This window comes from Ipomoea nil, unplaced genomic scaffold, assembly GCF_001879475.1.
Source record: "Ipomoea nil cultivar Tokyo-kokei standard unplaced genomic scaffold, Asagao_1.1 scaffold2610, whole genome shotgun sequence".
In the NCBI taxonomy this organism is placed as follows: Eukaryota; Viridiplantae; Streptophyta; class Magnoliopsida; order Solanales; family Convolvulaceae; genus Ipomoea; species Ipomoea nil.
Window position 1 is genome coordinate 2,011,586 of NW_017619038.1, and position 72,089 is coordinate 2,083,674.

At 39.4% G+C, this 72,089-nt stretch overlaps 2 protein-coding genes and 1 long non-coding RNA gene across 3 annotated transcripts; 1 reads left to right on the top strand and 2 right to left on the bottom strand.

The window, feature by feature from the left end:
- Positions 1-27,338: 27,338 nt before the first annotated feature.
- LOC109154219 lies at positions 27,339-39,655 on the bottom strand. The gene is made up of 3 exons (XR_002049667.1): positions 39,552-39,655; positions 35,066-35,070; positions 27,339-27,349 (listed from the first exon to the last, which is right to left on the bottom strand). It is a non-coding gene; the product is annotated as an uncharacterized LOC109154219 (long non-coding RNA).
- Positions 39,656-43,396: 3,741 nt separating this feature from the next.
- Positions 43,397-44,104, top strand: LOC109154205 (RNA-directed DNA polymerase homolog). The gene has a single exon (XM_019302044.1). It carries the CDS (start codon positions 43,397-43,399, stop codon positions 44,102-44,104), a length of 708 nt encoding a protein of 235 aa, XP_019157589.1.
- Positions 44,105-56,839: 12,735 nt separating this feature from the next.
- On the bottom strand, positions 56,840-57,982 carry LOC109154206 (uncharacterized mitochondrial protein AtMg00810-like). Its single transcript, XM_019302045.1, has 3 exons — positions 57,869-57,982; positions 57,605-57,808; positions 56,840-57,511 (listed from the first exon to the last, which is right to left on the bottom strand). The coding sequence occupies exons 1-3, from the start codon at positions 57,980-57,982 to the stop codon at positions 56,840-56,842; spliced, it is 990 nt and encodes a 329-aa protein (XP_019157590.1).
- Between the last annotated feature and the right edge of the window lie 14,107 nt (positions 57,983-72,089).

Genomic DNA, 72,089 nt, shown 5'->3' on the forward strand with positions numbered 1-72,089 from the left:
AACGATTGGCAGCCCTAAAAGTTGATATGAGCAAGGCATACAACCGAGTAGAGTGGCATTTTCTGAAGGCGGTAATGATTCGTATGGGGTTCAGTTAACACTGGGTCGATATTCTTATAGAAACAGTCAGCTCGGTTAAGTATCATATCCTGTATGAGCAACGGCAATTGGGGCCCATTATTCCGAGTAGGGGTCTCCGGCAAGGAAACCGCCTATCACCATATCTTTTTCTACTAATAAAAGAAAGATTAAGTGGCTTTAATTTATTGAAAGGAAAATGTGTGAAGGTGTGTTGCATGGTATTCGTATCGCAAGATGGGCTCCGCAGTTATCAGACTTCCTTTTAGCTGATGACTGCTTTTTATTTTTACGAGCAGATCATGATGAGGCTTAACAAATGAAGGGTATTCTTGATACTTATGCAACTACGTCTGGTCAAAGAATTAATTTTGAAAAATCACTGGTATGTTTCAGTTCTAATGTTCAGCAGAACAAAAGGGATGAGGTAACTAATATTTTAAATGTTAGCCAAGGTGATACTTCAGGAAGGTATTTGGGACAGCCATCTTTAGTTGGCTGAAACAAAAAAAAAAAAAAAAAAGCAATACCAAGTTTTATTAACAATAAAAATAAAGAATATTAGTTTAATAATGAAAATAAAGAATATTCGTTTAATGTTAGTATGAACTTCCTAAAAGAGTAGAAATATCACACATGGATATATTGATTTGTAATTAATTGCTATTATGTCAAATTAGTTAAAATTATTATTTTTTAAAATTGTTGTTATTAGGTCAATTTTGATTGTCTTGATGAGAGAATTCAAATTCAATACAGTTACAACAAACCGATTACAAGAGTGTAAATCTGAGTACACCTCTAATCACTCCTAACTAATAGGATACTAACCACAGACTTATTATAACACCATACATTTACTAACTATAGATTATACAAGAATAATAATAATAATAATAATAATAATAATAATAATAATAATAATAATAATAATAATATTCATGTTAGATAATAATTTGACTAACATAAACTGTAGTAACGAGTAACCTGTCTCGTAGTAGCGGAAACTTCAGGATCATCCGAATATCCTTCGCCATAGTTGTTGTTATTGCCATGGGACGGTAAACCTGCAGAATAGTTTTGTCTACCACTTCTCTCCCGAATACCTGATGGTGCGTGTATTCTGAATACGAGAGCTGTGGGAGGACTGTTTTGCTTAGAAGCCTACATGCCATCAACGTAGGCAGATATTCAGTTAAAGCTTGACTGAATATCATGAGTTGCCTAACAGATTAAGTCACTAACTGACTTAATATTCCACTTGCACCACAACCACCCAATAATACAATATATTATAATATATTGTATTTAGGGAAAATACTTACATTCTCCCACTTGGTGCAAGTACTGGCACAACCTTCATAAAAGAACAAAACACATCAACCATAGTAATACGTCCTCTACTAATCAAGTGAGTAATATCTACTATGATCACATGCATTTAAATTCCCTAACTTAGGTTCTTTATGAACAAACCCTACGTTTATTATAGTCCCTTAATGGATGTTTCTCAAAATATATTATGTGCACAACTAAATGAAGAAACCATCCAAATTCACTGTATGATCTCCAAAATCTTAGAAGCATGTCTTAAGTAGAGATCTCTTAATGTTAGCATAATGCTAACTATATTCTATGACTTCTTTATAAGTTAAGATAAACACTACCTCTAACGGCTAAGAGCTTGGAGTTAACACATCTGTCACTCCCACTCATTAAGATAGCCAAAAGATAGTCAAGTCATAGAAACATTCCAATAACTTAGACAACAAACCAAAAAAATATAACTCCATAAATTGGAATCTTTAACATACACCAACTTCCCAAATAACCTTAAAGTCCACCTCGAAATTAATTGAACATTACGAGTCTTACTTATTATGTTCTACAAAATTGTTTTGAGCCTTACAAACCAAAAATGGCCCAGGATCAATTTTTAAGAAACTAAAGACTCTATTAATTGCTAAAGAATTTATTAATTGGCAGTGCACCCCCGATTACGTTCTAATAAATTCATTAATATTGTTACAACATTTTCATAAATATGTTGCACAACCAAACGTTCGATAAAATGAACTTATGAATTATAAGAACAAAAACTAAATTAATACTTGTGGAAACTTTTGGACATATTGCTAGACGCACAATCCAATTTGGAATGTATGAAAACAATTAAATCCATCACTTTAGTGGAGTATTTTAATGATCTTTTTCTAAATGATCACTCCAACTGATTAAGATATTCTATAGTCAAATTATTGATATAACACTCATAATTGATTTGACCAACTAAATAATGAAGATATAATTCCCCACCATTAGTTGGGCATACTAAATAATCAATATTTGGTTCCAATTATAGTCCAACTAAATGAATAATTAATGAGGACATGATTCTCCACCATATTTGGACATACTAAAATAATAAAATACGCCTTCCAAAACCAAGTTGGAATTTGGCTCAGAAGATATATTTTACTATTGGAATCCAAAAGAGTTATATCATACCACGCAACTTACTATAGTTAGTCAAAATAACCAAGTAAGCTTCGTGAAAAATAATTAATAAAAGGTGTATCTAAATTTTGGAAAGTGACTAAATACATGTTTTGCCAATGCCAACCATGAAACTTAGAATTATAATTGAACTAAATTTATAAATTCTAAGAAATTGAGATAAAGTTATTATCTAATTGGTTGATGAATTTATTGACATAAAACTTGCCTGTGGGCTAAAGTTTTAATTCTATTAAATTCAATTAAGAAATCCTTATGATAATATTTTAATCTCAATTACTAAATGGTAAGAAGAATCTAGTGACATAAAACTTGCGTGTGGGCTAAAGTTTTACTCAATAAGATCCAACTGAAATTTTATGATGAAACAATTATCAAATGAGTTGAAGAATCAAGTTACATAAAAACTTGCCTGTCGGCTAAAGTTTTAATTCAATTAGATTCATTACAACCATACAATTATGTTAGGAATATATTGAAATATATTTTGATATGCCAAACTGTATTTTGATATGCCACACGCCCAACTCAACGAAGAAGTCATACTGATGAATCTCATACGAGGAAACGAGATGCAAACCAAAATTCATGAAGTTATCTTGAAGATCAAGCATCTATGGAAAGAAAGAAGTACATCAAGAGGAATGCTATAATGACCAATAATCCGTACATTAGAGATGGATGAAAGCTTGAAGTATAAACTGCAAGGTCTCAGGTTTGAAACTCATTCCCTAACCTTAAATCAGTTCCAAGAGATGAAGTAGGAGATGAAGTTTCAATAGAGTTAAATAATAGAACTTGGAGACAAGATAAGAGATGTGGTTGGAGCTGAGGTTTCGATATGAGATGCAGAAAGAGGTTTCGTGAAGATTGAATTCTCACCATCAAAATGAGACCCAGATCAAGAGATCTCATTGGCCGAAACACTTCATCAGTAGCCAGCCCTTCACGTGAAGATAAGATCTGCATCCGAAATATTTTAATTCTCTTCACATGGACCACATACTAAGCAACGGCCAAAACATCAGAGATATTACTTTTAGTATGATCTTCTGAAGAAGCTACAGATTCTCTGCAAAGGCTACAAGAATTCAAATATGAGATTTGGAATTCAAATTTGAGATCTACATTTCAAATTTGAGATTGTCTTTTTCCAACGGACAACTTCTCAAAACCAGCTATAAAAGGATGAAGAATGAAGCAGATCAATGCACTTCCAACAAGCAAGAAGCAGTACATACGAACAAGTGCTATACTCAAAAGTGAGAAAATATTCAAGTGAGATAAACACTCAGAGATTCAAAGCTCAAAGAGAAAATATTCAAGAGTGTTTAAATTCCTCATCATTGAGAGACTTGCTGCATATTGAAGATCCATTCAAGAAGTCTCAAAGTTGGAAAGTCAGTGAAACTTGTTTTTCTACAAACAAGTGAAACAATAGTGTTGAAGAACACTGGACGTGATTAGTGCGGGCTTTGTGATCAAAGCACTAGATCACGGGATACGTCGAAGACATGGGGAAAGTAGCACGGAGTTGTGAAATCCTGGATTGTCAAACGGAGCTGTGAGATCCGAAGCAGCAGTGTCAGAGGCACTGGGCGTGATTGGTGTGGGCTTGGTGATCAAAGTACCAGATCACGGGATACGTCGACCGGATCGTGGAAGACGGGGGGAAAGTAGCACGGAGCTGTGAAATCCTAGAAAGTATCACGGAGCTGTGAAATCCGAAGCAGCAGTGTTGGAGGCACTGGGCGTGATTAATGTGGGCTTAGTGATCAAAGCACTAGATCACGGAAATTCATTGTATCTAGGAACCAAGAAGTGATGGATATAGTGAATTGCTCTTGGACGATAAGAGCAAGTGGACTAGGAGGATTACATCACCTCCGAACCACTATAAATTGCCTTGTGTCGTTTACTACTTTATTTACTTACTGCTTATCACGTGAATACACTTGACACAATCACAAAACTCGTATTTATTTATTCCGCTGCGTACAAAACTCTAACAATCTAGTTAAGAGTCTTGATCTCTCTGTTGCCTTAGCAATTGTTGTATTCGCGAAAAAGTTTAAAAGTCTATTCACCCCCCCCCCCCCCCCCCCCCCCGCCTCTAGACTTTTACCACACCCCTTTGGGACCAACAATTGGTATCAGAGCAGGCTGTCTATTTGGGTCAATTTGTTTCAAAGCAAGTTGACTATTTGGGTCAACCTTGTTTCTGACTGCTAGACAGATCCATTTTACCGGTGTGTGATTGTATTATATTATTCTTTTCCCACGTGAAAATGAATAAAGATTTGGCACAGAATTTATTATTCTCACTTGATAAATTTGATGATTGGAAAGTTCGTATGCAGGTTCATTTATCGGCCTTACACGATGAAAATGTGGGAAGTCATTTTTAATGGACCGATAGAAATATTGAAAGTCAACACGGTATTTCTTCTATCATCCGATGCTCAACAATATGTACCAAAGCCAAAACCGGAATGGTCATCAGACGATAGAAAAAGAAATAATCTTGACAACATTTCCAAAGATATTCTATTCAAAACCGTTGATGATACAATATTCCCAAAAATTCGAAAATGCACAACCGCGAAAGAAATTTGGGATACTCTCATCAAGATCGGTGAAGGAGATGAACAAGAAAAGGACAACAAGCTCACGATAGCCATGAAGAAGTTCGATGATTTCAAAATGCTATCAAGTGAAAGCATTGTTGATATGGAAGCAAGAATGATCAAAATTCTTGGAGAGATTAATGATCTTGGCAAAGAGATTAGCCAAAAAGAAATTAATCTCAAGATTCTACGAGGCTTACCATCCGCATGGGACATGAAGGTTACGGCTATGCGAGATCACCGAGATCTAAGAACGTTGTCAACCGACAAATTGTTTAGTGATCTTAAAGCATATGAGTTCGAAATGAAGGCCAAAAATGACGAAGATTATGAAGTTCGAAATCCAGATCTATTGGCCGAACAACCGTCAACCTCCAGGTCAGTAGGTAATATTGATTTTATGACTGATGAACAGTTTGCCTTCTTTGTTAAAAAGTTCAGAAAATTCATGCGAAAAGGAGACAACAAATATTCATCAAGAAGAAATCAAAATTTCTCTCGTGGAAACCAAAATGCCGCATGGAAGCCGAATGAAGAAAAAGTTGATGAAATGAACGATCTATGCTACAACTGTCGCAAACCCGGACATTTTAAAATAAATTGTCCGCATCCGATCGTTAGCAAATATCAAGGCAAAAACGTTGAATCTACACCGAACAAATTCGATAACAAAGATCGAAGATTCAAACATGACAAAAGAAAGGTGCTAGTTAGTAATGAGCCGAATGAAGATGATGAATCCGATGAATCATCAAGTGACGAAAGCTCAAGCTCGGATAATGATACGGCACTAGTATGCAAATCAAATGAGTTGAGTGAAGATTGTCTTATGGCTCTTGGAGCAAAGGAAGAAGAGGTAACATCTAATTCTTTTACTTCAGTTAGTACTTCCTTTTCTAGTGAATCTATTGGCAATCTAATGCGAGATTGGCAAGAGATCTTGGCCACTCACTCTCAACTCAAGGAGCGCAATAATATTCTAATTCTTGAAAAAGAAGAGATGAATAAAAAATTGCAAGATGCTTTACTTGAAGTGAGTAACTTGAAGAGTAAAAATATTTTCCTTCAAGAAGAGTGTAAAGCTAGAGAGGTTAGAGAACATAATCTAAGAGCTACCATTGCTACGTTTACTAATTCGTCAAAAATAATGGATAAAATGGTAAACATGCAAAAGCCATCAGGAGATAGAACCGGAATTGGTTATGACTCCACATGTTCTCAAACCCCTCCAAAACTGACTAATCTTACTACTACTTTAAATAATAAAGTGCAAGTGGTAAAATTTGTGAAAAGTCAGGATAGCACAATGAAACGAGGACTTGGCTATCAACCAAATGCAAAAATTAATACTGCTAGGCCGAACCACGTTAATTACACGGCTAAGCATTCAAAATTCATTTAGTACAAAAGATATGCCAATGAGTCAAGTGCAAAGAGATTTCATAGAAAAGAGGGAAGCTTTTCTAGAAACAAAGTTGGGAGATTTTATGCCACTCAAAAGGATTGGTTGTACAAACCTTGTTTTAAAGCTTTTTATAGACCAAAACAACAATCCTCTTCCCAGGTGCCGAAATACAAAAATGATTTTCAAAACCGGGCACCAAAAATATTTTCTAGAATCAATTATGATTATCAAGTCTCAAATGGTTACAAACCACCTTATCTTAATTCAATAAGATCTATGTGGGTTTGGCTACCAAAAATCACTAACAACAAAGGACCCAAACAAGAATGGGTACCTAAAAGTAATTAATCTTTTTTGTAGGATGTTTGGTACATCGATAGTGGCTGCTCCCGCCACATGACGAGAAATAAATCGTATCTAGTGAATTTGAAGAAAATCGATGGACCAAAAGTAATTTTTGGAGGAAATCAAAATTATGGAATTACCAAAGGAGTTGGTACGATTGAAAGAAATGGAATAAAAATTGAAGATGTAGCGTACGTGGAAGGATTGAAGTTCAACTTGCTGAGTACTAGTCAATTTTGTGATAAAGGCTATCTTGTGGAATTTTCCAAAGAAAAATGCCTAATCAAAAATGAAACAACAAAGGAAGTAGTACTCACTGGAGCAAGGAAGAAAAATATGTATGTTGTTGATTGGAGCACAAGCAAAGAGTCTGTATGCTTAATGGCCAGAAATTCGAATGAAGAAAATTGGGAATGGCATAGGAAGCTCAACCATCTAATCTTCAAGACAATCAATCAACTTGCAAAGAAAAATCTTGTTGAAGGTTTACCAAATATTGTCTTCAAGAAGGACCAAGTGTGCGACGCATGCCAACGTGGAAAACAAATTAAATCGTCGTTCCAATCAAAGACGCAAGAGTCAATGTCGAGACCGCTAAGCTTACTACACATGGACTTGTTTGGACCGGTCGATCCAATAAGTATAAGTGGTAAGAAATATACTCTTGTTGTTGTTGATGATTTTTCCAGGTACACTTGGACCGTGTTTGTCAAGAAGAAAAGCGAAGTTGAAGAAGTGCTGCCAAAGCTATTGAAGCAACTACAAAATGAGAACGATATGAAAATATCAAAAATCCGAACCGATCGTGGAACCGAGTTCGTGAATAGCATGATTCAATCATTTTGCGATGTACAAGGAATTTCTCATCAATTATCTGTCGCAAGAACGCCGCAACAAAATGGCGTAGCCGAAAGAAGAAACCGGACACTCAAAGAAGCCGCACGAGTGATGGTTAGTGCATCCGGTCTCCCGAAAAGATATTGGGCGGAAGTTATCAACACTGCTTGCTACACACAAAATAGAAGCATGATACACAAGCAGTACAAGAAGACGCCATACGAATTATACAAAGGGAGAAAACCAAATATTAATTATTTTCATATTTTTTGATGCAAATGTTTTATTCATATTAATGATAAATTGCATCTAAAAGCTTTCGATGAGCGTGCAGATGAAGGAATTTTTCTAGGATATTCGACTATCAACAAAGCATTCAGAATATTAAACAAAAGAATAATGGTAGTTGAAGAGTCCATACACGTGGTGTTTGATGAAAAATCGCACGTCAAAAATAATGCACTGGACGTGGATGACATGCAAAATGGTAACAGGTGTCAAATTGATTTTGGTGATATTAATGATACGTGTGAAGATGTTTTGCAGGGTTTAGATGAGCTGGAAACCAATTCTCTAGAAAATCCCATCTCTCATCCAGAAAGTGCAAGTGGCACAATTAATTATAATATTAATAGAGATGAGGTTGGAGATCCAATTAGAGATGAGGTTGGAGATCCAGTTGGAGAGCCAATTAGAGATGAGGTTGAAGAACAAGTTGGAGACCAAGGAATTAATGCAGAAATTCGAATAGATTACTCCAGTTCTCAACCAGCGAACCCATCTAGTATCATGCACCCTTTTGAACCAGATTTGAGATGGCTTAAAAATCACCCTCCAGATTTAGTCATTGGAAATGTACGCGATGGCGTAAAAACAAGATCCTCAACCATGGAAGCATTGTTCACGTGCTATTAATCTCAAATCGAACCAAAGGAAGTGGACGAAGCTTTAAATGATCCGAGTTGGATTGACGCCATGCAAGAGGAGCTTGATCAATTCAAACGGAATGACGTTTGGGAACTTGTTCCAAGACCATGTGATCATAATGTTGTAGGAACAAAATGGGTCTTCCGGAACAAAGCCAACGAAGACGGCGTAATTGTTAGGAATAAAGCAAGGCTTGTTGCAAAGGGATATTCGCAAGAAGAAGGAATAGATTTTGATGAAACCTTTGCACCCGTAGCAAGACTTGAAGCAATAAGAATTTTCCTAGCTTATGCCGCACACAAGGACTTCACCGTCTACCAAATGGACGTCAAGAGCGCATTCTTGAACGGATTACTTGAAGAAGAAGTTTATGTCGAACAACCCCCAGGTTTTGAGGTAAAAGGCGAAGGTGACAAAGTCTACAAACTTAAAAAGGCATTGTATGGGTTAAAACAAGCACCAAGAACTTGGTATGACACCTTGTCAATGTTCTTGATAAGTTGTGGATTCACCAAAGGCCAAGTTGAAAAAACTCTCTTTAGAATTCAAGATGGTGAACATATTTTATTAGTGCAAATATATGTTGATGATATTATATTTGGAAGCACCTACAATTCTTTGTGTGAGAAGTTTTCAAAGCTTATGCATAAAAGATTTGAAATGAGCATGATGAGTGAACTAAATTACTTCTTGGGCTTACAAGTTAAACAAATGAAAGAAGGAATTTTCATCAATCAAGCCAAGTACACCCGCGACTTGATCAAGAAGTTTAGCCTTGATGGGAAATCATTGATCAAAATTCCTATGAGAAGGATGAAGATGGAAAAGATGTCGATCAAACGAAATATAGAGGAATGATTGGTTCACTACTATACCTCACTGCAAGCCGGCCAGACATATCTTATGTTGTGGGAGTGTGTGCGAGATTCCAACCAAATCCTAAAGAAAGCCACCTCACCGCAACAAATAAGATCATAAGATATCTAAAAGGAATGATCAACGTAGGATTATGGTATCCTAAAGGTACAGATTTTACTCTAACGGGTTTTTTCAGATGCGGATTTTGCAGGTTGTAAAATAGACAGAAAAAGCACCTCCAGGACATGCCAATTCATGGGGGGAAGGCTTGTTTCTTGGTTTAGCAAAAAGCAAAATTCCATCGCAACTAGTACTGCCAATGCCGAATACATTCCTGCAGGGAGTTGTTGTGCTCAAATACTATGGATGAAGCAACAATTGAAAGATTATGGAGTAAATTGTGATGACGTTAGTATTTATTGTGATAATACTAGTGCAATCGCGATCACTCACAATCCGGTACTTCACTCAAGAACCAAACACATTGACATTCGACATCACTTCATAAGGGATCATGTTGAAAAGAAAGATCTAAAAATCGAGTATATCCCTACGGAGAATCAAGTTGTAGACATTCTCACAAAGCCTTTATGCGAAACGAGATATGCTACCTTAAGGCACGAATTGGGAATGATCGAATTGAGCTAAGTATCACTGGACTTAAAATCTTTATTACAATTGATACGTATGCTCAATTTAATTTATTTAGTATTGTCTGTTCATGTTTTTGTTTGAAAATTACGTGAATAATTTTGCAATATGTGTTATCTATGTGTTTATATATTTGCATGTGATGTTTTACGTGTGTTTATGTGCCATGCAAAATTGTTTTGATAAATATTTATTACGTGAATTGCATGTGTTATATGTGTTTAATTATTATTTGTGTTGTTTTGGAAATTGCCATACGAAAAGTTTTTCAAAATTGGTATCAAAGTTATTTTTGGTTTCTAAATTTTGTTTTTGGGAAGAAGTTACAAATTTAATTATTTACCAAAATTTGTGTGGTTTATATATGTATTACCGTGTGTACGTGTATATATATAAATACATAAATATGTTTGTTTCCTAATTGTTTTTGGTAACTAAGTCCCAAAAGACTTTTGATACCACCAAAGTGTATAAATTTATTCTTTTTATCGTGTGGTTGTTATTTTTTTTAAAGAAAATTCAATTTCTGAAAGATGAAGATATTTTATTTGATATTATTTATTTTGTGAGAGAACTAACCAATCTGTTCGAGAATCCTCCTCCTAAACCGACTCTCCAACCTAATCTCCTCTCAAATCTCCCCTCTCCAAATCAAATCCTAAACCTCCTCTCCTACTCAATCTCCACCTTATGTGTCCCTTCGAGAATCAATTACGTGCTTAAAAGATTTCTAAGAAACTGTGAGCATTAAATGCTGCTGTCTAGTAATGATTGCATTCTCTCTCTCCTGACTCACCCTCACCAAAAAGACACATCTATCCTTAAAGAGTCACTTTTGGAACCCTTACACAAAGGACTTAATCGTCCATACCCTCTCTCTCGACTAACCGAGAAAAAACCCCCTAAAACCCCCTCTCATACAAAACTCTTCATCTTCCCTACCAAAAGAAAATCTAAGATCACTCAAAAAGCCTAAAATTCTCTCTCAACCGAATCAAGCATCATCCGTGTCGATCACAATGGCGCAAGCAGAACAACCCAAGGATCTTACTGTGCTTGTGAAACAACTCACAGTGGGAATGGTTCTCAACGGAGAATATTTCATGAATGGAGCTCAAGACAAAGTTCTAGCAGCGAAGATCATCCAAGCATTGAAGAACTGTGGACTTGATGATTTTCTCACCTACAAGTATTCTGGAGCATTTGAAGAAGATGTGGTAGAATTCTACCTACATGCAAACGTGAAGAATGACCGAATTCTATCTACTGTTGGCGGAACACAAGTTGAAATTTCAGAAGAAGACATCAGAATCTGTTTCAACTTTTCAAATTCTCAAATCCTTGTGGATACTCATCATTATGATCTTCAAAATGTCTGGGGTGAAATCCGAGGTCCAAAAGCACCAGAAATACCAGATTTATGCGATGAGAAAAATCTCTTGAAGCCTGAATATGAGATGCTGTTGGATGTAATTTACAAAGCCCTGGACAATAAATTGGGAACTTTGAACAAATTCTCTGCTCCATATATTTGCTTGATGAATGGAATCATGAGTGGAATCAAGTTCAATTGGGCGAACTACATTTTCACCAAAATTATAGGCTTTATCCTTGCCGCAAAGCCAGTTGGAACCCCACTCAAAGGAGATCAATTTCTTCAAGGTGTTGGCTATGGACTTGTCATTGGAGAAATTTTGAGGAAGAAGAGAATACCTTTGAGAAAACACAAAAGTGTTGGAATCTATAGGTATTTATTCAGGATGTTTTCACCAGACTATGGGAAGAAAAGTCAGAACAGAAAGGCATCCAAAGGAGGAACCTCTGCAAGCACAAAAACACCTCAATCAAAAGGATCTCAAATCAGAAGCAACAGGGCCGCATCAACTGCAAGCAATTTTATGGGGTCCAGTAATCCAACCATCAGAGATCAAGAAGCCACGAGCACAGCCATGGCAGTTATACCGTTCCAAGGAGTGATTGAGAACGAAACTCAAAAATATGTGCCATCCGGGATTGCCAACTGAACCCATTGATGACACAACATGGATGGAACTAGCAGGAGTTGAAGTGCGAGTTTCCAATGAGTTGCAAAGAAGAATTTCAAGTCAATCAACAGGAGAAGCAAGTGCAGGACCGGTTGTGTTCAACACTATCCAAGATGATCCAAATTTGTTGAACGAGAAATACAGAGTCCAAGAATGGATAAATTGGATAACTAAAAAATATCATTCATTCATCTAAAAGACTACTTCAGAATTGATAGGAGGTGAAGAATTTGCCTTGGAGTGGTGTGGAACAGATTCTATACTTGAGGCGCTCAAAATGAACATCGATCAAGTTTACAGATCAAAACTTGAAGAGAAAACTGCAAGAGGCAAAGTTGTTGCAGCTGTGGCTGAGGAAAACGTAACTCAGATTTCACCGGCTCAATTGGAAAAGATCAATGAAGCTTAGCTACAGATTGCATTGCAAAGATCTACATATTGCATTGCTGATGGTGACCAAACCACTACTGTGATTGATGATTTAAATTTGGTCAATGTTTCTGTCACTGAAGCTGAAATACAGACAAATAATGACCAAATTTTGAGCAATATTGATGGTCCACAAATGGAAGTAAATGACTCTGCTAGAGATGATGTTGACGTGGTCAGAGAAGAAATAAGAGAAGATGTTGGAGATGAAATTTAAAGAAAGAGAAGGAGGAAGCCGAGAAAATCAACTATGAACGTCATATGAGGCAACAGAAGGCCATACAAGATCAAGAACGAAGAATCAATCAACTTGAAGTTGAGCTATCATCCATGACTCAAAAGTTGGAAAATTTGCAGAATACTTCTGACATAGCCAGTGAAGGAATCAAGATTGTGAAAGCCAACCAAGACCGAGATACCCGAGTTCTTAATTTCCTTGCTGATAAAGCCAAAAGGGGGAAAGAATATCTCAGTCATATAGCAGCTCAACAACAAGAATACTTTTTTGGGCAACCACAAGCTACACCACCAACTGGCCGAGGCCGAGGCCGTGGACGCCAAACATCTCCAAGTGGTTTGGGTTTTGCTCAATTTTCTAACTATGGTTTAGGTGTAGGTTCATCTAAAGGAAAATCTAATGATTGGTTCAATTGCTCCAAAACCGATATACCATCTATCGTATGGACCAAAGAAAACGCACCTGCCATGATCAAGAAGCAATCCCCAGCTGAAGTAGCTCACTGGGTAACTGAAAATAATAAGGAAGAACAGAGAAAGAGAAAGAAGATGGATATGTGGTTTGATTTGCAAAAACTCACTGGAACCACAGGAAATTCTCTTGGCCACGGTAGAAGCTTCAATGAATGCATTGAATGGATCGGAGCTGGAGTTCTACCGGGAACAAATCTGAAAGAAGCATATGAAAATTACCTCACCGGACAAGTCAACAAAGATTTCTTCTGTGAGCGTATCAAGAATGATGTGTACAAGATGAGGGAACACATCAAAGATGTCCTGAAAAACGGAAGAAGTGATAAGAGGCAAAAGAGGTAATCTGATCCTATGTTTTTCGAAACTTATGTTGTGTAATCTACTGTTTCGAAATTATCAAGTATTTTCCCTTATTATGATCGTACAAGTTATGTTAATTTCCTAAAGTGGTCTATATTTGTTTTTGATATCTTAACTTGTAATTAGTATGTGAATTAAAAAGACAAGCATGTAAAACGCATAACAAAAGAGAAAAATGACTAGAATTTAAAATGCAATATACGTATTAGGAACTTGTCTAAAAGTAATTCACGAGTCATTTTATTTTTTCATAGAATATTGTAACACCCTCATTTTCATAATCAAATTTTCTTTACAATTATACTTTCTTAATTGAAAAATTCACTAATTACATAGCGGAAGCATTAACTAACCAAAAGAAATGGGTGTCACCGCCACGCTCAGGTATCTCTCCTATACCCAAACACTAAGGCTAATAATACAACTTAAACTGAATAATCCGAATTCAACTTAATACATAAACTGCAAATAACATTACAATCATTTACTCTCAAAATATCTAATCTCCAATGAGTCAATTTAACTCCTGCTCAACTTGAATTCATCTTAAATTCCTTTATCCATGTTCACCTGTAAAAATAATTTTGACACAAAAAGATAGAGAATAGACAAAAATTAGCATAAGCTAAGTAAGTTCCATTTCACCCCGTAAAATATAGGCTTGGATTTTATATTTCAAAAGCTAATATAATTTTATTCTTTTCCAAAATACATGTGGAGTTATACTTTTCCTTGTATAGAGAATTAATATTTATAAATGGAGAATTAACAAACCTCATCGAAATCCACATAGAATATGGACTAAAACCTATGTGCACACCCCAGAAGATTCCAAGCCACTTGGTAGTATATGATCCAAGTAGTTAGGTTTTCCTACCTACTACCACTCAAACAATTTGGAAACTGGATCATAACCTATGTGATATACCCTCATGGGATTCCAAGCCCAATGAGTAGTAATTAGTCCAAGTGAACAGTACTCACATTTACTGAACACCACACTGTACATTATTTTCTCAAAATTTCACTATTTCTCCATAGATAAATACTTTTCTCCAAATTATACAATTTCTCTATAATACATTTTTCTCAAAATATACAATTTCCTTCAAAATACATTTTCTCCACATGATTTGTCCAAAATCATTTTTACTCAACAATATAAAGGTAATACAAATTTCAGCACGTGTATATACACCAAAATTTTCCAAGCCAACGAGTTACACACACAAGGCTCGACACGTCGAAGCCCATTCTCGATATTTCGAGAATCACCACAGACAATAATTAAATTTATCGATAAATTTACTTGTGTTCACATTAATAGCATATATCACATATAAAATCAATACATTCAATACTCGAGGAAAAATGATAATTTTGATGAACATGAAATCTTACCCTTAAAGCTCAAAATCCGTGTCAACACTTAAAATAGCATCCTAGCCACTTTGATCAAAAACCTGTGAATCAAACACATCTAATACTTATAACTAATATGGAGTACTATTAATAATAATAATGATAATAGTACTAGCTAATTAGTATGAATCTACCATCACCAAAATCCTCATTATCAATCATCAAGTATTTATCCTTATCCAAATTCCTATAATCATTACCTCATCTTACCCCATCATTTTGTCGTTTTCCACGGCCGAAACAAGCTAGCATCATCATTATCATCATTTTTCATCAGCCTAAAACAAACAAATTCATTTTTGTCGTCTATGCATAGTAGATTGCTTCTGCGGCTTCTTCACAGTGAGGGGAAAATATTGGCGAGAGAGAGAAGAAGAAAAGGGAGAGGGACGGAGTAGAGAGCAATTCAACCGAGAGTGATAGACTATTAGGTTTAGGATAGAATTAGGGTTAACTTTGAGTATAGTATATATATTTAGGAATAATATATATAATTTGAGTAAAATAGGATAAATATATAACATACATATACTGATATACATATTTCCGTATAATATATATATATATATATATATATATATATATATATATATATATATATATATATATATATATATATATATATATATATTTACATATGTAAGGATTAGGAAAAATAGGCACAATGAATAATATGGATTTAGGGTGATATTTGGTCAAATTTGGAGTACAAGGAATTTAATAAAATTAACTACATATGCACATATAATACTCGTATAGTGCCCAGAAAATATGGGGTGTCACAAATATATTTGTTAAACTCATCATGGCTTTGTCAAATAAAATTGAGCAAAAAATATTTTTCGAAAATACTTAAAGCCATTGACTGAGTATAGGATTTTGGCATTATCAAAAGGGGGGAAATTGTGAGGAATATATTGTAATAGATTTTGATATGCCAAATTGTATTTTAGAATCCCCAATTTTATTTATTAAAGTCTAGGCGTGTCATAGACCATGAAAGGAAAATTAACAAATATGAAGAAAGGGAAAAGTACGAAGAAGATGATGTATGCATATGATATGTATACTAAAATAAGCCCACACGCCCAACTCAAAGAAGAAGTCATAATGATGAATCTCATACGAAGAAACGAGAAGCAAACAAAAATTCATGAAGTTATCTTGAAGATCAAGCATCTATGGAAAGAAAGAAGTACATCAAGAGGAATGCTATAATAACCCATAATTTGTACAGCCGAGATGGATCAAAGCTTGAAGTATAAATTGTAAGGTCTCAGGTTCAAAATTCACTCCCTACAATTTTATAAAGAAGCCTTAAATAAGTTCCAAGAGATGAAGTAGGAGCTGCGGTTAGAAAGAAAGAGATGAAGTTTCAATAGAGGTTTCGAAAGTAAATTCGAAACTAGGAAGGAAAGAGCTGCGGTTAGAAAGAAAGAGATGAAGTAGGAGATGAAGTTTCAATAGAGGTTTCGAAAGTAAATTCGAAGATGAAGTTTCAATAGAGGTTTCGAAAGTAAATTCGAAACTAGGAAGGAGATGAAGTTTCAATAGAGGTTTCGAAAGTAAATTCGAAACTAGGAAGGAGATGAAGTTTCAATAGAGGTTTCGAAAATAAAGAAGAGATGAAGTTGGAGTAGAGGTTTCGAAAATAAAGAAGAGATGAAGTTGGAGCAGAGGTTTCGAAATCAATTAAATAATAGAACGAACTTGGAGACATTTAATAAAACGAACATCAATTAAATAATAGAACGAACTTGGAGACATTTAATAAAACGAACTTGGAGACAAGGTAAGAGATGCGGTTGGAGCTGAGGTTTCAAAAGAGGTTTCGAGACTAAGTTGGAGCAGAGGTTTCAAGATCAGTTTCGAAATCAATTAAATAATAGAGATTGGAGATGACGTTAGAGATGCGGTTTGCAAAGTCTAAGTCTTCATAAGTCAAGTCAATATGAAGTATGAGATGAAGTTAGAGATGCGGTTTGCAAAGTCAAAGTCTTCATAAGTCAAGTCAATATGAAGTACGAGATGAAGTTAGAGATGCAGTATGAGATGAAGTTAGAGATGCAGTTTACAAGTCAAAGTCAAAGAGATGAAGTTAGAGATTAAGTCTCATCAAGCTATATATAGTAAGAGCTGAAGTTGGAGATGAAGTTCCAAAGCTATATATATAGTAAGAGCTGAAGTTGGAGATGAAGTTTCAATCAAGTCAATATGAAGTATGAGATGAAGTTAGAGATGCAGTATGAGATGAAGTTAGAGATGCAGTTTACAAGTCAAAGTCAAAGAGATGAAGTTAGAGATGAAGTCTCATCAAGCTATATATAGTAAGAGCTGAAGTTGGAGATGAAGTTCCAAAGCTATATATATAGTAAGAGCTGAAGTTGGAGATGAAGTTTCAATCAAGGATTGAATTCTCACCATCAAAATGAGACCCAGATCAAGAGATCTCATTGGCCGAAACACTTCATCAGTAGCCATACAGAGAGAATAAAATACACAGAAGATGAAAGTCCAAGAAGGCGCATGATCTACATCAGAATTATTTTAAAGCCCTTCACGTGAAGATAAGATCTGCATCAGAAATATTTTAAGTCTCTTCACATGGACCACATGCTAAGCAATGGCCAAAACATCAGAGATATTATTTGTAATATGATCTTCTGAAGAAGCTACAGATTCTCTGCAAAGGCTATAAGAATTCAAATCTGAGATTTGGAATTCAAATTTGAGATCTACATTTCAAATTTGAGATTGTCTTTTTCCAACGGACAACTTCTCAAAACCAGCTATAAAAGGATGAAGAATGAAGCAGATCAATGCACTTCCAACAAGCAAGAAGCAGTACATACGAACAAGTGCTATACTTAAAAGTGAGAAAATATTCAAGTGAGATAAACACTTAGAGATTCAAAGCTCAAAGAGAAAATATTCAAGAGTGTTTAAATTCTTCATCATTGAGAGACTTGCTACATATTGAAGATCCATTCAAGAAGTCTCAAAGTTGGAAAGTCGGTGAAACTTGTTTTTCTACAAACAACAGTGTTGAAGAACACTGGATGTGATTAGTGCGGGCTTTGTGATCAAAGCACTAGATCACGGGATATGTCAAAGACAGGGGGAAAGTAGCACGGAGTTGTGAAATCCTGGATTGTCACACGGAGCTGTGAGATCCGAAGCAGTAGTGTCGGAGGCACTGAGCGTGATTGGTGTGGGCTTGGTGATCAAAGCACCAGATCACGGGATACGTCAACCGGATCGTGGAAGACGGTGGGAAAGTAGCACAGAGCTATGAAATCCTGGAAAGTAGCACGGAGCTGTGAAATCCTGGAAAGTAGCACGGAGCTGTGAAATCCGAAGCAGCAGCGTTGGAGGCACTGGGCATGATTATTGTGGGCTTAGTGATCAAAGCACTAGATCACGGAAATTCATTGTATCTAGGAACCAAGAAGTGGTGGATATAGTGAATTGCTCTTGGACGGTAAGAGCAAGTGGAGTAGGAGGATTACATCACCTCCGAACCACTGTAAATTGCCTTGTGTCATTTACTGCTTTATTTACTTACTGCTTATCACGTGAATACACTTGACACAATCACACAACTCGTATTTATTTATTCCACTGCGTACAAGACTCTAACAATCTAGTTAAGAGTCTTGATCTCTCTGTTGCCTTAGCAATTGTTGTATTCGCAAAAAAGTTTAAAAGTCTATTCCCCCCCCCCCCCCCCTCTAGACTTTTACCACACCCTTTGTTGAAAAACCGGATTGGCACACAGATACGTTGCCCCTAAGTTATCACAACACAAATTGGACGGCTGACCAGTATGTAGCCCTAGCTCACGTAACAGAGAGACAACCCAAGTAACCTTAGCAGCAACATCGGCCAAGGCTTTATATTCTGCTTCAGTCGAGGAGCGTGCCACATTTCCTTGCTTCCGGGAGAGCCACAAGATGAAATTGGACCCGAGAAAAACAACATATCCACTGGTGCTCTTCCTGTCAACCGAACAACCAGCCCAGTCAGAGTCTGAGTAGGCATGAATGGAAGCAGTTGGAGAAGAACTCAGGCGTAACCCATAGTCGAGAGTGCCTTTGATATACCGCAGCACACGTTTGACCATGGCCAAGTGATCAGTAGACGGAGAATGCATGAACTGACATAGGCGATTGACAGCATACGACAAATCAGGCCGAGTGATAGTGAGATACTGCAATGCCCTAACAATACGTCGATACTGAGTCGGATTATCAAATGGCTCGTCGGATGGAGTAACCGATTGTGTGATCGATGTGGGAGTAGCAAGTGGTTTGCAGTCTTCCATCCCAACCCTATTCAACAAGTCAGTCATGTAGCGACGCTGAGACAAAATCATACCATCACTAGCTTCAATAGTTTCAATGCCAAAGAAAAAGCCTGGTTTACCGAGATCCCTGATTTTGAAAGCACAAGTAAGGCGACCAAGTAAAGTGCTGACTAGGGTGGCGTTACTGCCCATCATGATAATGTCATCAACGTAGACAAGGAGGAATACCTGACACCCATCGGAGATGTAGTAAAAAAGAGAGACATCTATTTTTGACGCAAAAAAACCTGCAGATAGTAAGAAGTCGTGAAGCCGCTTGAACCATGCCCGCGGGGCTTGCTTTTGACCATAGAGGGACGGTTGCAAGAGAGAAACATGTCCAGGATGAGCCGAATCTTCATACCCCGGTGGTTGCTTCATGTAGACTGTTTCCGCTAAGTGCCTGTTTAGGAAGGCATTATGGACATCTAGTTGCCGTAGAGTTGACTTGTTGGTGATGGCCAATGAAAAAAGTATGCAAACCATGGTTGGTTTGACCACCAGGCTAAAAGTGTTGAAGAAGTCATCTCCAGCCACCTGGTTAAACCCCTTAGCAATGAGGCGTGCTTTGTGTCGTTCCACTGAGCCATCTGCAGTGCGTTTGGTGCGAAACACCCACTTGCTCCCGAAGATATTAATGGTAGGCTCAGGTGGGACTAGACACCAGGTATTGTTATGAAGTAGAGCATTGAACTCCTGGTCCATAGCATCCCGCCAGTGCGGGTGACCAACAGCTTGAAAGTAGCACGTTGGATCGAGTGTCGTTGTAGTTAGAGCCTGGAATTCTTCATTAGTGCATTGGGTCATGTGTCGTAGCCGCATGACATGCCCTCGGTGTTGAGGTTGTGCCCGACCCCGACCCCGACCCCGTCCCCGGCCTCGCCCCCGCGATGGTGCGGCAGAGGGCTCAATGGCTAAGTGTGGGGTCTCCTGAGCTAATGACACAGGGTCCGAGTCATGTGTTAAAGGAGCGGGAGTATACTCTGTCGATGTAGTGTGGACCGGCACCATGGGTCCGGCCGCCCATGGTACGGCTGAGGCTTAACAGCCTGCGCCGATGTACCTGTGGCAAAAGGAAAGATAGATTCATCAAACTGCACATGGGGACAGATATAAGTTTTCCCACTGGTTAGGTCCATGCACCTGTATCCCCTAAAGGATGGAGGGTAACCCAGGAAGACGCAGGGAGTGGAACGGAACTCTATCTTATGTCGATTGTACAGTCTTAGATAGGGGTAACATAAGCAACCGAAGACTCGTAAGAATTGATAGGGAGGTAACTTTTTATAGAGTCGGAAGTATGGACTTTCAAAATTTAAGGCAGAGGACGGAAGATAATTGATTAGACATGTAGCAGTTTCGAACGCGTGGTCCCAATATTGTTTTAGGATAGACCCTTGAGCAAGAAGAGCCAAGCCCGTTTCAACAATATGTCTGTTACGGTGCTCAACTCTTCCGTTTTGTTCATGCGTGTAAGCACAAGATTGACGGTGATGGATACCAAGGGACTGAAACGTGGTATGTAATTTGTGGTACTCACCCCCTAAATCTGATTGTATAGACTTGATAGAGCGTGAGAATTGCCGCTCTACCAACACGCGAAACACGTCAAAACTTTTATAGATGTCTGATTTTACCCTTAATGGATAAAACCAGCAAAAACGGGAGTAGTCGTCAACAAACAAAAGAAAATAGCGAAACCCACTATACGAGATTATTGGAAATATAGTAGATTATGAATCTCATTGGACGATTTTGAAGTTGATTCCGATGCGAGATTGTATAATTTTTTTTGGAGGGGTGGTCAAATGAGAAGGGATTATGAATTGTTTGGAGATTTGTTAGTGCATGATACAACATATCGCACTAACAAATATGATATGATATGTGGGCCTTTTGTAGGGATGAATCATCATTGCATGAATGTAATGTTTGGTTGTGGGTGTTTGAACGAGGAGAGGATAGAATCCTTTATGTGGTTGTTTAGAGCTTTTTTAAGATCTATGAATGGCAAGTGTCCACAATCTATCATGACGGATCAATGTGCAGCTATGGGTGCTGCTATTTCTATAGTTTTTCCAACATCACGCCATCGTCTTTGCATATGGCATATTGGTGAGAATTCGAAGAAGCATATCAAGACATTAAGGAACAATAAGAATTTCATGGATATTTTTAACTCTTTGTTGAAATACACAGACACTGAAGTTGAGTTTGAATTTTATTCGACTAGGTATGTTACTATTTACTGGTTTTTATTTATGAATCTACAATTTAGAAGTTTTGAAGTTACAGTATAGCAGTTATGGATCTATAGTGTACCAGTTATGAACATACAATATAGCAGTTATGAATATACAGTATAGAAATTATGAATCTACAGTATATCAACTATGAATCTACAATATTGCAATTATGAATCTGCAGTATATGAATTATGAATTTTACAGTCTAACAATTATGGATCTAGAGTATAGCAATTATGAGTCTACAATATAACAATTATGATTTTAAAGTATATAAGTTATGAATATATAGTGTTTTGGTTTGTGGGGCATCTGTTAGTAATTTGATTATCTTATTGTTTTCTTTTACACGAATTTTTAGTGAATGTGTATTGTAAATTTCAAGATGGTGACTGAATATATGTGTTACAAGAATTCGTGGCTAGGGAAGCTTTATGATTGTAGGGAGAAATGGTGTCTAGCATTTAACAAGGAATATTTTTCTGGGAAATTTTATCTTCACAAAGGAGTAAAACTTCAAATCATTCAATTTCTAGAAGGCTATCAAAGACTGCTGGTCTGTGTGATTTCTATTCCTCTTTTGTTAGCATTATTTCTGAGTGGAGAAGTAAAGAAAATGGTGAAGATTTTCGTTGTGCTCAAGGGGTACCTGCTATGATGATCGACCATGTGAAACTTCTTTCACATGCTAGAGAGGTATATACTATTGAGATTTATTTTTTGTTTGAGGAACAATTAATGAAAGGCAGTGTTTGTCATCAAGAAATGGTTTTGAATGATGGGTGTCAATACAAGTATCATGTGTAGCGACCAGATATAGACATTATAAGGCATGAAGTAAATTTGAAGCCAACCAATCTTGACGTTTCTTGCAATTGCAAACTGTTTTCTGAAATGGGAATTCTTTGATGTCATTGTCTACGCATACTTAATGTAAATTGTGTTCCTAGTATTCTTGATAAGAACGTTATGAAAAGATGGACTAAAAAGGTTGCGGCTGGTAGGAATGTGAACATTGATTCATTGTCTTATAATGTTGGTGTTCCTCCTTCAATTTGGGTTGTTGAGATTAGTAGGAAATTTCAAAGATTGGTTTTTTCTAGTCAAGACAATAGTGTAGCTAGAGAGTTTTGTGAAGAAGCTGTTGAGAATGCAAAGAAAATGATTGAAGCTGGGATTGGGCAAGTGAATATTGAAGAGTGGTGTTTCATCTTCAAGTGTATTGTTCAAGATCATTCAAGCCGGAGATTGAAAGGTGTGCGTAATAAAAGGAGGAGTAGTGTTATTGAAAAGAAGTACACTATAGAAAGGGGAAGAAAGAGTGCCGCAAATAATGTTGCTTCAAATATAAACGGTGCCGTTCAATCATTGGTTTTGGAAAATATATCCGAGATTGCTGGTGATGGATATCTTGTACACCCAACTTCTAGTAGTTCACAGTTTGTTCATTTTGATAATAGTTTAGATTAGAATGTAGTTGTAGATTGAGATTGTGCTATTACAATTGGTTAGCTTTAAACTTCATATTCACAACTTTTGATATATACATTTACAAGTTTTGCAGTCTATATTCTTAAAATTTGTTTCTTATTTTTTAAGAGGTTTAAACACCTATGTTGATAATTATAGGTGGATATGATGATAACTTTTATCACTATATATTCATAACTTTTATCACTATATATTCATAATTATAAGTTTATAATGTTAGAGCTCTGTGTTCATAATTCCATAACTGTACATTCATTACCCCTTAACTGTACATCCATAATGTCATAACTGTACATTCATGATCCCAATACTATACGTTCATAATATCATAAATGTACATTCATAATCTCATAACTGTACATTCATAATCTCATAACTGTACATTCATAATCCTATAAATGTACATTCATAATTTTCGAAACTCTATGTTCACTATTTTAGAGTTATTTGTACATAATGTCACATATAAAAATTCATTATTTCGACACTGTATATTCATAATATCTTAGTTATGAATTACATAATATATGCTCACAAATTAATAATAGAACCATATTCTTTTGATATATACATTTACAAGTTTTGCAGTCTATATTTTTAATATTTGTTCCTTATTGTTTAAAGAGATTTAAACATCTATGTTGACAATTATAGGTGGATCTGATCATAACTTTTATCACTATATATTCATAATTATAAGTTCATAATGTCAGAGCTCCGTGTTCATAATTCCATAACTGTACATTCATAATCCGTAACTGTACATGCATAATGTCACAACTGTACATTCATAATCACAATACTGTACGTTCATAATTTCATAGATATGAATTACCTAATATATGTTCACAAATTAATAATAGAACCATATTTCTGAACCATAAATTCATAATAATAGAACCATAGTCATAAGTGCAAAAATATACATTCCCACTACGCAATTCATAATTTCATAAATCAAAATTCACAATTTTTCAGTCAACCATGTTCAAAATGTTTGTAGAACTCGACAGTATTCCACATTCAATTCGGTTTGGACATATCCCTTGCCGCTTTCATACTTTTGTGCTTTTCTTTGTTCTCATCCCACGTTATGATTGTAGCAGCATACTTAGCTCGCAACTCACAAATGAAATCAGCCTACAAATAATGAATATTAAATAATCAGTTTCATGCAATAGCAAAAAAAAAAAAAAAAAGAGTAATTTGAATGTAATATATTTTTCTTTTACATTTACACTAGCATTTCTTTTGAATCCTGGGTTCCAATTCTTTAGAGTTCCTTTATATGTTTCCATATGTCTAATGACATATATTCCACAGTCAATGGAATTTTCAGTCTTTCTCCACGTTATAGGAAGGAACTCTATAGCAATGTCTTCTATTTTCCAGTACAAGGATGAACTGTGTGCTGTCAAGTATTCTTGGAACACAATTAGCTGCACAAAAAATATGTCAGTGTTCATTATGCATCATACCCCACATATTTCAAATGATAAGAAGCTCAAGTTTTTGGCTAAGTTACCAATAATTGAGGGCAATCTCCATATTTATCTTGTTCCATAACATCAGGGGTTAGGGATTTGTTGTCTATCACTTCAAGCTTAGATGAAATCGTGTTGATGCAAATAACAAAATAGTGTCAATGTATATTACACAGGGAAAAATATTTGATTTGAAGAAATAAAAAAATTATGGATTTATAGTACAAGAATTATGAATCTACGGTATGTATATTATGACTATATAGTATAGCAAGTATGAATATGCAGTGTTTGGTTTATGAACATGTGTCAGTGATTTGGTGATCTTACTGTTAATCTTTTTCGACGTGATAAATAAACATTGAGTGGTCATCTTATGTTTAGAAGTCATGTTAGGATGTGTTCAAAATGATTCTTGCTTTTGATCCATTAATTGCCTACGTGGTGTCGTTATTTCCGTTTAAAAGTGTCTAAGCATGGTTTCGGGTTCCACGAAGGATCCCGGGACGCGTATTTGATAAAAGAGTCAGTAGGGGGTAGGGGTACCCTCCACCTACCCGCTCCCCAAAGTGAGACCGCCAGGCAGCGGGCAGCCGGCGGGCAGTCGTCTGCCCGCCGGGCACCCTCTGCCCAGAAGTTGTCGCCGGCGGGCAGCCGGCTGGTGGCCTCCATCCACCGGCTACCCGCTGGTTTGTCACCCACCCTGGGTCTTTGGCTTCCCCGTTTGATGTACCCCATTCCCCATGGTGTCCCAACGAACCCCGTTTGTCGTACTTGAGTCTAGTTTGATGTTTCGGGTACCGTTTGTAGGATAAAAGAGTCTTAAGAATTGCATGCTAGTTGAATTGGTAACCCGTTGACCTAGGTGGAAGTTGTATGAACCCCTTAGGACTGTTCTTAGTATGTGAATGATCAGACGTAAGCTTATTTATGTGCCTCCCCCTTCCCAATGTGCTATTATGTGCTATTATGTGTTATGTGATGCATGATTCCCCAACTTGGTTGCGATCAAATTGGCTATACAGGCAGTTGGATGGGTTGAGAACCATCCCAACTGTTAACCAGGCTGGTTACGATCGGTCTGGTATATAAATATTATATAGGGCTGCGGTCCACTGTTTGGTTACTTATGAGCTACGGTTCATTCTCCTGGCTGCGGTCAGTGATTCACTTCTTGGGCTGCGGTCCACATGGGTCTCGGGTGCTATGACCCGCCAACCTGGAAGCGCCAGGCGGTGTGTAGGGCCAATAAGCCCGAGGAAGGGTGTAGTCCACTGACCTGAGTAATCAGGCGGTGTGTTGGGCTACGACTGGCTGCGATCCACCGAGGGATGGACCAACGGTGTGTAGGGTCGTAGTCTCCAAGGATCATCGTGTAACACTCCCCAAAAACACAAGGCCCAATTAAAGCCCTAACACAAGCAGATTAACAACAAAACTAGCACCGCGGAAGATAAACGGAAACTGGATAAAAGAAATCCAATACACTAGGTAACGCTAAGGCAACAATCTGCAAGTGTATAGTACTATCCCAATACATCAATCTAAACAGTCTAAAAACATTGGCACACAGGCCACAAAAACACAAAGGTGCTAAGCTACTAGGCTCTAGACATCGCTCTCGTCTAAACAGAACCTGAAAGATACAAAGATAAGCATTGGGACGACGCCTGGTATAATGCTGGTAACTCACCAATACCGTTAAGTATCATAAATAGGTAGATATAAGATATAAAAACCATTTTCGAAACGGAATACATATATATAAGTCAAAAGCCAAGATCAAAAGACAACACAAGACTCACCACTCACAAGGATAACACCGGGAACACATCCCAAACCACAAAGGTTAACCACACACAAGGATAAAGACTCACCCAACGACAACACATGCCAAAACACCACAAGCCTCCGTGACTACACACGTCACGAGAGAAGATCACACAACACCGGCTTTAAAAGCCCTCGCAACATCACCCATCGCGAGTTTGGTATGCCTTCCTTATGCCCTGTTCCAACCTTATGGCTACCCCCAACCTTGAACCTTCAAGCCAACCATTACCTCCAAGATCTCCTGTACAACCAAGTCCAACCTTATTCCGCCGGGACCGTCGTCCCCCACCTATAACCACTAACGAACCACCACCAATCACGGCAACACATGCCCGGATAACACAATGTTATCCCCCAATCACGTGGACCCATCACTCAGGCCACAACTCCATAGTCACGTCACGGCCACCACGAGGACCGCTGCAATACCTTGTTGACTAGTGTCCCATACCACTAATCGTGCAATCCAGGTGGAGCCACACACGCACCACCACTCACACGAGAGTCAAACAACGGATTACAACGAAGGTATGAAACATACTCAATCAAGGAACGGGTCACAGCCCAACGACAACAACGATGGATAACACAAGTTTTCATCAACCAAACAGAAGGTACAAACAACACACACGCTAGCATTAAGACAACAAACTAGTATGCATATCAACGGGGAAACTCAAGATAGTTCCGAGGAACACACAAGACACCTATTGGTGCAACGAAACACAATGTTGAACACTTAGCACGAATCAAGACACCAAAGTCCTACATGGATACCTACCATATAGTTCTAGACCTACAAAACATCAAGAAGACACTCAAATAGTTCCACAAAAGAACATCGGGAAGTCAAAAGATCAAACACCAAGACTACCAAATCACGGGGAACAAATCCCAACATCACCACAACCATGTACCCGCGGGTGGACCCACGGGTAGTGCCCTACCCGTGGTCCCGCCCGCGGGAATAATATCCCACGAGGCCTGTACCCGCGGGGAGGCCGACGGGTGGTGCCCCGCCCGCCGTTCCGCCCGCAGGAACATACCTGTTCCACAACAAATCCCTTCGGGGATTTTCTTCTCCATACACAAATTCAAGTCCAAAACATGCCAAATCTCACCAAACACAACAAAATGACTTGAACCAGGAAATTGCCAAGCAATGGCACAAAGGAACCCTAAACACAAGCTCTAGATATGCAATATCACAAGATAAATGCATAAACCCTCACATTTCATATCAAAACACAAGTAGAATCCAAGAAATCACATATAGGTAAGCAAAATAGGTTTTGTAGAGGATGGGTTACCTCTTGAAGACCAAAAGACTTCTCTTAACACCACAACAAGCTCTCTACAAGGCTCACTTCTCAAACCCACTTCAAGATCAAACCAAAAGATCATAAAGATCTCACCTTTAAGAAAAAGACAACTAAGATGGAACCAAAAAGACTAGACAAGCTTAGATCTTACCCTTCTAGATGCCCAAATAGGTGAAAGGTTGAATCTTGGAAGCAAAACTTGGAATCTTGACAAGGGTTTCAACTTGGCTCGGAGAATAAGCTACACTTCTATTCTAGAGAGAAGGTAGAGATATTTTTCTAGGAATTGTAAGGAATGAAATGAAGAAGTCTTCTAGGTTGGGATACAATACTAACTCTTGGTGAAAAGACAAGGCTACCCTTACTAACCCTTAGAAAGTGTAAGGAACAAGGGAACTCCTCTCTAATCACAGGGTACAACACAACTTAAAGATTGACTAGTCAAATACTAGTCCTTGAGTATTAAAAATCAGGATTTTAGGAATCAATTCCTCAAAAGAAATAGAATTAATTACTCAATTAATTCATGGATTGGAGTGTGGACTTTTGGGGTGTCACACATCGCCCACCGACTGAGTCCCTCAGCGGTGTGTAGGGCCTGATTCGCTATGACCCACCGACTGTGCCCATCAACGGTGTGTAGGATCATAAGTCCACCCTTGTAAAGTGGATCACAGTCCACCGACTGAGTGCGTTAGCAGTGTGTAGGACTGTGATCCGCCGCTGAGTTCGTCAGCGGTTTATAGGGTTGGCTGCGATCAACTCCCTTCATGCTGCGATATGAGGTAGGGTGCTGCGGGGCTGTGTTAGTGCTATATGCACTAACCCTCATGTTCGGGGCGTGCGATTGGTCTCGTGGCGCCACCAAAGTGTGATTGTGTGACAGAAATGATGATGGGATGATGATATGATTGATTTGAAAGTGATCTGTGACCTTAGTTGCGTATTCTTTATGATGGTTGTTTCTACTTAACTGTTATCATTGATTATTGTGCTTGCCCCTATTTGCTGAGTTTATTCCGGGTTTTAAAGCTAGAGTCTCTTAAGAATATATCTTCCTGCTTCAAAATGGTTTTCATATATCTATATATATATATATATATATATATATATATATATATATATATATATATATATATCTATCTATATTGTATTTCAACGCGTTGGAGTGGGTTACCAGCATCATTCGCTGAACAGATATATTTGGCTTTCAGGCACCAATGAATAGACCCGGAGCGCGCTAGAGATCCGAAGCATAGATTAGTTTGTTTCCCTTTCGGCCTGCGTGCAATGATTATGTATTGGCATTTTTATTGAGGATTTTAGTTAGTTAGCCTGTGCATCTGAGTTCTCCAGCTCAGATGTGGCATAGCACCTCGCACACTTATGTAGATTTTGGGATTTAATAAGAATTCACCTTTATTATATAAGTTTAAAAAGTTTAAAAATTTCAGGGTGTTACACCTAGACTAGTGGCTTGCGCCTAGACTTGTTATGCTTATTGTTTTGATAGACTTTAGCCTGTGCACCCATGGTTTATGGGTGTGGCATAACGCTTTCCCAATTTTAGTATAGCTTTCGCTTAATGTTTGTCTTGATGATTAGTTGTTTACCTTTGAATTTAAGATTTAAAAGTGTAGATAAATCGGGGGTGTTACAGTTGGTATCAGAGCCTAGGTTTGTGCCGAGGATGTTAAGAGTTGGACTTTAGGAACCTAGAGTGGAACCTAGGTAAGTGCTTTCAAGTGTAAGACCTTAAGAAGTTAAGCTCGAATCCTAAGTGTTTAAGTACCTAAGTCTTATGAACCTTAGGACGCGCGGTGAGGTTGTGAGTTCTCTTATCTTTTTCTGTTGCGCTTCCTATGCTTTGTTATTCTTTCTGTTATGGGATCTTTTAAGTTAAGGCACCGGGTAAGGGTGCGGGCTTCTAAGCTTCCTCCCGTTTTCGTGCTGTTTCTGTAGAAGTCAAGGATGGTACCATCGGGACGTCGTGCAAGGACTTCACAACCGGCCACCAACGATCAGCTAGTTCAAAGCCTGCATCAGCTGACGCAAATCACCCAAACGCTGAGCAACGCCCTCCTCAACAACAGCCACCCTCCTCAGAATGGGAATCGGGACGTAGTACGCCAAGTATCAAGTCTCCGTCCCCCGATCTTCGCCGGTGAAGAAGATCCCTCCGTGCTGGAAGAGTGGATCCGGATGTTTGACAAGATCTTCGAAGTAGTGGTCTTCCCGGAGGATCGCCAAGTGGAGTTAGCTACGGTCTACTTTAGGCAAGAAGCAGACTTGTGGTGGATGCTTGAAAGGCCAGCTTGTAGACAAGATCCGGGGTTTAGTTGGGAAATCCTGAAGGATAAGCTACATGAGCGGTTCTATCCTGCTCATGTCAAGGCGGAAAATTACGAGGAGTTCCTCCACCTTAAACAAGTACCCTTGTCGGTAATGGAGTACCACAAGAAGTTTTTGGAGTTAGCCCGTTTCGCCTCAGTTTTGGTACCTACCGAGGAGTGTAAAGTTGAGAAGTTTGTGGCTAGACTCAACTTCGAGGCTAGGAAAGCCTTGACTGTGTCAAAGCCCAAGACTCTCAATGAGGCCTACCTTTGTGTAGCCGACCTCTACCGGGTGCAACAAGTTCAGAAAGGAATCCGGGAGAGCTGTAAGAGGAGTTTTGAAACAAGTGTTGCACCTGTGGTTATGAGTTTGTCAGTTACCGGTGCCGAACCATCTAGAAGCCTTCAAAGTAACGACTCTAAGAGTGGTGAGACTCCCCATCCAATCCGGAACAACAAGGTTAAGGGAAGGTGCTCCGTTTGCAAGAAGTGTGGATGTGGCCACCCAGGATGGACTATCATAGGAAGCCAGTAGAGTGCTTTGCTTGTGGTAAGAAAGGTCACCGGTCCTTTGAGTGCGTGCCTAAGAGGAAAACTTCAGCAAGCCCGAAACCAGCTGATAATGTGAGACCTCAGTCGGGAAGCAAGCTTCAAAGGGGAATCAACAGCGGATGAAGTGGAATAAGCAGCCAGGACCCGGGTGCGAAGCCGAGACCTCGGCGAGGAAAGATCCGCAGTCGTGAGTCAGATGCAAGTTGAAACTGATGAAGTAAGTTCTTTTACCCTTTTGTTGCACCTCCCTTTGAGTTGAAACCGATGGAGAGGGTGTTCTTAGCTTGTCAAGCAGAAGAAACCGTTTGAAGTCAAAGAACCCTTGACCCTTTTTAATCTTTTTCCTCCTCCTAGACGAACCCAATCATTCTTTTTTTGAGTAATCCTTTTTCTTCCGAACCTTGTTCTTGTTTCTTTCCTAACCATCTTGTGTAAGACGACGGTGACTTCAGCTTTTGAAGGAAATCTGGCAAGGTCTGAGAGTTAAGTTGCGTCAAAATCGAAGAAAAAAACCTTCAGTTCGACAAAAGTGGTAGTGATCAAGCGCCGAGCAGACGTGCTCGCCCGAAGTCGGAAATCCCTAACCCCCTTAAAGCTGTTTTCCTCTCTTTACCTTGACGGACCAAAATCTTTTTTTATTGGAAAATCATTCCTATCTTTTCGAAACTCGTTCTTGCTCCATTCTTGAATTGACTCTGTACAAGGTAACAACCTCATTTTCCTAAGTTGTGACTTTGAAAATCTTGATTCCCTTTCTGATCAATGCTATCCTTGAACCTTAACATAGAACTCTTCCGCTAGGAAATCATTTTCTATCCTTTTAAACCTCGTTCTTGTATTCCTCGCTTCTAATGATTCTATGCAAGGTGGCAACCTTATTTCCTAAGTTGCACTTTGATGACTTTGATCCTATTCCTAAGTAACGTGATCCTCGAGTTTTGAACCTAAACCTTTCGCTCTAACCTTCTTCGTTGAACCAAGTCTCTTCTTGTGAACCTTCTTTCCCCCGAGTTACCTTTTTCCTTGCTACCGTTCCTGCTTTGTACCTTTCATCCAGATCGAAAGTTTTGAAGTTTTCAAGCACTACTTTGTAGAGAGTTGTGGAGGTGTGTTAATGCAAGTGTTAAGTTAGCAGCCTGCAACAAGTTAGCCCAAGAGCTAGGGAGAAGGACATCCTGATTGTGTTTTGGAGCTGGCAGTGGTGGCTTTTGTTTGGAAGTGACCGATCCAGTTCAAGCGGTTGTTGAGATCATGATGTGCAGTGTGAGTAGCTTGCTTCCTTTGTTTGGAGGAATCAACGGTGAACTGTTGAAGACGCGACCCTTATTCTTCGTTCCCTGGTAATCCAACTTTAGAGTTCTCTTGGTGTTAGTTTCCGTTGTAGCTTGTTCCTTAGCTAAGACGTCTAGGTCTGGGTAGATCGGTGGTTAGTAATAAGTAGGGATTTAAGTTTAAGGTACAATTAGTCTTCCCTTCCGGTAAATCTTTTGTTTATCACCTTATCTTTCTTTCTTGACTTACCATTGTGAACCCTCAGCCTAATTCTAAGCTTATCAATCTTATCACCGTAAATTGAAACCTTGATTTCTTTAGCTTTGATTAGTTGGTGGACACCTTTGTTCATTGCTTTCTGTTGTCACACCTTTGTTCATTGCTAGTCTTTTTGGTAACCCGTCGTGCCCAAGCTTCTGGGACGAAGCTTCTTGTTAGGGGGGGAGGATGTGACACCCCGTAAATCTAAATGCTAATTGGGAATAATTAAGGAATTAATCTTAGCCTTCCTTAGTAACTTCTTCCTAAAATTCTGAAATTTCATAGTCGAAGGACTAGAAATTGAATACTCTTCTTGGTGTACCTTGTGCCTTGTGTGTTGTACCTCAATCCCTTATTCATCCAAACCTTAGTAAGGGTAACTTGGTCTTTTCACTAGTGAGAAGTGCTCATGTTTCCCAAGCAAGACCTATTGTCTTCATTCCATGCTAGACAAAGTTCTAAAAACTCTCCAACCTCTCTCTAAAAGAATCCTATCTTTCTCTCCAAGTCAAAAAGGGAACTTCCAAGCTTTGCATAGTCTTCCACCAAGATTCCAACTTTCCAAAACTACAAGGATAGGAATGGTAAGATCTATCCTTGCCTACCTTTTCCTTACAAGATTCCCCAATCTTTTCTCTAAATCTTTCATCTACCTTGTGGGTTTTGGGGGTTTGTAGAAGATCTAGTGGTGGGTGAAGTGCTAGGTTGATCTAGAGGAGCTTTGGTCTTGCTTTGAGGTTGAAGAAGGTGTTCTTGGTCTACAAGAGGTAACCCATGCTACACAAAACCTATTTTCACTTGATAATAATAATTATTGGCTACTATGTGACATTCTTGATGTGTTTGAGTGATTAATGCATGATCTTGGGATAATGCATTTTTAGAGCTTGTATTTAGGGTTCTTAAATGCTTTTATTTGAGATATTCATTGGTTTAAGTCATATCTTTGTGGTATGGAAGATTTGGGGTCATTTGGACTTAAACTTAGCCTTGTAGAAGAAAAACCGCGAATGCTAATTTTTGGGTGCAGGACATACCCCGCGGGTGGAACCACGGGTGGGGACCTACCCATGGCCCTACCTGCGGGGAACATGTTTAGTGACTGCGGGGAATTTTTCCCCGTGGTCCTTTCCGTTTTGGTACTTGATGTTTTGGCCTCGTTGTTGAATTGTTGAGCTTTTGTGAGTCTTCTTGAGGTTCCATATGTCTAGAACGATGTTGTAGGAATCCATGGTAGGATTTGGTGTCTTGAATCGTGGTAACGGTCCAACCTTGTGATTCGTTGGGCTAATATGAGTCTTGAAGGTTCGATGGAACCATTTTATTTTAACCGTTTGATATACATGCTAGTCTTGGTGTCATTGATGCTAGTATGTTTTGTTTGTCCCTTTCTATTGAGGACTGGCAACTCGTGTTGCCAATCATGTTGATATTGAATTGAGGTCCATTGTTGTTGTTGAGTATCGTTTCATGTCCTTCATTGAAACCCCTTGATTTAATCCCATGATGTGATCCTGTGTGTATGATTTTTCCTTGATCAAGCTATTGTTGAGCTTATCCTCTGTTGTACACACATTTTATGTGGAATCTAGGTGTTGTTGAATCTCTAGATTCCGTGTGTATTGACTCATGTTGAGATGATGGATTAATGTGATATGATGATTGAGCTGGTAAAGTGGACAGTGTGGGGACTTATGTGTGCTTGCATCCGGTAGTGGGTTTAAAGCTCCGGATTGCCGTTTGGTTACTTGTGACTTGTGGGCAACATGGGAAACTCTTTTCAGTTGCCAGAGATAGTAGCTAACCCGTTGCGCGCTAGATGAGGACTCTAGATAGTATATATCCCATGCTAGACGTTTATCGTTTGTTGGCCTGTGTGCCTAGACTAGTGACCTGTGAGTCTAGACTTGTTATGCATTTTGTTTTGATAGTCTTTGGCCTGTGCACCCATGGTTTATGGGTGTGGCATAATGCTTTCCCGATTTTAATATAGCTTGCGCTTAATGTTTGTCTTGATGATTAGTTTTTTACCTTTGAATTTAAGTTTTAAAAATGTAGATAAATCGGGGGTGTTACAGGCCTACCCGCCGCCCCACCCGCGGGGAATTTGGGTGAACAGGGTATGTACCAGCGGGCAGGCCCACGGGTGGGGGTCTACTCATGGCCCCACCCGCGGGGAACCATTATTGTTGGTGCGGGGATTTGTTCCCCGTGATTCTTTTCTTCGTGGTGTTGATGTTTTGACCTCCTGTTGCTTGATTATTGAGCTCTTTGTGAGTCTTCTTGACGTTTTGTATGTCTAGAACGATTTGTTAGGAATCCATGTTAGGATTTGGTGTCCTGAATCGTGCTAAGGGTCCAACTTTGTGATTCGTTGGGCTAATATGAGTCTTGAAGGTTCGTTGGAACCCTTTTGGTTTATCCTTTTGATGAGCATGCTAGCTTGATGTTGATATGCTAGTATGTACGGTTTGTTCCTTGTTGTTGTGGGTTGGCAACTCGAGTTGTCAATCATTTTGAAGTGGGATTGTAATCCTTTATTGTTGAGTATTGTCTCGTGACTTTGTTGAAATCCCTTGATTTATTCTTATGGTGTATTCTTGTACAAATTGGTGTACCCTTTGTTGATACTTGATTAGGGCTATTGATGAGCTTTAGTACTCTTGATGATGATGACTATGTGTGACTATGAATGACATTGGTGGTTTTGTTACTTGAGCTTTGCTCACTTGAGATCGGTGGTATATGACTATGAATTGAACAATACCTTCGTGTACTTGAGATCGGTGGTATTCTAATTGGTGGTGTAGATTGGTGGTGGACGATGGCCCCAAACTGGGAAAGGTTGGACTCAGAAGTACAGGGTGGCACTTGGAGGTACAGGTTAGAACTGAGATAAGGTCGGGGGTAGCCATAAGGGTGGTACGAAGGTATAAGGTTGGAACTTGAAACATGAATGTGTCATTATGTGATTGTATGATTCCCTTGCTTACGAGTATGTGTTTGATGAACTCTACCTTGTGAATGGTAGGTTGCATCTAGAGTTATGTTGTCCCTTGTTGTTGTGGTTTGTTGTCTTGTTGAGGTTGATGATCCTCATTCTTATTGAGAGTGTGATGAGTCTTTGGTGTTTAAATTACTATATATTGTATTCCTCAGTTCCAAATGGCTTTGATTATATCTATCTATACTATTCTATTTAACGCGTATTGATGGGTTACCAGAATTATTCGTTGACCGGGTGTTATCCTTATGTTTTACAGGTCTTGAGTAGATGACAAGCGGGCTAGATGTGGACTCTAGATAGTGTAGCTCCTGTGCTTAGACGTTTATCTTTTATTGGCCTGTGTGCCTAGATTAGTGGCCTGTGTGCCTAGACTTGCTATGCTTAATGATTGTGATAGATTTAGCCTGTGCACCCATTGTTTATGGGTGTGGCATAACACCTTTCCCGGTTTTAATAACTTCCGCTTTTGATTGCTTTAATGATTAGTTATTTATCATTTGAATTTAAGTTTTAAAATGTTGGTAAAATCGGGGGTGTTGCACTATTGGTGGACTGGATCGGCAGGTGGTCGACGAGGAATACGGTGGAGAGCGTGGAATGGTTTAAGTGTCCCGAAAGAGAAAGGTGGTTTGGGTTTTGAAAGTTGGTTTTAGTGGTGATATTAAAATTAAGAGTATCGTCCTCAAGGAATGGCTTTAAGAGTATTTAAGTAGTGAGGGGTTAACCACAAGTTCATATAGTGTTTGAAAGCTAACCAATAGATAATTGAGTGTTTCATATTCAAACAACACATACTGATAACAAGTGAATTAAATTGAAGGACAATGTATAAAAGAGAGATTTGAACCAAACAATATTGCATAGAATACCTTGTGTAGTCTAAAGTTGAAGTTATTGATAAGTGTCGAAGACACACACTTTTAAGGTCTATTTGGGGTGAATTCTAAGTCTAAAACAATCCTCTGTGTATCCATTTTATGCCAATTTAGCTAGGTTTTGTGTTTTATATATTTTAAGGTAAGTTTTAGGCTTAAACGAGGCAAAGTGGCACAACCAGAGCGAAAGCGGGACAAGAAGACGAGCCGAGACCAAGCCACGAAGGCCACAACGCATGTTTCAGCATGTGTTGTGGAGAGGCAAAAACAAAGAAGATTTCCAGAAAGTTCAACGCGCATCACAACGTGCGTTGTGGTGCACGTTGTCCGGGGTGTTGAAGGCTGCGAAAGGGACTGAAAGGGGATGCTATTTAAAAGGTTTTAGATCAGAGTTTTAGAGGTGGAGAAGCCACTTTTGGAAGAGCTCTATTAGACTTTTACACGTTTTTAGATAGAGGAAGAGATTAGACATTTTGTAGTGATAGAAAACACTCTAGATTGTAAATCTATGCTTGGATTGTTTGGGAGATTCATTGAAGGAAAAGATTGACAACTTCCAATTCAAGAGATCTTGCAAGACTTCTTCTTATTTTCTAATCTACTTGTTTGGCATATCTCTACTCTTTCATTTTTATTGCTTAGATTAGATTTAGATTCATGTATGCTTTTGTAGGCATGGTATTCAATGAAAGGTAATGTAGGCATGGTATTCGATGAAAGGCTTAGGCAAGTCATAAGCAAATCCTAGTAGTCTATGTTACGAAAAGACATATGTCATTCCCTAAGCTTAGCATTTGCATCGTCATTCTTTCCCTATGTTAAATGATTCAAGAGCATCATAATCCACACTAAGAAATTCAACCCTATCTACCTTTACATTTGTTACCTCTTGTGTTTAGATGATTCGTTTTGCTACAACAAACTATTGTTTTGTGTGCGCGTGACATGCTTTCAAATAATGACGATATCTTTGGTTTCCAAAGTTAGCAACTCCAATTTCTCATCCCTTGAGAATGATACAACTTGGGATTCATCCCAACACACATTCTTCTTGACACACGAGGAAAGACGTGTCGTCAGCTAAGAAATTCATAATGACAAACTTCAGGAAATGGTATAAGTGTCAACGTCAATCTCGTGATCAATTGGATTATTAACTAATCTGAAGTCTCATTCTCATGGAATCTTGGCTAGATGTGGCAATTCAACAAACATTTTGTGTGCTCATTTCCTTCAAACTCCCTTTTCTCAAAGGAAAAGTAAGAAATATGAAAGATATGGCTATGGTGTAACCCTATTCTCATAGGTGATTTCACCAATTCCAAATATCTCTGACATAATTTGGCATAACTATGAAAGATTACATTCAATTTCATCAAATTCATAACCAAGTTCAACATGAAGGCAATACAAAATCTAATGTATGCAATTCAAGTCACATTGGCATCCATACAATGAAGTTCAATTCAAATCCCTAGATATATTCAACTACTCATAATTGGAATGTAAAACTAGAATCAACTGAAGTAATAAACATGGAATTCAAAAGTTCAAGTAATATAAATGCAAAAATATAAAACGGAGACCCACCGTGAGTCTCATTGGTCAGATTCTGATCATTGAGACTCATGCTGACACTCACGGTGTGACTATCAGCATGAGTTCAGTGATTAGAATCTGATCAGCACACTCATGCTGAGACTAACACCGTGAGTCTCCTAACCAGAGAATCAGCCAAGGACTGATGTTGGCACTCACGGTGTGAGTGCCAGCATGAGTCCAGCCAAATGACCTTCATGCTATCATTTTGCTCCTTCGATCCCCGGTGTGCCTTCAGGTGCTTCCCTAGTTCTTTAGACCCTTGTTTTCTCCCAAGATTAGCGTCATTTCATACTTGCTTGCACCGTTAGTCAATCTTTTCTTTCTGCAATCAAGATACACCAAATTTGCATTGTTGCACCATCCTTTACCTAACATTTGAGCCAAAACATGCATAAATGATCACAAATATAAGGCTATTTCATGGTATATCAAATTTCCCCACACGTAAACTTTGTTTGCCCTCAAGGAAGACAAAATCCAAGAAATCGCAAGTAGAAATGCCAAACATACTCATCATAATTCTACTTCTTCTAAATGATTGTGCAAACAGGTGATACACATGAAATCAAACACATGTTGATCCTCCTTCTACCCGGGAAATGTGGTGAAATGAGTGTGACTCCCTCAATTGGCTCAAAGTTTAAGAAAACCAAAAACCTCAATGGTTACCTGAATCCTACGAGATGGCTCACCTCATGTTTTTCCCTCTCAAGCAAGGATAGCTTAAAGTCTATTTTAGCTTTTTCCATTGACTCTTTTTTTTTTTTTTCAACCCTCTCGCCTTTTTTTTTATTAGGAGTAGGAATCACACAACTCACTAAAAGTAGAATCTCTCATTTTGGCTTGTGTCACACCGAGAAAATTCATTCTAGGTCTTACCACGTTACATTTCACAAAACTATCCCGTATACACTCCCATTTTTAGAGATCATTAACCTTGGTCCATGTAAGTGGTGGATTGAACCTCAAACAAGCATACAAAATGAATATAAATCCTAGTTGGGTCCTATTCAAATCTCAAACGATCTAAGAGGCTGTTTCCAAAAATTTTTAGCCAATTGAACCTATTACACTCCTTTCACAACAAATGCATGGTAGAAGGAACAACAACACACAAATGAGTTCAAATGTGTCACCTATTTACCCAATCTTTAGCATGAACACAAAGAAAGCACAAGGAACTCTCAATAATCTCAAACCTCCCTACACTTAGAACTTGCTTACCCCCAAGCAAGACAAAACATTAGACAAACAACTAGTGTGGGGGTGGGCCTATAAAATAGGGTGGAGCATGCAACAACGAAACAAACATATGAATGAGTTATGGTTAAATCATGCATGAATACGGATTGGAGGGTGTAGGTAACTCCCTTGGAGTGATAGTCAAAGGTAGTACATTTGCCATACCCGTTCTATCCCGATCATTCAAAACCCCTTCTCGTTTGCTTATTTTTCCACCAAAGTTCCGATCTCCTTCTAGAAGATCTTGAACCAACAAGAGATTACCTAGAAAATTAAAAACCACACAATACAATGGAAAAATGAAAATAATAAAAAGTAAGATAACCTTGGGTTACCTCCCAAGAAGCACCACGTTTAACGTCCTTGGCTCAACGCAACATACAACCAACCATCCATGGACACTTGGACGAGAACTAGTCATTTTGCCCCATCCACTTGCTCTTCAAGATACGCCCTCAAGTGTCGGGCGTTCACAAACTCTTTGAAGCTCAATACTAGCATATTCTCTTCAAAGGTTTGGCATTGATCTACTTCAAAGAATATGCTCTCATACTCCATCTTCTTCTTCTCATCCTCTTTTTCCCTTTCTTCTTCCATTTCCATTTCAAAATTTTCATCTCATAACTTTTCTTCACCTCCCTCTTCTTCACTCTCATACTCCATCTTCTTATTCTGTTCCTCTTTAACGATTTTGCAATGAATTTCCTCAAATTACACATTCTTACTTTCAACCTTTTCTTCTTTGTCCGCAATATTTTCTTCATGTTTTTCTTCCTCTATCACATCTCCTTTCAATTCATTTTCATCATCCACAACCTCACCAATATTCTCACCACAAGCACCAACAACATCAGCATCACAAATATCACCCCAAGTTTGAGCACAATCATCATCACATTCAAGCATGCAATCACCAACATCAGTCTTATGACAAGTGTTTTCTCCTTCATTTCACCTTTGGCGACTTAAGCCATTGTATCTTCAAAGTTCCGGATTGATGCTCGAGTCTCTTTCCTTAGGGAGGAGACCTCTTGCCTTAATATGGAGGCCACTTACCTTAGCTCTTGCTTCCATTCTTGTCGGAAGTGAGTCATGTCTTGTTTTAATTCTTCCAACATTGCCAAGATCTTATTCCTCTTGTCTTGAGGATTTTGAGCGTATGAAAGGTAGTGTTCATCTTGAGTGTTTGGGAAATATTTTTCATTTTGAGGGGTTTGTGTGTGTTGGATGTTTTTAGAGTAAGAGTTACAAGGGTAGGCTTTCTATGAATAGAGATTTTGTGATGGAGCATTATTATATCCATCTTCTATATGTAAGGCTTGAGTTGGAGAAGGGCCATATGATTGAGCATCATTGTATCTTTCTTAGGGAATGTAGTCCTCGTATCCTTCATATTGGTCTTGATTGTGGTCTTGAGGCTCTTTATAATGGCTTTTGTTTCTCCTTGGATGGTAATAATCATCATAAGCCATCTCTTGATCATCATATTGAGCCCAAAGTGGTGGTGGATTTCTTGGTCGATTTTCCTCTTGTGAAGTTCTATATCTTCTTGGAAAAGGTGAGCTATAGTCCTTAAACTCTCCATAGTTGTGACCATTGAAAGATTGAGCATCATAGCATCTCCTTTGTGGCTTATAGCTTCCTTGATCCTCTTGTTGGAATCTTGACATAGAAAACATCATCTTGGAACAACCTACAATCACAAAGACAAGAGAAAGATTTTGCAACTAAAAGTTGTTGCTTGAGAGAGTAGTTTCATTTCAAGAGACAAAAGTTCACAAGTAAACAAAGTAAATTGCAAATCAAAAAGTAAATGGGGTTAGACTCTCTAACTTTAATGTTGTCTCTTGTTAACCCTAATGGACTCACTACTCAAAACCGATGTCATTCCCCGGGAACGGCGCCATTTCAAAGTTGGTTTTAGTGATGATATTAAAATTAAGAATATCGTCCTCAAGGAATGGCTTTAGGCGTATTTAAGAAGTGAGGGGTTAAACACGAGTTCATATAATGTTTGAAAGCTAACCAATAGATAATTAAGTGTTTCATATTCAAACAACATATTCTGATAACAAGTGAATTAAACTGAAGGACAATGTATAAGAGAGAGATTTGAACCAAACAACATTGCATAGAATACTGTGACACCCCAAAAATCCACACTCCAATCCATGAATTAATAGAGTAATTAATTCTAATTCATCTTTGTTGTTGTTGGGCTGTGATCCGTTCCTTGATTGAGTATGTTTCATACCTTCGTTGTAATCCGTTGTTTGACTCTCGTGTGAGTGGTGGTGCGTGTGTGGCTCTACCTGGATTGCACGATTAGTGGTATGGGACACTAGTCACCAAGGTATTGCAGCGGTCCTCGTGGTGGCTGTGACGTGATTATGGAGTTGTGGCCTGAGTGATGGGTCCACGTTTATTGGGGGATAACATGTGTTATCCGGGCATGTGTTGCCGTGATTGGTGGTGGTTCGTTGGTGGTTATAGGTGGGGGACGACGGTCCCGGCGGAATAAGGTTGGACTTGGCTGTACAGGGGATCCTGGAGGTAATGGTTGGAAAGAAGGTACAAGGTTGGGGGTAGCCATAATGTTGGAACAGGGCATAAGGAAGGCATACCAACTCGCGATGGGTGATGTGGTGAGGGCTTGTAAAGCCGGCGTTGTGTGATCTTCTCTCGTGACGTGTGTAGTCACGGTGGCTTGTGTTGTTTTTTCATGTGTTGCCGTTGGGTGAGTCATTATCCTTGTGTGTGGTTAACCTTTGTGGTTTGGGATGTGTTCCCATGTGGTCTTGAGAGTGATGAGTCTTGTGTTGACTGGTGATCTTGGTTTTTGACTTATATATATGTATTCCGTTTTGAAAATGGTTTTTATATCTTATATCTACCTATTTATGATATTTAACGGTATTGGTGGGTTACCAGCATTATTCGCTGACCGGGCGTCGTCCCAATGTTTATCTTTGTATCTTTCAGGTGGTGTTTAGACGAGAGCGATGTCTAGAGCCTGGTAGCTTAGCACCTTTGTGTTTTTGTGGCCTCTGCGCCAATGTTTTTAGACTGTTTTAGATTGATGTATTGGGATAGTATTATACACTTGCAGATTGTTGCCTTAGCGTTACCTAGTGTGGTATACGTGGCATAACACCCCTTTTTGGATTTCTTTTATCCAGTTTCCGTTTATCTTCCGTTGTGCTAGTTTTGTTGTTAATCTGCTTGTGTTAGGACTTCAATTGGGCATTGTTTTTGGGGGGTGTTACAGTTGGTATCAGAGCATAGGTTTGAGCCTAGGAAGAGTTAAGTCTAGACTTTCTAAGTGGTTAAGTGTGTTTTGAGACCTCTAAGCGACCTTAAGAAGCTAAGTGTTAAGCTTAGGACTCTAGGTTGCACGGTGAGATGTGTGTTGTTTGCTGTCTTGCTTGTTTGCTCTTTTTGGTAATCTCGTTGTTGTTGTAGAAGTCTGTGATGCCTCCTCGTCAGCGAACCTCAGTGTTTGAAGATGTGGGTGAAGTGGTTAAGAAATCTCGGTTGACTGAAGCTAGCAATGCTTCTGGAGTGATTGAGCGGTGGATCCGGAGTGGTACGTCCACAAGAGTAAGTCATAGTGCAGTGACTTTGCCAGCACACCGTGATATAAGAGAGTATGGGAGGATAGAGGTTCATCATCCGGCGGTAGGGTCATCTCAAGGGAGAGTGCTCACCTTAAATGAAGTTCGAACAAGTGACAGTGACGTAGTAGTGGGAACCTTCCTTGTGCAATCTGTGCAAGCAACAGTCTTGTTTGATTCTGGGGCGTCTAACTCGTTCGTATCACCCGGACTCGTGAAGAAGTTGGGCTTGTCTGGGGGCACGGGAGTGAGGTTTAACGTGAAGGTAGCATCGGGAGAAGTTAGGAAATGTGCGACCGTCTTTTTGAGGGCATCAAGATCTACATCAAAGGTGAAGAGTTTCCTAGTGATCTAATCAAGTACGACTTGGACGGGATGGATGTGGTCCTAGGTATGGACTGGTTGGGGCGGTTTAGAGCCCAAATCTTGTGCAAAGATCAGAAGGTGGTGCTACGAGGACCTAGCGGGAAAAGAGTGTCATACAGTGGAAAGATGGAGGAACCCAAAATTAAGCTGGTATCCATGACAAAGATGAAGATGTATATGGATAAAGGCAATGAGTTGTACTTCTGTTCGGTCGAGAACTTGAAGGCAAAATGAGAGGTAGCTCAATCTATTCCCGTAGTCCGTGAGTTTCTTGATGTTTTTCCCAAAAAAATACCGGGTATGCCGCCTGCTAGGGAAGTGTAATTTTCAGTGGATCTTATGCCGGGCACTGCACCCATCTCTAAAGCCCCGTATCGTTTGGCTCCGCCTGAAATGCAAGAGTTGAAGGCTCAATTGCAAGAACTCCTTGACAAGGGTTATATCCGGCCAAGTACATCGCCTTGGGGAGCTCCGGTGTTGTTTGTAAAGAAGAAGGACGGGAGTATGAGGTTGTGTATTGACTACCGGGAACTGAATCAAGTTACCATCAAGAACAAATACCCTCATCCAAGAATAGATGACTTGTTTGATCAACTCCGTGGCGCGGGAGTGTTTTCCAAAGTTGACTTGAGGTCAAGATACCATCAGATAAAGGTAGCAGACAAGGATATTCCTAAGACTGCGTTACGGACTCGGTACGGTCACTACGAGTTTACAGTTATGCCGTTTGGGATGACTAATGCCCCTGCAGTTTTTATGGATCTGATGAACATAGTGTTCAAACCCCACCTCGATGATTTTGTGATCGTGTTCATCGACGATATTTTGGTCTATTCGAAACATAAGAGAGAGCATGTTGGACATCTTTGGACGGTACTTCAGATCTTGAGGGAGAAACAGTTGTATGCCAAGTTCTCTAAGTGCGAATTCTGGAGAGACAGTGTGACGTTTCTAGGCCACGTGATTGATAGTAGAGGGATTTCTGTGGATCCGGACAAGATACGGGCAGTGAAGGAATGGACTGCACTTCATCGATGTCGGAAGTAAGAAGTTTTCTTGGTTTAGCAGGTTATTATCGAAGGTTTGTTTTGGATTTCGCTAAGGTGGCTCAACCTTTGACCAAGTTTGTAACACCCCGTGTTACGATCCCTAAACCAATTAAATCATTTAATCAATTACCCAAAAGAAAGAGTTAAATTACAGAAATTAATTAGGAAAAGGCCCACCATAGTCCGTGGGCCCTCATCTCTAAACCCAACCCCTAGTCCTAGAAGGAATAGACCCTAAGTAAGACTCTTAGATATATAAATAGGGAACATAGAAGGCACCTAGAACCCCCACCACAATAATCTCTCACCACACCAAGAATTCCAAGAATTCCCCTAGGAGAAATCAAGAAAGAAGAAAGCTTAAAGGAAGACCCTTCATAGCCAAGGAATTAATTAAAGGCAAAGAGGTAACCCATGTCTCAATAAACCTATTTTCATAGCTATGATTCCGCTCTTAGGATTTCCCCCATATTCATGTGTGATTGATGATTCGTTATATTGATCTTGATAATTGGTATTGTGATTCCATGGGTGATCTTGATGATCTTGACAGGTTCTTGATGATTTTATGGTGTTCTTGATGATTATATGATGTCTTGATAATTGTATGATGTTCTTGATGTTTATGTGATATTCCTACCGAATCTTCATATTAAAGGATGAATTGTGTTCTTGTTAATTTAAAAAGGGATTAGAACCCTAGGTTGTATCGTGGAATTCGTATGGTATTATTCTTGGTATTTTGGATGGGAATTCGTATAATTGGGCATTGATTATGTTTAGGGAAGCATGATAGGTTACGTGCCGTATGTCTCGCTTTTTGATCCGTTATTTGTCTACGTGTTATTGTCAATTACGTTTGAAAGTGTCTAAGCATGGTTCCGGGTTCCACGATGGTTCCCGGGGCGTTTAATTATGAAGAAGAGTCAGTGGGGGGTAGGTGGGGGTAGGGGACCCGCAACCTACCCACGGCTAAGAATGGCCTCGCCGGCAGCGTGCTGCCCGCCGGGCACCCGCTGCCCGGAATAGTTGTCGCCGGCGGGTGAACCCTCACCCACCGGCTACCCGCTGGTTTGCATCCCAATTCGGGATTTTGGCTTCCCCGTTTGATGTTCCCCCGACCCCCCGTGGTGTCCTAACGGACCCCTCCTATCGTGCCTATGTCTAGTTTGATGTTCGGATACCGTTCGTAGGTTAAAAGAGTCGTGTATATTGCATGCTAGTTGGATTGGTATTCCGTTGGCTTAGGTGTAAGAAGTATGAACCCCTTAGGACTATTCTTAGTTGTGGATGACCACGCATAGGTTTCGTTATACGATTTCTCCCCTTCCCATTGTGCTAATATGGGCTGCTTGTACTTGCTATGTGTTACGTGTGCATGATACCCCAATTTGATTGCGATCAAATTGGTTATACGGGCAGTTGGATGGGTTGAGAACCATACTAACTATTAACCAGGCCGGTTAAGATCGGTCAGGTATATAAATATTATATAGGATTGCGGTCCACTATACGGGCAGTTGAATGGGTTGAGAACTATCCCTACTGTTAACCAGGCCGGTTAAGATCGGTCAGGTATATAATTATTATATAGGGTTGCGGTCCACTCTACGGGCAGTTGAATGGGTTGAGAACCATCCCAACTGTTAACCAGGCCTGTTAAGATCGGTCAGGTATATAAATATTATATAGGGCTGCGGTCCACCGTTCTACATGAGCTGCGGTTCATATTTCCTGGCTGCGGTCAGATGACATACACTTGGGCTGCGGTCCACTGTTTGGTTGCGATCAAACTATGATGAGCTACGGTTCATCGGTCGGTTGCGATCGACCCCTCCGTATTGTGAGACGGGGCAGGGTGCTGCGGGGCCGTGTCGGAGCTATATGTGCTGACCCTCATGTATGGGCATGCGATTGGTCCTGTGGCGCCAACAAAGTGTTCTATATGACGAGATGAGAGGGATTCATGTTGTGACTGTTATGGAAACGTGACCATAGGATTCTTGCTAGTAAACTATACATGCTTAATTGTGATTATAGGTTGTGTTTATCTGTAACTGTGCCCTATGTTGAGAATTGTATATAGTTGGATATGACTGTGGATCGTGTGTACCCCTATTTGTCGAGTCGGTTCCTTGATTTGAAAGCTAGAGTCTCTTAGGATATGTCTTCATGCTTCGAAATGACTTTTCGTATATCTATGTATATATCTATATGTATTGTATTTCAACGCGTTGGAGTGGGTTACCAGCATCTCTCGCTGAACAGATATATTTCGCTTTCAGGCACAGAAGTATAGGCACGGGAGCGCGCTATAACCTCGAAGCATAGAAGTAGATAGTTTCCTTTTCGGCCTGCGCGCCATATTATGCACTCTCCTTATTAAGGATGTTAGCTAGTTAGCCTGTGCACCTGAGTTCCCCAGCTCAGGTGTGGCATAACACCCCGTACACTTTGTATTGTGTTTTGGAATTCAATAAGATTCTACCTTTATTATATAAGTTTTAAAAGTCTTGAAAATCTGGGGTGTTACAGTTGGTATCAGAGCCTAAGTTTGACCCTAGGATAAGACTCTTAAGACCGGACTTTAGGACATTAGGCGGGAACTCTAGGTATTTAGGAATACAGGACCCAGGAATCTTAGGACGCGTGGTGAGATTGTGAAACCTACACATAACTCCCCCTCACTTTGTTTCCTCCCTTATCTGAAGAAAACTTTCCCCGCTTATCACGTCAAGAGAAGGGCACCAAGCCCCAATTTAATGTTCTTATAAACATTGACCCAGGAAGACGACAGCATGGCACCCAACAGAAGACAATCAAGGACTCCAGAACCCGCCGCACACGACCCCCTAACCCAAACACTACAACAACTAACGCAAGTCGCCCTAGCATTGAGCGATGTAGCTCTCCGCAACAACAGGCCCCCACCACCTCCATCAAACGCGAACTTAGACGTCGCCCGACAAGTTTCAAACCATCGACCGCCCACGTTCTCAGGAGAAGAGGACCCCGTGATCCTAGAAGAATGGATCCGGACCCTCGACAAAATTCTAGGGCTCGTGGAATGCCCAGAAGAACGTCTCGTAAAGATAGCCTCGTTCTACCTCGGACACGAGGCCGATCTCTGGTGGATCCATGAGGGGCCCGCTTACCAACAAAAACCAGGGTTCGACTGGAAAAGCCTCAAGACGCGACTACGAGAACGATTCTATCCAACACACGTAAAGGCGTCCATGTACGAAGATTTTCTCCATTTGAAACAAGGGGCAACTACCGTCATGGAATACCACAAACGGTTCCTTGAACTAGCACGCTTCGCACCCGAACTAGTCCCCACCGAGGTAACCAAAATAGAGAGGTTCGTATCGGGCCTCAACTTTGAGGCCCGAAAAGCACTAGTGGTAAGAAGACCCCGGACTCTCAACGAGGCTTACTCCAGTGCCGCTAATCTCTACCGAATCTAACTACTCCAATGCGGGGTTCAGGAACAAATGCGAAAAAGGAACACCGGAGGAGGGGCGCCACCGGTGAAAAGGGCACGAAACGACACCAACACAAGACCGAGTAACCTGGCCAACCAAAGGCCACCCCTGGGAAACAACGACCCTAGCGCCCAAGGCTTTCCTTGCCCGAGATGCAACAAGAACCATAGAGGCAAGGATTGCATGGGCAATCCCTTACGATGCTTCAATTGCGGAGAGGGAGGATGTAACACCCTGTGTTACAGCCACTAAAACCAATTAATCATTTAATCAATTACCCAAAAGAAAGAATTAAATTACAAAAATTAATTAGGAAAAAGCCCACTATGGTCCGTGGGCCCTCATCTCTAAACCCAACCCCTAGTCATAAAAGGATTAGATCCTAAATAAGACCCTTAGATATATAAATAGGGAACCTAGAGGGCACCTAGAACCCCCCACCAGAATAACGCCCACAACCCCAAAGAGCTCCAAGAATCCCCTTAGAAGAAATCAAAAAAGCACGAAAGCTTAAAGAAAGACCCTTCATAGCCAAGGAATTAATTAAGGCTAAGAGGTAACCCATGTCTCAACAAAACCTATTTTCATAGTTATGATTCCCCCTTAGGATCCCCCATATTATTGTGTGTTGATGATTCATTATATTGGTGTTATGATTCCATTGATATTCTTGATGATCTTGACGATGATGGGTTCTTGATGATTAAATGACGTTCTTGATAATTACGTGGTGTTCTTGATGTTCTTAATGATTATATGAGGTTCTTGATAGCTATATGATATTCCTACCGAATCTTGATTTTGAGAGATGAATTGTGTTCTTGTTGGTTTAAAAAATAGTTAGAACCCTAGGTTATATCGTGGAGTTCGTGTGGTGTTATTCTTGGTATATTGGGTGGGATTTCGCATGATCGGGTGTTTATTATGATTAGAAAAGCATGATAGGTTATGTGCCGTTTGTTTCTTGATTTTGATCCGTTAATTGTCTACGTGTGTTATCAATAGCGTTTGAAAGTGTCTGAGCATGGTCTCGGGTTCCACGAAGGTTCCCGGGGCGTTTTTGGTGTTAATGAGTCAGTGGGGGGTAGGTGGGGGTAGGGGACCCGCCACCTACTCGCGGCCGAAAAGGGGCAGCCGGCGGGCGGGCAGCTGCCCGCCGGGCACCCGCTGCCCGGAACAGTAACGCCGGCGGGCAGCCGGCGGGTGAACCCTCACCCACTGGCTACCCGCTGGAAATTCCCACACTCGGGACCCCGGCTTCCCCGTTTGATGTTTCCCTGACCCCCGTGGTGTCCCAACGGACTCCGTCTATCGTGCCTATGTCTAGTTTGATGTTTCGGGTACCGTTCGTAGGTTGTATGAGTCTTATATATTGCATGCTAGTTGAATTGGTATCCCGTTGACCCAGGTATAAGAAGTATGAACCCCTTAGGAGTATTCCTAGTTGTGGATGATCACGCATAGGTTTCGTTATACGTTTTCCCCCTTCCCAATGTGTTAATATGGGTTGCATGTGGTTGCTATGTGTTATGTGTGCATGTTACCCCGATTTGGTTGAGATCAATCGGTCTATACGGGCAGTCGGATGGGCTGAGAACCATACCGGCTGTTAACCAGGCTGGTAAAGACCGGTCAGGTATATAAATATTATATAGGACTAAGTTCCACTATACGGGCAGTCGGATGGGCTGAGAACCATACCGGCTGTTAACTAGGCTGGTAAAGACCGGTCAGGTATATAAATATTATATAGGACTAAGTTCCACTAAACGGGCAGTCGGATGGGCTGAGAACCATACCAGCTGTTAACTAGGCTGGTAAAGACCGGTCAGGTATATAAATATTATATAGGACAAAGGTCCACTATACGGGCAGTTGAATGGGTTGAGAACCATCCCAACTGTTAACCAGGCTGGTAAAGACCGGTCAGGTATATAAATATTATATAGAACTGCGGTTCATCAGTCGGTTGCGATTGACTCCTCCGTAATGTGAGACGGGGCAGGGTGCTGCGGGGCCGTGTCAGAGCTATATGCGCTGACCCTCATGTATGGGCATGCGATTGGTCGTGTGGCGCCAACAAAGTGTGCTATGTGATGAGATGAGAAGAATTGATGATGTGACTGTTATGGAAACGTGACCATAGGGCTCTTACTAGTAATGCTTAATTGTGATCGTTGGTTGTGCTTATCTATAACTGTTCCATATGTGAGAATTGTTTATACTTGATTATGACTATTGATTGTGTGTACCCCTATCTGTCGAGTCGGGTCCCTGATTTGAAAACTAGAGTCTCGTAGGATATATCTTCATGCTTCTAAATGACTTTTCGTATAACTATGTATATATGTATATACGTATTGTATTTCAACGCGTTGGAGTGGGTTACCAGCATCTCTCGCTGAACAGATATATTTGGCTTTCAGGCACAGAATAATAAGTCACTGGAGCGCGCTAGAACTTGGAACGTAGAAGTAGTTAGTTTCCCTTTTCGGCCTGCATGCCATGTTTACGCATTTACATTATTGAGACATTAGTTAATTAGCCTGTGCACCTGAGTTCTCTAGCTCAGGTGTGGCATAGCACCCCGTACTCTTGTATTCTGTTTGGGATTTAATGAGATTTCACCTTTATTTCATAAGTTTTAAATATCTTGAAAATCTGGGGTGTTACAGAGGACACAAGGCCTTCCAGTGCACCCAACCCCAAAGATCACGCACCACCACCACGGGTCAACACGGGGGCACCGCTCATCACGGGAACTACGGCGCTCCCGGAAAGATATACGTCATGAGCCGCACCCAGGCTGAACTCGGGAACAAGGGCAACCACGAGGAAGGGAACCTAATCCCAGAAAACGAGGACCATACAAACCCCGCGGAAGAAAATCAAGAGGACGAGTTCTGTCTAGGGTAGTTCGGCAATTTCCTTGTAATCACCTACGTAGTAGAATTACTTACTTAGCTTAATTACTTCTTCTTCCCCACTTCCTCTTCTACTCTCTCTCACTCACCCCGCCGCCCCCCCCCCCCCCCCCCCCCCACCGTAGAAACTCCGTCAGCCACTCGACGCCACCACCAGCCGAACGCCGTCACCGGCCGACCGCCTCCCGCCAGTCCCACACCGCCGTGCCATCGCCCAGCCACCTTCGCCCGGAGGTCACCCACGCCACGCCCAGCCACCATCCAGCTGCAACCCGCTGCCGCTGCCCAACGCCACTGCCACGCCGTCGACCCCTCATCGCGCCGACACTGGAACCCACCTAACCGCCACCTCCCTCGCAATGCCGCGCCGCCAAGGGCCTCGCCGGAAAAACGTGCCGGAGCTCCACCGCCGTCTCGCTGGAAAATCACCGGAAAGTTCACCGGATAATTTCGCCACCAAGAAAAGCTTCACGATGCCGAAAAAGCCCCTCAGAACCCGCACCCCGGAATGGAACAACGCCGATTACACCGTGATCGGAGGTAAAGCCCTTGAACCCGACCAATTCTCTCCAGAATTGGTTGATATGCTTAAACACCAAGGGCTTTTGGATACGTATCTCGCCATCAAGGGGGATACGTACCCCGAATTGGTGAAAGAATTCTACCAACATCTAGTAGCCACCAAACGGGGTGATAAGTTAGAAATCACCACCAAGGTCCGCGGCAAGGAAATCATACTCTCCGAAGGCCGTTTGGCCAAGCTCTTGAAATTGACCACCACGGGTGTGTCAAACTACGACCGTAAGGGGTGGATTGATACCCAAAACATGGGATACAAGGACTATCTCAGGTATCTACTCGGGAAAGAGGAAGGATTCACCTCGGCCACACGACCGAATAGGAAGTGGCTATCGGCGGAGCAAAAGATATTGGTTATGATTGTGACCGATAGCCTCTTGCCCACAAACAATAAGAGCAAGGACGTGGGAAGCTTAGAGTGCGCCTTTGACTACCTCTTGAAACATAAAATCAAGTTCAACCTACCGGCCCTCATGCTACAACACATGGAGTTTTGCAAAACAAACAACCGACTTAGCCTACCCTACGGGATGATCCTAAGTTGGATCAAGGAGAAGAAGGGGGTAGACCTAAGCCACACCGAGGTTAAAACCGCAAACGGCATGGACTTTAACGCCCAAAACCTCCGCCGCAACGATATCTACTACACTGAAGGGGGACTTTACCTCACCCTCGAAGAAATTTGCCTTAAACCCGAGGAGGAGCGAAGGGAATTGGTCGACCGATTGGACATCTCCAACAAAAAGATCAAACGAGCGATGCAAGATTGTGGGGGTTTGGAGGGAAATGAGGAACAGGAGGATGGGTTGAGAACCATACTAACTATTAACCAGGCCAGTTAAGATCGGTCAGGTATATGAATATTATATAGGGCTACGATCCACTATACGGGCAGTTGAATGGGTTGAGAACCATCCCAACTGTTAACCAGGCCGGTTAAGATCGGTCAGGTATATAAATATTATATAGGGCTGTGGTCCACTATACGGGCAGTTGAATGGGTTGAGAACCATCCCAACTGTTAACCAGGCCGGTTAAGATCAGTCAGGTATATAAATATTATATAGCGCTGTGGTCCACTATACGGGCAGTTGAATGGGTTGAGAACCATCCCAACTGTTAACCAGGCCGGTTAAGATCGGTCAGGTATATAAATATTATATAGGGCTGCGGTCCACCGTTCTACATGAGCTGCGGTTCATATTTCCTGGCTGCGGTCAGATGACATACTCTTGGGCTGCGGTCCACTGTTTGGTTGTGATCAAACTATGGTGAGCTGCGGTTCATCGGTCGGTTGCGATCGACCCCTCCGTATTGTGAGACGGGGCAGGGTGCTGCGGGGCCGTGTCGGAGCTATATGCGCTGACCCTCATGTATGAGCATGCGATTGGTCCTGTAGCGCCAACAAAGTTTGCTATATGATGAGATGAGAGGGATTGATGTTGTGACTGTTATGGAAACGTGACCATAGGATTCTTGCTAGTAAACTATACATGCTTAATTGTGATTATGGGTTGTGTTTATCTGTAACTGTGCCCTATGTTGAGAATTGTATACACTTGGTTATGACTGTGGATCGTGTGTACCCCTATTTGTCGAGTCGGTTCCCTGATTTGAAAGCTAGAGTCTCTTAGGATATGTCTTCATGCTTCGAAATGACTTTTCGTATATCTATGTATAGATCTATATGTATTGTATTTCAACGCGTTGGAATTGGTTACCAGCATCTCTCGCTGAACAGATATATTTGGCTTTCAGGCACAGAAGTATAGGCACGAGAGCGCGCTAGAACCTCGGAGCATAGAAGTAGATAGTTTTCTTTTCGGACTGCGCGCCATATTATGCACTCTCTTTATTAAGGATGTTAGCTAGTTAGCCTGTGCACCTGAGTTCCCCAGCTCAGGTGTGGCATAGCACCCCGTACTCTTTGTATTGTGTTTTGGAATTCAATAAGATTCTACGTTTATTGTATAAGTTTTAAAAGTCTGGAAAATCTGAGGTGTTACAAAGTTACTAAGGAATGAAGTGCCTTTCGTTTGGGATAAAGCTTGTGAGTTAGGATTTCGAGATTTGAAGGAGATGCTCACGACTGCACCAGTCTTAATATTGCCATCAGGAACGGAAGGGTTTGCGGTATACAGTGATGCATCCAAGAAAGGACTAGGTTGTGTGTTGATGCAAAATGGGAGAGTGATTGCTTAAGCCTCGCGTCAGCTGAAAGTTCACGAAGAGAATTACCCTACCCATGATTTGGAATTGGCCGCAGTGGTGTTTGCTTTGAAAATTTGGAGGCATTATCTATATGGGGTGCGTTGCAAGATATTCACGGATCACAAGAGCCTCAAATATATCTTCACCCAAAAGGATCTCAATATGCGGCAACGAAGGTGGTTAGAACTCATCAAGGACTACGAGTTAAATATTCAGTATCATGAAGGGAAAGCTTACATAGTAGCGGACACCTTAAGTCAGAAATCGAAGCATACCGCTAGTTCTATATGGGTGGTGGCGGTTGAGCTTTGTAAGGAACTTCAAAGGATGAGCTTGGAAGTGGTGTAACAGGGTGATGTGGAGGCAGAAGTTTGTTGCTATAACTTAAGGATTGTACCTACATTTTTGGGGGAAATTAAGGAAGAGCAACAAAAGGATGCGTTTTTGACCAAGTTAAGGGATGACCTAGCTAAAGGAAAAGGGGAACCGTTTGAGTTATCTGCGGATGGGGTGTTGAGGTACAAAAGCTGTGTATGCATACCCACGTCATGTGATCAGTGGAAGCGGCAGATTTTGGAGGAGGGCCATAACACACCCTATTCGGTTTACCCAGGAGGAGACAAGTTATACAAAGATGTGAAAGGCTTCTTCTGGTGGCCTAATATAAAGAAGGAAGTTGCAAGTTCGTTGGGAAATGCCTTAACTGTCAGAAGGTAAAAGCAGAGCGTTGTAAGGTAAAGGGGTTGGTACAACCATTAGAAATTCCAGAAGGAAAGTGGGATTCTATATCTATGGATTTTGTGGGAGGACTACCGACGACCCGTTCGGGTAAGGACAAAATCTGGGTAATAGTTTATCGTTTGACTAAGACTGCCCGTCTTATTGCTATGAAGGAGACCTGGACAATGACACAGTTGGCTCAAGCTTATGTCAACTAAGTGGTAAAGTATCATGGAGTTCCGAGGGATATTGTCTCCGATAGGGATTCAAGGTTCTTGTCTCAATTTTGGAAATCTTTGCAAGCAGGTCTTGGAACTAAGCTAAGTCTCAGTACAGCTTTCCACCTAGCCACCGATGGACAAACAGAAAGGACTATACAGACTATCGAGGATATGTTGAGAGCCTGTATGTTGGATTTTCAAGGGTCTTGGGAGGACCATTTGGACTTGATCGAGTTCTCTTACAACAACAGTTATCATTCGAGTATTCGCATGGCACCTTATGAAGCTCTCTATGGACAGAAGTGTCGCAGTCCGCTTTGTTGGGAGGATCTTGTTAATCCGATAGTGTTGGGGCCACAATACTTGTTGGACACATCCGAGAAAGTTAAACAGATTCAGGAAAGGATGAAAGCGGCTCAGAATCGTCAAAAGTCTTATGCTGACCTGGTTAGAAGACAAGTAGAGTTCTCGGTTGGGGATAAGGTTTTGTTGAAAGTATCTCCCACCCGGGGAGTAATGCGGTTTGGAAAGAAAGGGAAGTTGAGCCCTAGATTTATAGGCCCGTATGAAATCCTGGAGAGGATCGGGGGTTTGGCTTACCGTTTGGCGTTGCCTTTGGAGTTAGAAAGAGTGCATAATGTGTTTCACGTATCGCAGCTTAAGAGATATGTTCACGATCTGGCTCATGTTTTACCACCAGAAGTGATACCGTTATATGAAGATTTGTCCTACGAAGAAAGGCCGCTCAGGATTTTGGACTTCAAGACTCGGGACACTCGTAGGAAATCTGTTAAGATGGTGAAGGTTTGGTGGTCACACCATGGGGTTGAGTAAGCTACTTGGGAGCTGGAGGCATCGATGCGGGAGCGGTACCTTGAGTTGTTTGTGGAAGGTACCTCGTTTTCCTAGGTTGTTGTGTGCTTTGTGTGTTTGCTTGTTTTGCTTGTTGCCTTGTTGTTTAGCTAGTGTGCTAGTTGGTGTTTGGAGTTAGTTGTTGAGTTCTTGGTTGTTGGCTAGAAGTTGGTGGTTGTGTTGAGGGTAGAGTTCTTGATGCTCAATCTATCCGTTCTTTTAACTCTTGACCAATCCTTGAATTCATAATGTCTTCTTCTTTGCTTTGGAACCCTTGTGAGTACTTTTGGAGTTTTGACCGAAAGGGTTGTTCTTGAAATTTCTTGTCACAATTTTGTTTCCTTGTTACCATTTGCTTTTAATTCGTTGTACCCAAGTTTCGGGGATGAAACTTCTTTGAAGGGGGAGAGGATGTGACACCGCAAAAATCCACACTCCCATCCATGAATTAATTGAGTAATAAATTCTAATTCTTTTGAGGAATTGATTCCTAAAATCCTGATTTTTAATACTCAAGGACTAGTATTTGACTAGTCAATCTTTAAGTTGTGTTGTACCTTGTGCTTAGAGAGGAGTTCCCTTGTTCCTTAGACTTTCTAAGGGTTAGTAAGGGTAGCCTTGTCTTTTCACCAAGAGTTAGTATTGTATCCTAACCTAGAAGACTTCTTCATTTCATTCCTTACAATTCCTAGAAAAATATCTCTACCTTCTCTCTATAATAGAAGTGTAGCTTATTCTCCAAGCCAAGTTGAGACCCTTGTCAAGATTCCAAGTTTTGCTTCCAAGATTCAACCTTTCACCTATTTGGGCATCTAGGAGGGTAAGATCTAAGCTTGTTTAGTCTTTTTGGTTCCATCTTAGTTGTCTTTTTCTTAAAGATAGGATCATATCATATCACGTATGAGCAACGGCAATTGAGGCCCATTATTCTGGGTAGGGGTTTCCGGCAAGGAGACCGCCTATCACCGTATCTTTTTCTACTAATAACATAAAGATTAAGTGGCTTTATTGAAAGGAAAATGTGTGAAGGTGTGTTGCATGGTATTCGTATCGCAAGAGGGGCTTCGCAGTTATCACACTTCCTTTTTGCTGGTGACTGCTTTTTATTTTTACGAGCAAATCTTGATGAGGCTTTGCAAATGAAGGGTATTCTTGATACTTATGCGACTACATCTGGTCAAAGAATTAATTTTGAAAAATCACTGGCATGTTTCAGTTCTAATGTTAGCCAAGGTGACACTTCAGGAAGATATTTGGGACATCCATCTTTAGTACGCTGAAACAAAAAAAAAAAAGCAATACTAAGTTTTATTAACAATAAAAATAAAGAATATTGGTTTAATAATGAAAATAAAGAATATTCGTTTAATGTTAGTATGAACTTCCTAAAAGAGTAGAAATATCACACAAGGATATATTGATTTGTAATTAAATGCTATTACGTCAAATTAGTTAAAATTATAATTTTTTTAAATTGTTGTTATTCGGTCAATTTTGATTGTCCTGATGAGAGAATTCAAATTCAATATAGTTACAACAAACCGATTACAAGAGTGTATATCTGAGTACACCTCTAATCACTCCTAACTAATAGGATACTAACCACATACTTATTCTAACACCATACATTTACTAACTATATATTATACAAGAAGAAGAAGAAGAATAATAATAATAATAATAATAATAATAATAATAATAATAATAATAATAATAATAATAATATTACTCACACACCCCCTCAAGTACAAGGTTGGTGAGAAACAACATTGAGCTTGTCCCGAAGTGCGGCGAATCTTGGACCCGGTAGCGGCTTGGTGAAGACATCAGCTAGTTGGTCCTTGGTTGAAACAAAATTAACCAGAAATTCCCCCGTTGCAACCTTGTCACGAATGAAGTGATAGTCGATCTCAACATGCTTCGTTCTGGCGTGAAAAACCGGTTTGGCACACAGATACGTTGCCCCTAAGTTATCACACCACAAATTGGACGGCTGACCAGTATGTAGCCCTAGCTCACGTAACAGAGAGACAACCCAAGTAACCTTAGCAGCAAAATTGGCCAAGGCTTTATATTCTGCTTCAGTCGAGGAGCGTGCCACAATTCCTTGCTTCCGGGAGAGCCACGAGATAAGATTGGACCCGAGAAAAACAACATGCCCACTGGTGCTCTTCCTGTCAATCGAACAACCAGCCCAGTCAGAGTCTGAGTAGGCATGAAAAGAAGCAGTTGGAGAAGAACTCAGGCGTAACCCATAGTCGAGAGTGCCTTTGATATACCGCAGCACACGTTTGACCATGGCCCAGTGATCAGTAGACGGAGAATGCATGAACTGACATAGGCGATTGACAGCATACGACAAATCAGGCCAAGTAATAGTGAGATACTGCAACGCCCCAACAATACGTCGATACTGAGTCGGATTATCAAAAGGCTCATCGGACAGAGTAACAGATTATGTGATCGATGTGGCAGTAGCAAGTGGTTTGCAGTCAGTCATCCCAACCCTATTCAACAAGTCAGTCATGTAGTGACGCTGAGACAAAATCATACCATCACTAGCTTCAATAGTTTCAATGCCAAAGAAAAAGCCTGGTTTACCGAGATCCTGGATTTTGAAAGCAGAAGCAAGGCGACCAAGTAAAGTGCTGACTAGGGTGGCGTTTCTGCCCATCATGATAATGTCATCAACGTAGACAAGGAGGAATACCTGACACCCATCGGAGATGTAGTAAAAAAGAGAGACATATGTTTTTTAGGCGAAAAAAACCTGCAGACAGTAAGAAGTCGTGAAGCCACTTGAACCATGCCCGCGGGGCTTGCTTATGACCATAGAGGGACCGTTGCAAGAGACAAACATGTCCAGGATGAGCCGAATCTTCATACCTTGGTGGTTGCTTCCTGTAGACTGTTTCCGCTAAGTGCCCGTTTAGGAAGGCATTATGGACATCTAGCTACCGTAGAGTCCACTTGTTGGTGATGGCCAATGAAAAAAGTATGCGAACCATGGTTTGTTTGACCACAGGGCTAAAAGTGTCGAAGAAGTCTTCTCCAGCCGCCTAGTTAAACCCCTTAGCAACGAGGCGTGCTTTATGTCGTTCCATTGAGCCATCTGCAGTGTGTTTGGTGCGAAACACCCACTTGCACCCGATGATATTCATGGTAGGCTCAGGTGGGACAAGACGCCATGTGTTGTTATGAAGTAGAGCATTGAACTACTGGTCCATAGCATCCCACCACAGCGGGTGACCAACAGCTTGGGAATAGCACGTTGGATCGGGTGCCGTTGCAGTTAGGGCCTGGAATTCTTCATTAGTTCCTTGGGTCATGTGTCGTAACCGCATGACATGCCCTCGGTCCTGAGGTTGCGCCCGACCCCGACCCCGACCCCGGCCCCGGCCCCGTCCCCACGACGGTGCGGCATAGGGCTCAATGGCTAAGTGTGGGGTCTCCTAAGCTAATGGCACAGGGTCCGAGTCATGTGTTAAAGGAGCGGGAGTATACTCTGTCGATGTAGTGTGGATCGGCACTGTGGGTCCGGCTGCCCATGGTACGGGTTGAGGCTCAACGGCCTGCGGTGATGTACATGTGGCAAAAGGAAAGATAGATTCATCAAACCGCACATGGCGACAGATATAAGTTTTCCCACTGGTTAGGTCCATGCACCTGTATCCTCTAAAGGATGGAGGGTAACCCAGGAAGACGCAGGGAGTGGAACGGAACTCTATCTTATGCCGATTGTACGGTCTTAGATTGGGGTAACATAAGGAAATGAAACGTGGTATGTAATTTGCGGTACTCACCCCCTAAATCTGATTGTATAGACTTGAGAGAGCGCGAGAATTGCTGCTCTACCAACACGCGAAACACATCAAAATTTTTATAGATGTCTGATTTTACCCTTACTGGATAAAACCAGCAAAAAAGGGAGTAGTCGTCAACAAACAAAGGAAAATAGCGAAACCCACTAGACGAGATTATTGGAAATATAGTAGATTATGAATCTCATTGGACGATTTTGAAGTTGATTTCGATGCGAGATTGTGTAATGTTTTTTGGAGGGGTGGTGAAATGAGACGGGATTATGAATTGTTTGGAGATTTGTTACTGCATGATACAACATATCGCACTAACAAATATGATATGATATGTGGGCCTTTTGTAGGGATGAATCATCATTGCATGAATGTAATGTTTGGTTGTGGGTTTTTGAAGAAGGAGAGGATTGAATCCTTTGTGTGGTTGTTTAGAGCTTCTTTAAGATCTATGGATGACAAGTGTCCACAATCTATCATGACGGATCAATGTGCAGCTATGGCTGCTGCTATTTCTATAGTTTTTCCAACATCACGGCATCGTCTTTGCATATGGCATAATGGTGAGAATTCGGAGACGCATATCAAGACATTAAGGAACAATAAGAATTTTATGGATATTTTTAACTGTTTGTTGAAATACATAGACACCGAAGCTGAGTTTGAATTTTATTGGACAAGGTATGTTACTATTTACTTGTTTTTATTTATGAATCTAAAATTTAGAAGTTTTGAAGTTACAGTATAGCAGTTATAGATCTATAGTGTACCAGTTATGAACATACAAAGGATTCTGAGTGGAGAAGTAAAGAAAATGGTGAAGATTTTCATTGTGCTGAAGGGGTACTTGCTATGATGATCGACCATGTCAAACTTCTTTCACATGCTAGAGAGGTATATACTATTGAGATCTATTTTTTGTTTGAGGAACAATTAATGAAAGGCAGTGCTTGTCATCAAGAAATTGTTTTGAATGATGGGTGTCAATACAAGTATCATGTGTAGCGACCGGATATAGACATTATAAGGCAAGAAGTTAATTTTAAACCAACCAATCTTGATGTTTCTTGCAGATGCAAACTATTTTCTGAAATGGGAATTCGTTGCTGTCATTGTTTACGCATCTTTAATGTAAATTGTGTTCCTAGTTTTCCTGATAAGTACATTATGAAAAGATGGACTAAAAATGTTGCGGCTGGTAGGAATGTGAACATTGATTCATTATCTTATAATGTTGGTGTTCCTCCTTCAATTTGGGTTGTTGAGATTAGTAGGAAATTTCAAAGATTAGTTTTTTCTAGTCAAGACAATAGTGTAGCTAGACAGTTTTGTGATGAAGCTGTTGAGAATGCAAAGAAAATGATTGAAGCTGAGATTGGGCAAGTGAATATTGAAGAGTGTGGTGTTTCATCTTCAAGTGGTATTGTTCAAGATCCTTCAAGCCGGAGATTGAAAGGTGTGCATAATAAAAGGAGGAGTAGTGTTATTGAAATGAGGTACACTATAACAAGGGGAATAAAGAGTGCCGCAAATAATGTTGCTTCAAATATAAAGGGTGTCGTTCAATCATTGGTTTTGGAAAATATAGCTGAGATTGCTGGTGATGGATATCTTGTACACCCAACTTCTAGTAGTTCACAGTTTGTTCATTTTGATAATAGTTTAGATTAGAATGTAGTTGTAGATTGAGATTGTGCTATTACAATTGGTTAGCTTTGAACTTCATATTCACAACTTTTGATATATACATTTACAAGTTTTGCATTCTATATTCTTAATATTTGTTCCTTATTTTTTTAAGATGTTTAAACATTTATGTTGAGAATTATAGGTGGATATGATCATAACTTTTATCACTATATATTCATAATTATAAGTTTATAATGTTAGAGCTCTGTGTTCATAATTCCATAACGGTACATTCATAACCCCTTAACTGTACATTCGTAATGTCATAACTGTACATTCATAATCCCAATACTGTACGTTCATAATCTCATAAATGTACATTCATAATCTCATAACTGTACATTCATAATCTTATAAATGTACATTCATAATTTTTGAAACTCTATGTTCACAATTTTAGAGCTGTTTCTACATAATGTCACAAATAAAAATTCATTATTTCGACACTGTATATTCATAATATCATAGTTATGAATTACATAATATATGTTCACAAATTAATAATAGAACCATATTATTTTCATATATACATTTACAAGTTTTGCAGTCTATATTTTTAATATTTGTTCCTTATTTTTTAAAGAGATTTAAACATCTATGTTGACAATTATAGGTGGATATGATCATAACTTTTATCACTATATATTCATAATTATAAGGTCATAATGTCTGAGCTCTGTGTTCATAATTCCATAACTGTAATTCATAATCCCGTAACTGTACATGCATAATGTCACAACTGTACATTCATAATCACAATACTGTACGTTCATAATTTCATAGATATGAATTACGTAATATATGTTCACAAATTAATAATAGAACCATATTTCTGAACCATAAATTCATAATAATAGAACCATAGTCAAAGGTGCAAAAATATACATTCCCACTACGCAATTCATAATTTCATAAATCAAAGTTCACAATTTTTCAGTCAACCATGTTCAAAATGTTTGTAGAAATCGACAATATTCCACATTCAATTCGGTTTGGACATATCCCTTGCTGCTTTCATAATTTTGTGCTTTTCTTTGTTCTCATCCCACATTATGATTGTTGCAGCATACTTAGCTCGCAACTGACAAATGAAATCAGCCTACAAATAAAGAATATTTAATAATCAGTTTCATGCAATGGCAAAACTATAGATTCATAATCCATAAACTGTACATTCATAATTCATAAACTGTAAATTCATAATTATTATACTGTAGTTTCATAATTCCTAGACTATAGATTCATAATCCATAAACTGTAGATTCATAATTACTTAAATGTAGATTCATAATTAATAAATTGTATATTCATAATTACTTAACTGTAGATTCATAAGTACTTAACTGTAGATTCATAAGTACTAAACTGCAGATTAGTTATATGCAATAGGTATCATATTATTGGTATTCAGAATATATTGAACCTAAGCATACATTTCCCTATCAATATAATCAAGCTCAACAGTAGGGGCAACAACAGCAGTAGGGGTGACAGGGGAATCCATGGTGAATGGAACCTTAATCAAAGGAGTTTTTCCCTTGTTCCCGGATGTTGAAACAACATCAGTTGGTTTTTCTTTAGAATTGTTGGAGTTTGTCAAACCAGCTCCACATGCAATGCTGTCAACAAGGGCATCCAATTGTCTTCTCTCTGATGTGCTCTGCCCTGCTGGTTTCTTATGTAATGGTGTTGGGGTTAGGGAAATTCCTAGATCAAAAGATGGAGCTTCTATTTCCATTTGCTTTGTTGTTTTCTGAAAGGCCATCCACTGCAGCTGTAAAAGTTTCTTGACCAAAGAAAATGTCATCAAGTTGGGATGCTGTTGGGTTTGGAGCTGCTTCCATTGTGCTTGCCACAGCAAGCATATTTGAAATTCTAGAAAAAAGTTGTCTTTATCACCTCCGCAGGTGCCCCCTCTTTTCCAACTTCAGCTGTTGCTTCTCCAAATTCAATGACATCGGCAGCAAGCTTCTGCAGTACTCGCGTCACTCTATCAAGACTGGATGGCGGCACAGAAACCGTTGGAACCCCTTGTGCAGATGTTGAAGTAGGAGCAGCAACTGCGTGAACAGTAGCAGGATTCTTGATTCGGGGGATAAGTTTTCCCTTTCCAAATCCCCCAGCCTTCTTCTCCGCATCCACTCTTTTCCTCAAAAGTTTAGTTGTCCATGCAAGAATTGTAGGGTATGTTCTAATGACTTTCATTCCCTGGAATTGGACTCTATCAACATAGAATAGCTACAATTTTCCCAAAGAAAAAAAAACAATGGGTAAAATAAATCAAAACTAGATATTCAAAATTCCATAACTGTACATTAATATTTTTAATATTGTATATTCATGAATGGATTTTACATTCATAAATTCAAAAGTGTATATTAATAATTCAAAAACTGCACATTCATAATGCCACTATTGTATAGTCATAAATGTATAACTATACATTCATCACTTCAAAAATGTATATTCATAATTCCATAACTGTACATTCATAATTTCAATATTGTATATTCATAAATGTACAATTGTACATTCATAATTATCAAAATTGTATAGTAATAATTGCATAGTTCTATTTTCACAACGACATATTTATCCATAATTTAATAACTCTATATTAAAATTTTCATAATTATATATGCACAATATCACAGCAAACATATTGAATGAAGTAGAGACATAACAAGAACTTACCAGGATGAATGTGGTTGCCCCAGTAAACAAACTTTCAGGCTTTTTCAGGTGCTTGTCAATTGATTTAATAAGAAACTTGTGGGGGTTAGAATCGTGTGACCTCTAGTAATGGCGGGATCTTATGGGCATATAACAAACCAGAACTAGTCTTGTCTTGTATAAATATTATTTATTTTATTCTCATTCTAGTTCTATAAATACCCATCCCATTCCTCAGCTGGAGCATTCTAGTTCTAGTACCACACAAGTTTCTTCAGTCCCAAAGCTAAACATTGGAGCATGTCGACCACGCAAGCTAATAGCACTCATCTTAATTGTCCTCAAGTGTTACATTTGGTTTCAGAGCCCTAAGGGCTAAATTTCAGTGGCAATTGGCAAGCCCAAGAAATCTCAAACCGATGGATAGACTAACAGAGTCAATAGATGCTTGGAAACCTATCTTAAATGTATGTAGGACATTTCAAAAGTCAAACAATGGACTAAATGGTTGCACTTGGTTGAGTATTTGTGTAACCATAATTTTCATACTACATTACAAATCACTCCTTTCCTGGCACTTGGTTGAATATTTGGATTTGATACTCAAATACTTGACATTGAATACTTGAACTTGACCACTCCAAAAATACTTGAGAAATTAAAACTTGAATACGTATTTAAGAACGCTTCTAGCTTTCTTTGGAGTATATCTTCTTCTTTGTTGTCCTTTCTCTTGAAGCGGAAATCTCTATTTATAATAAAGAAAACATTATCTATACCTTGCATTCGAGCATTTGAATTAAAAAAAAATATTGGGAAAAGGGTCAAATAGGCCCTCGAACTTTAGCTTAAAAGTCAATTAGGCCCTAAACTTTTTAAAGGTTCAATTACACCCATCAACAATTCATTTAGGTGCAATGAAGCTCAAAAACAAGTTAATGACCTGCTATCACAGGTCATTAGGGTTCAGGCCACATTCCGGCAAATTTTCCGACAAAAAAAAGGTGACCAGTAACCGACCCAGATTTGCCGAAAATTTCGTCAGTCACTTCTTTTGTCGAAAATTTCGCCGGTCACTTTTTTTTTTTTTGCCGGAAGGTGGCCTGAACCCTAATGACCTGTGATAGCAGGTCATTAATTTGTTTTTGGGCTTCATTGCACTGAAATGAATTGTTGATGGGTGTAATTGCACGTTTAAAAAGTTTAGGAGCCTAATTGACTTTTAAGCTAAAGTTCGAGGGCCTATTTGACCCTTTTCCTAAAAATATTTGAATCATTTAACTTAATCAAAATATAAAAATAATAAAATATATTTGACTAAGTTATATTATATACGGAGTATTATAAATACTTACAGTCGGGCCAAATGTATAATATTATGACCATTTAAATTATACAATTAACAAGTCCATCAATTTCTAACAAATTATTTTACAAAATTATACAGGCAAATTATGTTGTGGTATGTGGAACCGTGTCTACCTTGCAAGGTGGACACGGTTCCAAAACTGTTCATAATTATGAATATATAGTTCAAAAATTATGAACATATAGTTCTATAATTATGAAGATAGAGTTGTGAACATAATTATGAACATATAGTTTTGTAATTATGAATATAGAGATTCAATATTTGTGAATATGAAGTTCAAAAATTATGAATATATAGTTTTACAATTACGAACATATAGTTCAGTAATTATGATCATAGAGTTTTGTAATTGTGAATATAAAGTTCAATAATTATGAATATGAAGTTCAAAAATTATGAATATATAGCTTTATAATTATGAACATATAGTTCAGTAATTATAAATATTGAATTGTTCGCGACCTTGCAAGGTGGACACGATCCCACTGCGTAACGATTGAATTATACACGTCCTAGTCAATCTAATGGGATTCAAAATTTTAATATCCACATCGTCTTATTTTATTGCTCTCACTAACCCCTTGCTATGCTTGCTAAGAGCCCACGATCTTCTCGGGTTTCTTCTATTATCGTTAAGATCTTCACTCGATTTCATCATCTTTAACATTTTTATAGGTAATTCTACCCCATATTTGTAACTTTTAGTATTGCATAGGTATAGTAAGCAAATCCTAGATCTGTAAACAATTTCTACCATTTTAGGCATGTGAAGTATTTTCCTCTAAGGAAGACCAAGTTTCTCATCATTGTTAACCATCATTTTAAGTATTTCTATTATAACCATTTCACTTGTATTACTTTTTGTCTTGTACGGGTGTAGAGAGCAAACACTAGGTCTATAAAGATTTCTATTAATTCAGGCAAGTAAATGCAATTTTTCCGATGACACACTGGATTTATCATCATTGCTAACTTTCCTTTTAGGTAATTATACTATATATAGTTCACTTTGCATTACATTTAGTATTGCACAAGTGTAGATTCAGAGCAAACCATAGATCTATAAGCTTGACTATAAGTGATTTCTACCATTTTAGGCATGTGAGTTCATTTCCTCCAAGGAAGACCAGATTTCTCATTACCGTTGACCTCTCTTTTTGGTAAATATACTCTATTTCACTTGCGTTACTTTTATTCTTGCATTGGTATTAAAAGTAAACCACAGATCTGAATGTGGTTCTAGAAATTTAGGTAGGGAGGTGAACAAATCAAATATTTTAAATTCGATTCGTGATTCGAATTCGTATATCTCGATTCAAATTCGAATACATATTTCAATTCGATTCGAATTTGAATATTAATGAGAGTCTGTTCGATTCAACTAGTATTCAATATATATATATATATATATATATATATATATATATATATATATATATGTGTGTGTGTGTGTGTATATATATATATATGTATATATATATATGTATATATATATGTATATATATATATAAATATATATATATATATACATATATATATATATATATATATTTATATATATATATACATATATATATACATATATATATATACATATATATATATATACACACACACACACACATATATATATATATATATATATATATATATTTGTTTTACATTTTATCTTAATTTATTGGAGAACTTGGAAAAAAAAAATCATGTTAGACATTTTGAATTTGAATATTCGAATAATGTAGTCAAATCGAATACGAATAAATTTTGAGATTCAAATATTTAACGAATACAAATAGTCTTCAATATAGTTGAATTCGAATCAAATACCAAGATATTTGGCTCAATTCAATTCGTTTACACCACCAATTTTAGGTCAGTGAACTCCTTTTCTCCAACAAAGACCAATTTTCTTTTTTTAATTGTTCAACCTTTCATTTAGCTATAGCACTTGCATGTGTTACTTTTACAGCACGTTTGATTTACAGAATGAATTTTGAGGTAATAGGAATGCTATTCCATACGGAATGTAATAGGAAAGGAATAAAATAGGAATTGTATTTTAATGTTTGGTTCACGCAATCGCAGTCTACCAGTCTAAAGGGTGAAGACCTCCGCGGCTCTGCTTCCTTCCAACCATCTACGTACCTCCAACTTCAGTGAAGAGTGGACTTCCGGCCACAGCAACGACTGAAAATCCGCGAAGGGAAATATTGTACAGGTGTATACCCCCGGGCGGAACGGTGGGCAGTGGCCTTGTGACACCCCGTAAATCTAAATGCTAATTGGGATTAATTAAGGAATTAATCCTAGCCTTCCTTGGTAACTTCTTCCTAAAATCTGAAATTTCATAGTAGAAGGACTAGAAATTGACTAGTCTTTGTAACACCCCGAAATTTTTAAAAACTTTCAATCTTATAATATGAAGGCAATTCTATTAATTAATCCCAAATAGAGAATTCTAAACACAAGAGTGTGGGGTGTTATGCCACATCTGAGCTGGAGAACTGAGATGCACAGGCTATACTAACTAATTATCCTCAAACATAATCATTACATCATCAAGGCACGCAGGCCGAAAGGAAAGACTAATCTATCTAAGCCGAGGTACTCTAGCGCGTTCCGGTAGCTAATCAACTGTGCCTGAAAGCAAGGTATATCTGTTCAGCTAATGATGCTGGTAACCCACTCCAACGCGTTAAAATACAATATAGGTATAATATATATATATATATATATATATATATATATATATATATATATATATATATATATATATATATATATATATATAGGAAAAACCATTTTGAAGCAGGAAGATATATACATAGGAGACTCTAGCTTTAAAACCAGGAATAGACTCGACAAATAGGGATAAGCATATTCAACAGTTATAATTGAGCATGTAAAGACATCATCATATATCCTAAGGTCACAAGTTACTTTCATATCCTTCATAACATCTTCCAATCAATATCTTTATCACATAAGCACACTTTGGTGGCGCCACAGGACCAATCGCATGCCCATACATGAGGGTTAGCGCATATAGCGCTAACATGGCCCCGCAGCACCCTGCCTCATACCGCAGCATGAAGGGGTTGACCGCAGTCAATCGATTAGACCGTTGACGAGCTCAACGACGGACCACAGTCCTACACACCGCTAACGCGTTCAGTCGGTGGATAGTGATCCTCTTTGGGACACCACGATGATCGGGGAACATCAAACGGGGAAGCCAAAATCCTAAGGTGGGAACAATCCAGCGGGTCCTCGGCGGGCAGTCCTCTGCCTGCCGACTGCCCGCTGCTGGCGACGTCAATTCGGGCAGCGGGTAGGTGGCGGGTCCCCCTACCCCCACCTACCCCCCACTGACTCTTTTTCAATACTTGGGTCCTGGGATCTTTTGTGGAACCCGAAACCATACTTAGACACTTTTAAACACAAACGACGACACCACGTAGTCAAATAACGGATCAAAACCAAGAATCACATTGAACGCATCCTAACATGACTTCTAAACATAATCAACACCCGAACATGCGAAATCCCACCCAAATATACCAAGAATATCACAATACGAAATTCCCAATTCAACCTAGGGCTCTAATCATATTCAAATCATCAAAATCATTGTTTATTTTTAAGATCAAGAACATCACACAATTATCAAGATCCTGTTATAATCATCAAGATTATCAAGATCAACACATAAGATCATATCATCAATTATCAAGATCATATCAACATCATCATAAAAGATTTATCAAGACACAAGCATAGAGAGGAAGCCAAAGAAGAAGATTATAGCAAAGAAAAGAGGTTTTGTTGAGACATGAGTTACCTCTTAGCCTTAATTAATCCTCCCTTGGCTATTAAGGTTCTTCCCTAAGATTTCCATCCGATTGAACTCCCTAGGCTTGGTGGTGGGGAATCCCTTGGGAATTCTTGTGTGGTGATATCTATTGTGGTGTGAGTTCTAGGTGCTTCCTATGTCCTTATATATATATATATATATATATATATATATATATATATATATATATAGGAGTCTTAATTAGGGTCTGAATGGTATGGGTTTACTAATTCTATTCCTTATAGGACTAAGGGCATGGTTTAGGGATAAGGGTCCATGGTGGACCATATTAATTAATTAAAGGGAATCTTAACCAAATTAAATCCTTTTTAATTATTATTAACAGGATTAATTAAATAATTAATTCGGGATTAAAGGCCGTAACACAGGGTGTTACACCCTCCCCCCTTACAAGAAGCTTCGTCCCCGAAGCTTAGAAATCATTTTAGGGTAAAGAGCACGAATTAGCATAGTAGTTCATAAGGAAAGTATTATGTAACACCCCCTAAAAACAAGCTATTTAAAAGCCTTAAACATGCAGATAACTGAACTAAACAACAAACATAGCGGAAGTCTGAAAGATAGATAGATAAACATAAACCGAAACACGGGGTGTTATGCCACGTTCACCAAAAGGATGAACTCTACGGCAACATCTGCAATGTTTACATCTAACCCATTGTCTTTAAGTTCTACATCTAAGCTGACACATAGGCCACAAAACGAAAGGGAGAAGCTATACTAGCAAGTACTAGACCGCGCACTCGTCTAGACATCACCCGAAAGAACACAATAAAACATGGGACGACGCTGGTCAACGAATAATGCTGGTAACTCACCAATACATGTGAAATAACATACATAAGTAAGATATAAGTTGTAAAGCCATTTTCGAAACGAAATACATATATATAAGTACAAACCAAGAGTAATAGTCAACACCAGACTCAACACTCTCAACAAGAATACGGGAACACATCCCAAAACCACAAAGGATAACCACAACACAAAGGATAAAGACAAGACCGATGGCAACACATGCCTAAGCAACACATGCCCTTGTGACTACACACGTCACAAGAAGAGAACTCACAACAACGGCTACACAAGCCCTCGTGACATCACCCATCACGAGTTGATATGCCTTCCTTATGCCCGGTTCCAACCTTATGGCTACCCCCAACCTTATGTCTAGTTCCAACCTTTACCTCCAGGACCCCTGTACACCAAGTCCAACCTTTTCCCTCCGAGGACCGTCGTCCCCTCTCCAACAGATCTCCAACAGAACCACTGATTTCATAGTACACGAGGGTACCGATCACACACACGGCAACACATGCCACCCAAGAATCACGTGAACCTTACACAAAGGTCACAACTCCATAATCACGTCACGGCCACCACGAGGACCGTTGCAATACCTTGGTGACTAGTGTCCCATACCACTAATCGTGCAATCCAGGTAAAGCCACACACACACATCACACCACAACAGGAATCAATCAACGGATCACAACGAAGATATGAAACAATACTCAATCAAGGAATGGATCACAGTCCAACAACACAACGATGAATAACAAAAGTTATCATCAACCAATAGGAAGGTACAAACAACCCACACATGCTAGCATTTAAACACCAAACTAGCATGCTTATCAAACGGGTAAACCAAAGATAGTTCCGAAGAACACACAAGACTCATCACGGTTCAACGAAACACAAAGTTGAACACTTAGCACGATTCACGACACCAAAACCTACATGGAATCCTACCATATAGTTCTAGACATACGAAACATCAAGAAGACACTCAAATAATTCCACAAAAGAACATCGGGAAGTCCAAAGACTAAATACCGAGTCAAAATAATCACGGGGAACAAATCCAAATTAAACACCACAGTGTTCTTCGCGGGTGGACCCACGGGTGGTGCCCCGCCCGTGGTTTCGCCCGCGGGAATATCTCCCACGAGGCCTTGTACCTGCGGGTGGGGCGACGGGTGGTGCCCCGCCCGCGGGTACACGTTCTGTACCAAAACAATCCCTTCGGGGATTTTTAACTCCAAGCTCAAATTCAAGTCCAAAACATGCCAAATCTCACCAAATACGACAAAATGACTTGAATCAAAGGAATAGCCAAGCAATGGCATACAAGAACCCTAAACACAAACTCTAGATATGCATTTTCACAAGACAATGCATAAACACTCACATTTCATAGAAAAACACATGTAGAATCCAAGAAATCACATATAGGTAAGCAAAATAAGTTTTGTAGAGCATGGGTTACCTCTTGTAGACTAAAGACTTCACTTTACACCTCAACAAGCTCCTCTCAAGGCTCACCTTCCAAACCCACTTCAAGAACATACCAAAAGATCATAAAGATCCTATCGTTAAGAAAAGACACCTTAGGCAAAACTAAAAACACAAGATGAACTTAGATCTTACCCTCCTAGATGCCTAAATATATGAAAGGTTGAATCTTGGAAGCAACTCTTGAAGTTTTGGCAAGGCTCCAACTTGGCTTGGAAGAAAAGCTACCCACCTTTTTAGAGAGAAGGTGGAGCTAGATTTTTAGAAAGTGTAAGGGAAGAATGAAGATGGTCTACTAGGTTAGGTTACAATACTAACACCAAGTGAAAGGTCAAGAATACCCTTACTAACATAAGGAAGTGTAAGGAACAAGGGAACTCCTTACAAAGCTCAAGGTATAACATTGACTTTGGGGTTGACTAGTCAATTACTAGTCCCCAACTATTAAATTTTCAGGATTTTAGGAATTAATTTACAAATTGAAATAGGATTAATTACGTAATTAATCCCTTAATTGAATTTGGATTTCGGGGTGTCACATATTATATGGGAAATATATACATATACGCATATAAATTTACAGGGTTTAAACCTAACTATTGTGCTAGCAAAATGCACCAAATAACAAGGTTACGAACATGCAACACACAATATGTAAGTTTTACGGGTAACTAATACATAACATAGAAGTCTTTACACATGGCATGTTCTTTATTTAATTATCTTATAACGCTTTAGCATATAGGATCACAAGTCGTACCGAATCATATAATTATCTATGCAACTAAATGAGAGGTAAATACCACGCGGGTGCAGGCTCGGATAGCCACATAATTATCATAAAGTACACATGCACATATATCAACACAGGCGAACCTCATTTACGAATAGATGCAGACGTTTAATTATGTAGTGTAGCATGTCGTGAGCCTAAATGCCATATATGTAGGGTCTATGCCTAATCTTTGTGCTTAGCAGATTATACCAAATATTCACAGTTACAAAATAACAAGTCTAACATGTATGATAATCAACTATTATGTTATATGCGGAACCAGCAAGTTTGGAATGCCTATATGTATACAGTCGTAATTATGCTTAATATGCAATTTCTTAAGTCCATAGGCATAGAGTATGAAGGCACGTGAACCTATTTCGAGTTTTAAATAATAACTAGTCTTATGGAATCATAAAGCACATATATGTATTATTCAACATGTTAAACAATTAAATTAACGTACTTAATATTGTGGCATAACCAAATATTTGT

Excerpts from the sequence above, each read along its gene's own strand:
- LOC109154205 (XM_019302044.1), top strand. The coding sequence starts at position 43,397 with ATGCCGGGCACTGCACCCATCTCTAAAGCCCCGTATCGTTTGGCTCCG.
- LOC109154206 (XM_019302045.1), bottom strand. The coding sequence starts at position 57,982 with ATGAAGATTCGGCTCATCCTGGACATGTTTGTCTCTTGCAACGGTCCC. Across the intron at positions 57,809-57,868 it reads CGACTTCTTACTGTCTGCAG|GTATTCCTCCTTGTCTACGT; the intron begins GTTTTTTTCGCC and ends GATGGGTGTCAG. Across the intron at positions 57,512-57,604 it reads TGACTGACTTGTTGAATAGG|TATCGACGTATTGTTGGGGC; the intron begins GTTGGGATGACT and ends AATCCGACTCAG.